The sequence below is a fragment of the Pezoporus flaviventris genome, unplaced genomic scaffold (assembly GCF_033815535.1).
Source record: "Pezoporus flaviventris isolate CSIRO_AGI_PZ_B2104156 unplaced genomic scaffold, CSIRO_AGI_Pfla_v1 ptg000016l, whole genome shotgun sequence".
Classification (NCBI taxonomy): Eukaryota; Metazoa; Chordata; class Aves; order Psittaciformes; family Psittacidae; genus Pezoporus; species Pezoporus flaviventris.
Genome location: NW_026892564.1, coordinates 9,917,552 through 9,989,640, shown reverse-complemented (window position 1 = coordinate 9,989,640; position 72,089 = coordinate 9,917,552). Strand labels below are relative to the sequence as shown.

The window sequence follows — 72,089 nt, the reverse complement described above, 5'->3', positions numbered from 1 at the left end:
TGCTGCAGATCACATTCACTCTGGTCTTGGCTTCCTGGCACACTGACAGCATTCCTGGTCTGCTTGTGAGATGCCAAGCACCAAGTCAACACGAACACACTATTTTCGTTTCTGTCCATAAAACAATTCATCTTGTTAACTTTTTTTGAATGAGCTTTATGTTATCTTAGGTGTCAGATGTAGTCCCCTCTGCCAGCACCAAGCCACGTCCTCTGCATATGCTCCATATCGTGTGTTTTGTAAAATTTAACAGCCAAAGACAGCGCACGCACATGCACGTCTCTGAGCTGAACATGCTCATACAATGGGGCACTCCAGTGAGCAGATGCAGTACTGGTGACCTCTGACTTTAGGTTAAGTTAGATCTGCCCCTTAGGCGCAGAGACGTATATAGAACCTCTGCAGAAAACATTAAAGTACGTGCTACAGAGATCACTCTTCCCAGCTGTTTATAAAAAGGGGAGAAGTTAACCTTCTGAGCCTTTATTTAAGCCCTAAGTCAATTATTGGCTTTTCAATCTGTGAACATTATAGTTATCATTATAATAAAGATTTTTACAACCTACTTTGATACCTAAATATGGAATTGGGATTATAATGCAAAAAGCTCAGATTGAGTGGAAAAAAAAATATTTGTGTGACCTTAGTGCAAGCATATACCTAGCTTTACACCCTAAATGAGCTATGCAGTAAGTGCAAATGCATGGATTAACAGGTACCCATTTTCTACAGCATTTCTACGCACACACACAAAAATGCATTTGCAGAAAGGAATAAGCAAGGGTGAAGTTGGCAATTCAGAGGTTAATTACTATCATTAAGAAAAAATCCCACTTCAGGCACATCAGCTTTAAAGCTGATTGGAAGTGGCCCTCTAAGAGGTGGAAGCAGCAGACAGCCATAAATAGAAGCTCTTCAGTCTATGATATAATAAGTGTGATGTGATACAAAGTCTGTGATAAAATTTCACTGTTAAAGCGCCTTACAAAACAAGAGAAGGGGCAAATCAGTTCAATGAACTCCGAGGCCCCCTATACCCAACAGGATCTCTCACTGATACCTAAGGTATTTTCTCCCTGGCCTGGTGCAAGCCTGAAGCTGTGACCAGTAAGCTGGCCTGATCTACGCCAAGACTCCAGTCAACAGTAATAGGTGAGTCTAACTTTGACACTACAGAAAACTCCCTGAAGCATGTACAAACCCTCTGCAGCTTGAGGGCTGACACAGTTTTCTCTCCTCCTGTTTTCCAGGCATGAGCTGAAAGGGAACGATGTTTCCCCAAAGTCCCCCCGGTGGCTTTTTGTCCTTTCATCATCCAACACCATCTTTCTAGTCCTCAAGTTGGCCTTTGCTAGTCATCATAGTATCATGGAGTCACAGAAAGGTTTGGGTTGGAAGGGACATTAAAGCTTACCCAGTTCCAAACCCCCTGTCATGAGCAGGGACACCTTCCACTAGACCAGGCTGCTCCAAGCCTTACACAGCCTGGCCTTGAACACTGCCAGGGATGGGGCAACCACAGCTTCTCTGGACAATTTGTGCCAGTGCCTCACCACCCACACTGTAAAGAACTACTTCCTTATAGTCCTTGTTAGGTGGATAACTGTGACTGAGTATCCAAGGGGAAAACTCTTATTGGTGGATAAACTTTGGGGACAAAGTTAAGACCTCAACTGGGCACACACAACTGCCTCCTGGTGACTTTTATACATTTCAATGTCAGACATCACATATTAGCGTCTAGGCGACAGTAGCAATGCCTCTGTCACTCTGATACCCTCCAGAGCCCACTGGTGATGGAGTGCTGGTAATTAAAACGATTCAAACCATCCTTAAATACAGATTTATTTTACCATGTCTTTTCCCAGTTAAACTGCCTTGATGACATGCTCCTGCGACACCTGCCACTGCAGAGAATCACTAAGGAATGAATTACAACCATGATTAACTTTCAGCTAAATAGAAAAAGATGCTTGAACCAATCACCTGTTTTGATACAAATTAAAAGCATTGGGATTTTCAGTAAGGCAAAGCTCCAAACACTGCAGCACCCTAAACTCATGCAGATGTTATTTAATCACAGCTATCTGCCATGACTTTTTCCTCAGCTGAACAACAGTGCAGTTAGCAGAAGTCACGAGAAAAAGGGCTTACGTTAGACAGAGAATGTTGTTAATGTTATGGTTCCAAAGAAAAGTGAAATGTCTTTTATAATCGTTCATGGCTGCAGCTGATAATTGCTTCCTGTCTTACACCTACACAAAACCCGTGAATATAATTACAGCAGCATAGCACTGAGTTCAATCAGAAGGGAGTATAGATTTGTGTATAAATCAAAAGCCATCTTCCTCCGGTCCTATTTACATGGAAAAAAAAATAATAGGGCTTTTCTGAAAGAGCTGCGTAATCAAGAAAGGGGAGCACGTTGCAGAAAACCTCACTCATAGATTATATGGCCAGAAGGGAATAATATGATCATCGAAATGAGTCTACACATGCAAGCCACAGGATTTCACAAATTAATTAAGCTTTGATCTACAATGTTTCGGGGTTTTTTTAAGAAGAAAAAAAGAAAACTCCACTTATTTTGGTAGATCTTGAAGTGCATCATTTCATTTATATGCACATAAATTATTACCATGTTCTCCTGTGCAGAAGACCTTGTTGCCTGGAACGGAAGCAGAGGCTTCTGTTCTTGGGGTGCACATTGCATCACTCACCAGCAAAGACAGGGATGCCAATTAGCACTGGGGTTGCTTACAAGAGCGAGAAGGAACAGCTGCAATTTTTCAGCTCCCTCACCTGCTTCCCCTGGTAAATGCTCATCCAGGCTGGGATAGGCATCCGTGAGCTCTGCAGTAAAGACATCTGAATGAGCGGATGTGTCCTTTCTTGACAGCAAGTGCACTTTGGAGAATCATGTCTGCAGGGCTATGAAATCAAGTGTGGGAAAGCAGAGCAAAGTCTGAATTTAGCACTGTGGAACCCAATCCAAATCCCAGAGAGGCGCATCTTGCATAGGCTGAGGTCCAGTTGGAGGGGGTCCCTGTTCAACACACGGTACCTGCAGAGAAACAGCAGACTGGCTTTTTGCAACTGAAGCTCGCTGGGGAGGGACAGAAACCTATTTTCAGCTAGATCTGCCCTGCCGAGAGCTCCCTCCTACACATCGGTCTTTATTAAAGGTTGATCTGTTCTGCACTCTCTTCATGAGTAAATGGCATCCTCCACTGTAAATGCTAACCTTGCCCCAGAGGAAAAGAGTAGCATGCTCCTCCTTTCTCATCACCCAGGCTTCATGAAGAAAACTTGCTCGCCTGTGTAATTCTCTGCAACTTGTCTGAAGGAAGCCTTTAGGATGGGAAGACTGAACAGAGACATTTCTATAGCTTCCTTGTTATTTGAGCTGCCAGCACAGGGCTCAGGAAGGATGCAGAACTGCAAGGTCTCATTCTGTGCACAGGGGTTGCACTTGGTAGTAATGGAGAACTAGAAAGGGACAGAGGCACATACTGTTATGGAAGCATTTACGCAGCTCAGGTTTGGCAAAGGGAAATGAGGAGAGTGTGTTAAGTGAAAGATCATTTGAAGCTGATAGAGCTGACACCTCTTCAGGAGGTGCAATAACATCCATAAAATCTTCCATTTTGCTCTCTCTGGCTACACCAGCACAAAATAAGGCCACATCTGTACTCTTGCTAAACATCCATCACTGAGTACTCAGCTCAAATTAACTGTTTTGGGAACACTTTGCTTGGGGCTACTAGCAATTAAAGTTCATTTTTGTCAGCTGAGAAGAAATCGATCAGAACTGATGACTGCATTAATGTTATTCATCACCCCCTGAAGATTTCCTTCTAGTGAGCCACCTAAATAATTAATATTAAAATTTTGTGAAGCATTCTCAGATGTTGTAATAAATGTATACTAACAGTCTATTTACAAGGTCACAGTGTAGAAGGATTAAAACATGATCAATTATGACATACCTTTGTTTTTCAATATGAGCCTGTTTGAAGAAGCACAATCTATGCAGAATATAATTACATGTATTAAGTTACACCACAATTTGTTCTGCCACTGACTATGTAAGATTAAAAACACTGCTAAAAAACGGCCAACTAATTAATCAAAGGGGATCATTTCCAACAGCTTTCATCTGATCAGCTGTGCCTCAGATCTATTTTTATAGAAGAAGTCAGCCAAACAGGAAAAGTTAACTGTAATGGACAGACAAAAGCCATGCTTGAAAAAATCACAGTAAGGAGTACATATGTTGTTTTTCATGGATCTAACTAATATGAGTCATAAGAGTTTCCGAGTATCAAGGAAAGACGATGGATGAGGAGGATTGCCAAAGCACATCCTATATATGTATATACACACCAGCTATCCTGTTTGCCAAGTGCCAGCCTCCATAGACAAAATATCAGCATGAAATACTTTAAGTCCTCTAGACTTAGGAAGCTGCATTGTATTAAGCATTTGTGTCACTGAGCTTGGAGAAGATACACAAAGCTGTCATTGTACCTGAGGAAAAGCTATAGCTAGGGAATTAAGGACCTAAAGCCATGGAAAAGCCTTGTGGGATTTTCCACGCAGTTTCGTTGTTACTAAGACTCCTGCCAGACTCTCACAAACTTAAATGTTGTATCCCTGTGCCAAGCAAGGAAATGCTCAGCTTTACAGGAGTCCACAGACTAAGGTTAAGAGCAAATGCTCACACATAACCTAGGAAAAGTGTTTAGCACCTCAAAATGGTATCCTAGGCAGACAACATATAACTACCTGCAAAGATGCTAAAAGGCAAGGGGTGCCTCCTTCCGCTTTCGCTGGTGTAGCACCCCATGAGCCACTGAGCCACAATGACAACCCCTTTCTGAGGAGGAACGTGCTGTCCCATGGGGTATGGAAGGCCAAGTCTCCGTTTCATCTGTAAACAGAGCACATTAGCAGTCTTGTTGAACTCAGAGTGATTTAAAGTGTGTTAGAAAGACAAAGGGGAAACCAAATTAATAAAAACAGCAATCTTTCAGCAATGTTTCTACAACATATTTTGTCTATTTGTTTATAAAAGAACTTCTATGGAAATCAAGTGTAGGACCAAATGACTAATAAAAATGCTGCCTCAGAAATCAACGTCAAAAGATGTGGTAACCTCTAGCTTTTGGCCTTGGAGCTAGAATATTCATAGACCCTGGGGAAAACACTCCTTCCCATCCCTTCCTGTGAAGCAAGAGCGCTGGGCAGATGGGTCCAGGAAGGTGACGAAGCAAGGCACAAAAAAAGCAAGAAAATAACTTGATTGTGTAAAGTGAAAATTACTGTGTATAGACCATAAAGAAGACAGTCCCCTTGTGAAGATAGTCACAGATACACGAGTCCTTTTGTGAACATAAGATTTTTCTCCTGCTGAATCCAAAAGGATTTTAACAGTGTGCGTACCAAGGTGTTTTAGAAACTCACTCAATAGCATATGTGCATATTGACTTGTATACCAGCTTGAGAAACTGGACCCTAACTGTTCACAGCATGACAGCTTAAGTTGCAAGAAGGTGACGCTCTCTTCTGCATACAGAATTAGTTAATCCCCATCTGCTGGTGTGCTACAATTCCAGTCATCTCCTGAAAAGAGTTTAAAAGCCAGGCAGATAATTAAAACACAAAGTGTTTTAAAGCATTAAATGTTTCACTCAGGCTAGCAGCTGGAATCATTTTTGTTGTTATGTCTTCTTCGTCTTCTCTTCCCCAAATACTCAGTGAATTCGCTTTCTGCTGGGAACATTCCCTAGACATTCACGTTTTAGGAAATTCTTCAAGAACATTAGTAAAAAGCAGATCGCAAATAGGTCACCACCAATTTTTGCATTATGCAGCCTACACTTTGACAGTCAGGAGTCAACTGAATGCCATACATACTCACTAATGAAGTAGAACACAGCTGAGAAGTCCAAGGATAATTTAATGGGCGCAGTAAATTTTACAGAAAGACTAATGTATTTCCATAAATTGAAGATGTTCATTTTACCAGGCAATGTCATAAGCCTAAACAGCAAGCAGGATCTTTAAGGAATATATAGGTGGAGAAGTACCTAGGATGTACGGTAGGACAGTACAAGCTAGATTCCCCAGCAAGACCATGGCCCAACAGTGGGCAGCTCTTTACCCCATCCCTTCCAGGGACCAGCATCAGCTGTTGTTACACAGGGACATGAGAAGCACCACTGGTTCCAGCACAGGATTGTACTCATACGGCTGGGCAGGTCATGGGTCAGAGCTGGCTTGGGTCCAGCTGGCTGGGGACATGCCACTGCTGGCACACATCCATGCAGGCACTCCACTGAGTACCTTGTAATTATAGGCACCTCTATGATCAATTAACATTTTAGCAAGGGCTTTGAAGACTGTACTTCTCGGCTGATGATGCTACAGTGGTACTGAAGAGGTTCCTGTTCGCTTGTCTGCCTGAACCCCACGCTGAGAAAATGTGCCTAGTGAAATTGCAAGAAGTCTATGTTGTCTGCCTAGGATCCCATTTTGAGGTGCTAAGCACTTTTCCTAGGTTATGTGTGAGCATTTGCTCTTAACCTTAGTCTGTGGACTCCTGTAAAGTGTCCCTTATTGTTTGTGCACTTAACACATGGTTAAATTTTGCTAAAGCCCTTTTCAAATTCCATAGTCCTTAAAAGCCTTTGAATTTGAGCAATCATACCAACTAATTAGTTAATACCTGTGGCCCAATTTGAAGTAATTATGGTAGTTTCACCTTCATTAACTTGAATTAGAGTTCATCCAGAGTACAGGATATGTAAAATGCAAAAGACTTCCAAAAGTTAACTGGATTACAAATGGTCCCTGCATAATGAATTTTTGTTCAAATGCTCACTGAATTACATGTGTATGCCCCATCATAAATTCAATAAGTTCAGAAATTTCATCTCCGTGGTAAAAGTGTCCCAACATAAGGACAGCTCAGGTTTCCCAAATGCATCCATTTGCTCACAGACAAGATCTCTGGTTACAGCCTCCCTCTGAGACCCTCCTCTGGCACAGGACAGTTAAAATCTGTTTCCTGGTAAGAAAGTCTTGTGACATGGAATTCCGGAAAAAAAAGGAAAAGCTCTTATCTTCTCTTGGGTTTTTTGCCTACAAAATCTAATCGTGGAAGTCCCTACATAGCAACTGTTGTCTGAGCATTGAGAAATGGAAATAGTGTCCTTTTGTTCCTCTTTTTTTACAGGGCTACTTTCCCACATGAGACTGATGTATGCTGTTACTTGTGTTTACACAGACAGCCGTTCAAAGTGTCCACAGGAAACTTGGTACATGATGAGGACATCAGGGTGAATGAGACAAGTCACCTCTTAATACTATAATCCCATTTAAACAAAACAACCCAAATTATGAACCTAGGCTTGACTCCAGTTGAGACAAGGGTAACATCCCTTTAAGTCTTTCTGCCTCTGCATTTCTGTCATTCCGGGTCTTACATCTCTGTGGTCCAGCCTTCTGTTGGCATCACCAGGACAGTGTCCCTGTGAAAGCAGCACAAAGGTCCTTACTGACACACTAGTCTGGTGTCTGGCTACCCTGTGATGAACTACCTGAAGTACAGTGGCATGAAGAGTTCGTCTCCAAATCTGGGAGATCTTGGTTCAGAGGAAACCTCATTCCTTCCCCCTCCCTTACATCTCTTCATCACCCACAGTCGTGGGGATCTGAGTCCCCAGGGGCACAGTCCCACATGGAGAGCTTCCAAAACAAAGATGGAATCAAGCCAGGGAACCAGCTCTCACAAGCTCCTGGCAATACTGGTGCAATCTACAGGAAACTCAATGGAAACCATGGAAGGAGGGTGGGAATCAGAAAGTTCCTTGCCTACAAGACAGGCAACCCAGAAGTGCCGCAGGAGTGGGGTCAATGCACAGGAGGAAATGTGGTAAGAAGGTAACAATGGGTTTTGTGAAAACATGATCATACCTACTATTATCCATCACACATGAGGGTGTGGGGATGCTCTGCTATTTAACCTCCTCTCCTACACAATCTGTGTTTTAAAGTGAACACTATGTCTATCGAATGTTGCCTGAGGGTAGCTCTCTGATTTCCCTTGTAACACCAATCTGCTATCAAGACAAGGAAAACAAATAAACCAAACCTTACAGTTAAGCAGGTAACGGCTCCTCCAGCCTCTGGTTTAAGTGGGAAAAGTAGATAAGACACATGGTGGTCAGCTCAGGCAGATGCTCCAGGCTGGACCAGGTTTTCCTCTCAGTGCCATGGGGTAGGGCTGGTGCCCAGCAGAGACTGTGTCTGCCACAGGAGAGGGGCACGTCCTGGCCTCCTGACCCGGGAGGGGGTGAGCCTCCAGGGCAGCCAGGTTTTGGCATTCAAACATGTGCGGAGGAGCACAAAGAAGCCCTTTATGCCGCTGCAATTGCAACATTAGATTTCAGTTTTATTCCCAAACATGAGCTGAGCTCTCAGTCATAGACAGGCTTTTTAATCAGCCCTGGCAAAGATGAAAAGCCTGAGAAAGAGAGGCAGTGTCTGTGCAAAAAGGACTCATTTACATTAAATAATTATCCTGAAGGAGAGAAACAGCAAGGGGGTGATTTTTTAATTATAAAGAAATAATTGCAGCCTGGAGGAGTGTATGGAGTCCTAGCTCTGTTCCCTGTAAGTTACCTGTGTACAGTGAAACCCAAGCTGTAGGTTTGAGAGGTAAGAAATATCTGTTTGCTATTATTTTCAAAAGAGAGTATCTATCATGTGAGAAGGAAGAGAGGGAAATAGTTCTGCACCCCCAAAAGGCTGCTGCTGTTGTAATGTCGCCTCTGCACAGCAGGGCAAAAAATCAGTATTGCAAACATAAATGCTAAAAATACAAGAGCTGACATATAAACACATTCTGTAATGCATTAGGAATGACTCTGCTGATGAGCGTGTGTGTGTGAGAGAGACACAGCACTGTCATACAAGTGTATCCATTTGCTACACAGACTGCTTATGCAACCTGGTACATGCTTTCTCTTCTTTGGTATTGCTTATTTAGTAAAAAATAGAAAGGATTTGTTTCCAACGCTTCCTGCTGCAGAATCAGGGCAGCACTCAGCAACTCACAACTGGTTCTCGGTATAGGGTAGTAAACACACTTCAGCTTTACATGGGCATGGCACCCATCTCAGGGCCACCAACACGAACCTATGATGCAGTCTTGCAGCACCCTGGGGTGCTTTGCTCCCCCATGCCTGGCTCCTGTCCCTGGGCCATAAATGTTACAAGTGTGCCATATTTCTACTCTGAAAGGGTCCTCCAGCCTTCATCCACTGCATCTCACTGTGCCCTCTCTTCCTAGATTAAAGACCTGCTTGGCAATTACTTCCAGTTTAAGATTGCTGAAAAAATATTATCTCATTTTGAAAACAAAGAAGAGTGGCAGGGACAGGAGAATCCAGCAGAAGAGTGAGGCTAGAGAGAGAAGAAATAGCACTGGGACACAGCAGGAAAGGGCTACCAGACTCAGGAAACTGAGCAAAGAAACAAGGCTGGATTGCCACCTGAAAGCACACAACAGCCGCTGCTTTGCAGCTCAGCTTTGCCCTGTCACCAAAACCAAGTGGTGGTTTATCAATTCACATATGCCTGACAGCTTTTATAGTAGTAAAAGTTCTGAAATACTGGTTTCTGCCTGTAAGAGAAAGCAGGCTATGGGCTGAGTGCTAGATACCATCTTCCTGTGATGATCAAGGTGGCTGCTGCAAAGTCACGGCAAATGTGGCTATGAAACGTGTGCATAGATTTTGTATTGCTTACAATAGAAAAATATATAGACAAGCTATACATATATGTTGCCTTACAGAATAAAATTAACTGCATTAATTCCTTCATAAGCCCGTTCTACAATTTTCTTGTTTTCTTAAATTCCCAGTAAACCTGATTTTCAGGCCCAGCAAACTCCTGTGTTGGAAAATTCAAGAGCTTACAGTAGCAGATACACAAATCAGACTGTAGTGTCCAACTATACAAATATCACTGGAACATTACCATCAGGAGCACTGATTTACCTTTACAGCTCTAGAAATAGGATTTGATGTCATGGACTGTGTCAAGTACCCAGGACAGCATAGCAAAAGTTAATGGGCATAACGCATTAAGCTAATGGGATTCAGTCAAGGGTGAATGTGTCTCTTTGGGCTAAGAAAGCATCAAATCTGCCCACATTGTCTGAATGCTCTGCAGCCTGCCGAGTGCTTCTGCTATGGGCATGGAATGTGAAATGAGAACAAGAGAGGGAAAGAAGCAGGGTGTATCTGCAAGAACAGAGGTGAAAAGATGCCAAGGGACAATGAGAATGACCAGCTCTTCATCTGGGAAAAACAAAAGAACAATTTTCCTTCATATGTCTATTTTGAATCAAATCCTGCCCTGATCGCTCTGCCTCAGAAGAATATGGTCAGAAATGCATTGTTTAAGGGGAAGTAGATTTAAAACAGCAAACTTCTTGTTTATAAACATGGGTGAAAAAGTATTTCCCTTAGCTTTTTTTTTGTACAGATGACTCCCTCCCACCACTACCCCATCATGGAATTTGATAGAGAAGGAAGATCAAAGGAAAAACAAAATGAAATCTGAAGAGTAAAGATAAATACTGCTGATTTCAATCTGAATCTGAATTCACAGTATTTCCACAGAATAATAGAAATAGAAGCCCCCCTTACCCCTCCCCTGCCTTAGCCAGACCTTCCAACAGATCATTCCTTGGCTTCATCCCCTTCCTATAAGGAAGCAAGGGAAAGGGGAATTTACTTAAAGACATCAGAAGAGTCAGGTTCCCAAATACACAGAGCAGTCTCAAGTACAGCCAAGAGTTTCTCCTGCAAAATCCCTGCTTGCAAGGACTGAATTGGCGCTTGTTTTCAAACATCCACACATAATTTTTGAGGTCAGCTCTTAAGACTACAGCTTTTCAGCTGTTTCGGATGCTGATACAGAATTATGTTTCCCGTGTGGTTTGACCAGCACCTTTTTTCAATGCTAATACATTTTATTGCAAGACTTCAGCATTTTGTATCATTCTCAGAGAATTTGGATTTGAAAAGCTGAGGAAATTCTTCTTCATAAGCTGTGAGATAAAATATGGGTAAAACTGTCAGCAATGTTCATGTAAGCATATGTCTGTGTTTGTATTCAAGGGTCTAAGCTCTATTTCTTCTGTTCCAGCTCCTTGCATTTGTATTTCTCCTTCTGGGTATTTGCTGTTTGTTCTGCCCACACCTCACCAGCCCACTCAGGTGTGCTCTGCTTTCCCCTTTGGCTGCTGGTCAGATCTCAGGCACTTGTAAATCCTCCTGTACCATGGTGCATGCTGGAGCCTCTCAGGAAAGGTTTTGTCACACGGTGCCATCACAGAGATGTAGGATACCTGGGGCTGGAGGGGTCATGTTTGCACCTCTGCCATGAGATTGCTTGAGTTTTATCTACAGACAAACCCTGAAGGTTGTACGGTTTTCACCCTTGATTATGGGGTTTCATCAACACTCTTTGAAAACAAAACATGGATGAACATAAGAGGCACTAAAGATATTAAAGTAGCTGATACTACAAAATACTGCTATGCCACAAGTCTTTCTAGCCTGACTGCATAATAAATGGGCTTGTTTCTTTTACGCTTCCTTTAGCACCTTATTCCTGCAGTTGTCTCAGATCTTACAGTATTATTTAAGGAGTGAGCAAGTGACTCTGGAAGTCACGTATGTGCATGTCCAGGTAATTCTATGCTCAATAACCTAACAAGCAAAATTAAAAGTTGGGGTATTTGGAAGTGCTGACACCCTTCTCCCTCTTTGCAGAAGGCACCCCATGGGCTGCACACACATACACACAGGAGAAGTGAACATAAAATGGTTCTCACAGACCATGCCAAATGCTATGATGACATTCTTGGCCATACCAGATTCACTTTAAATTCGGCTCACAGTTACTCAACACAACAGAAACCGCACAGTATTTCCCCATGGGCAGTGGTGTTTAATGCATTGATAATGTCTTCCTGAGTTAAAAAAAAAGGCCAGAATAAATTCAAATATGATCATAACTCTAAGCTAAACACTAACTCATCGTCAGACTGCAATGAATATGCTTAAAGATTGGCACATATGGCAGAAAACTGAATGTCTCTGGAGGATGCATCATACATGATCAGTGACCTCCTCAAGAACTCATAAGAAAGCTTAAAAATTATAGATTCAACTTTATTTTGTTCTAGCCACATTGTAAGGGAAGATAGAGAGGTCAGGACAGAGACAAGCTATGAAATATTCAAAATACTTGGAGGGCTGAAGCAGTAAAGCTTCCTTGTCAGCAAAAGATGTTAAATCATATCATAAAGGCCCAGATTGTGCAGCGCTGAGTCTTGACCTGGAACTAGATCCACAGAAATAAATAAAATGAAAGTAACAAGACTATTCAAAGGCTTCACTATTGTTCACCAGAAGGATGTCAAATAAAGCAGGTTCTGTTCCTTCCCCTTACTCATCTTAGGATATTATTTGCAAAGCTATGATCAGTCACACAGGCCAGTTTTTAATTAGAACCCAAGTATTGTGCTAATACGAATACCAGTCATTACCTGGATAGTACGAAGATCTGAAATAAGAAAAGAACTGTGACAAGTTAGATCATCCTTTGAATAAAAGCTGGGCAGAAACGTTAAACCCCCTTGAAAGCTGGGTGCAGGGCAGACCAAGCTCTTGTCACTGGATACAGTGAGCAGCTCTACTTTTAGAGGCTGGCTACCTACCAGCCAATCAATCAATCAATCAATCCCTATTCAATCCCTGAATTCAATTCAATCCCTATTACGGGTGCCCATGAACAACAAAGAAACCCCAACCAACCAGCTGAAAGGCAGCAAGTAGCAGATATTTCCTGGAAAAAATGAATGCACTATTTTAGTGGGCTATTGTTGAGCCCAGTGCCTGATGTACAAGGAAATGAGTGTGAGATAACATTTTCAAAATAGACCATGACACTTTTGGGCGCTCTATCGGGTCCATGGCATTCTGATGAGTAATGTCCATCCTTATCAATGCACCGGGTGATTCATGCCCAGGAGTCGCACAGCCATTAGTGGTGTCCAAATGCCAGTCAATGCCGCTGCGCCTGCCCTGTTACACGGAGCAGCCGTCACTAGCTGATGCAAACCCGAATTGGCTCCCTTGAGAATGAAAACTAAATGTTGGCCTTGTTTTCATAACTCTCCCTGAGCAAAGCACCATGGGAAAGAGGGTTTTGGGGTGCAAACATCTTCTGGGGGTGCTGCCAGCCCAGACATGGGGCCAGCTCCCCTGGCACCCAACCTGTGTCCCCCCACCGAAGCTATTGCTGGCATCAGCACAGGATCCAGGAGGGCACTTCTGTGATAAATCAGAATTCCCTTCCTCTTGGAGACATGTCAGCTCTTCCACATTGCCAAGGTGGCCAAGCAGACGGTATGAGCTGCTGCTGGGAAAGAAGTCAGAGGAAAGAGGCATATGGAGAAAGGGAGCACAGCTGGAAGGGTGAAAGCCATATCCAACAGGGTTTTGTTGTCCTTGTCCAGGTAAGATACCTGAAAGGTCTGGCACTAAACCCAGATGGCCTCATGTGACATATGTCTTCACAGAAGTCAGGGTGATGCTGAAATACTTGTAGCAGCTATGGAATTCCCATGCTATGGAAAGAAAATAATTCAAGGCATGAAGAAAACCACAACATCCTCTGAATAGAAGGACACAATCCATGTTTCCAGTACACGTTCTTATAGCCAACATGGACAGCAGCAATAGAAATGTTTTTGTCAAACAAAAATAATAGTTTACATCAAAAAGTTATTTCTTTTCCTATTAATTTCTATGGATATTCATTCTTACTCATTTCTCTGGATATATGGTACATGTCAACAAAGCCTTAAAATCATACAAATTTTTTCCAAAAACAAATTATTTGTTTTCTTCACTTGATCTTAGCTTTTTCTTCCCCCATTTTCCTCGCATTCTCCTACCCTCATAATAAAAATTTTAATGTGGAAAATAAGGAAAATCAGATTATTTATCTAAATATATTGAGAACTCCTTGGACCCTTTCACAGCCAGCTAGGATTTTGGAGTAGAGGGAAGAGAAGTAGCTCAGTCCAGGTTACCTGTGTTGCATTATGCTCAGGAACCACTTTTTCTTACTTGAAAGAAGTTTCTAGGTAAAAGGAATTCCAGGGTATACTGACAGTCTTTCCAACCATGTACTCTCTTTGATGAATCATTTCCTCTGAAGTTAAGGAGATGAGGTACACAATCGTATCACTGCATACACTTGTATAAAAGGTACAAAAGGCCTTTTCTTTTAAACTTAATAGCAGGAGAATGAAATAATCTCTTCTTTTTTACAAGAGAATAGTTTCATTGTTCTGCCCACATACTTTATTTGTTGAACTGACATCTGTAATAGTGAAATGGAAGAGGAAAGGGAAGCGGATGAGAGAAAGAAATTAATTAAAATATTTGGGATAAGCTTTTGGAGAACACTATATGGCTATGTTTGAGTAAACTTGACATGATCTAAGCAATAGCACAAATAATCAAACACTGGAGGAAAAAGTCCACTCTGATCTGGCTGCAAAGGCTGACCTCTCTCATACATCACCCTTCCAACAGTGTTATTCTAATTTGTTTGTAAGGCAGCTTCCCGAAGGCCCAATTCCCCTTTGTGCGTAGACAGAATTTCCACTGTGGCTCAGAGAGTTGGTTTTTACTATAACATGTTTGTTTCTGACAGCAGCTCGCTGTGCTGGGTTAACTCTTTCAACTTAAATTTGGTTCCTCAGCTTTCGATGCCCCATGGGGGTCACACCATACTGCTGTGCACGGGGAGGAAAATACCTGCTCCTCAGCATCTTGTCCTTATCTCCAACCCAGAGTCCAGGCAAGGTGGCAGCCCCATGGGCTTGCAAGGTATGAACCAACATGTGGGTGAAAAGAGCTTTCATGTACCACTTCCACCAGAGAGGACTAACACATGACCAACATCAGCACCTCCACCATTGCTGGCTGTGAGGTGAGGTACTGCCACCAAGAGCACCCTTGTTGGGTGGATAACTCATGCAGAATGAGGTTTTCTGGAGGGCTAGCAGACATCTGGCTTGGTGGCTGCGCTCTTGCCACCAGGCAGTGGCATTTGTGGTGGAGAGAAGAAGGAAGAAGCTGAACAGCAGTGGAAAATACCCCAAGTTTTGCCAAGTTCTACTGATAAAGACAACAGTCCTTGCTTTCCTTCCTTGTGCTAAGGATCTTGATGAACTATCAAGACCGAAGGCCTAGCATACAAGTTAAAAGAATTTGGCGCTATGCAAGGAAGCCCCCAAATTTTGCCAGTATTCCTCAGCAGCATCCCCGCTTGTTAAATACCCTCCGGGTGTAACGCAAGGGATATGTTAATTAGCACGTACATTTTTATGTGGACCAGCTGTCTATTCTGTCCTCTGTCAGAAATGCAAAGTCCTCTGGGAATCCCTAGGAGAAAACAAGCTTTGTCTTCTAGGAACAGGATGGTTTTCTTTTAATAACCCCTTCAACTGTAACTCATTTAGCTTATAAATCTTGACACTTGACAACAGATTCTGGCCACTGATGTATTGTTTTCTTATGCTAAGGCTTTTTTTTCTCTCCTTCCTCCTAGGATACCTTACACTCTGTGTTTAAATGTGAGACACAGCTGTCTGCGCCAGCAGGAGTTCACATTATAAAAATCACTGAGATTTACACAACAGGTGTCCTACCAGCCCTCTGTGCTAATGTTTTCTCCATGCAATGAAACAGTACGTGGGGCTGGGATAAAAAAATAAATCAAATTAAAAGAAGAAGAAAACATTTTCTGGCTGGAAATTAGTTTTGGAGCAACTTCAGCTTAAGTGCTCAGTCTTGTTTTTTCTCTTACAGGAAACCTAATTAGCTCCCATAGAAGTGATTGGGTGAAATTGGTAAGGCAGAATATGCATAAAGGAGTGACAACCCCAGGACAAGGCTTAGGAGAAGGAGGATGATTGGGAAGAATTGTCTTTTAAAATATATGCATGTCCATTGTCCTGATGCCACTTCATTGAATAGTCCAGGGACACCTACAAAGCAACAGAAACGAGACTAAAGACTAGTGCAGTTCCTCCTCTTGCAACTTGCAGTCCTGTCAGGTTTTTCCAGCCCATGATTGTGCAGAGCCCTGGGTAGAGGTTTTTAAACTTACTGGCTTTTGTTTTGTCTTGTAGACCCTTTTTGAAGAACCTTCAGGCCACAAGTTTAAACCAGTGCTCCAGCCAAGCAACCCTCATTGGTGATGAGAGCTCCTCACATCCCCCAAAAGCTGAAAACAGCAACCAATAGTTTTAAAAGACATGCTGTGTGTATACAGTATATGTATATATACAGAGTCTACATATAATGTAGAATGCTATTATATTTAGACACGTGATACATAATATTATAGCAAAAATGCCCCTGCTGCCAGGCAGCTGCAGAGAGAGGAGCACTGTGTTTTATTTAGTGCATTCAAAATGACACACAGTATGTATAGAAGAGACACATTGACACTTGGTACTCAAGCTTTTGACTGGATCAGATTAACTGTCCCTCAGAAGGCAGGGTTATGAGCTCAGGAAATGCTTGAGCACTTATCTGCATGCTTTCCTCTGACAATGTGTTGGGAGGCAGAAAGTGGGGACAGCAACAAAACCAGCCATTTCATGGGGGAAACTCAGGGTACAGTAAATGGCACATAAATTATGAGGGGAGGGGAGGGAGTCCTGCTTTTCAGACTTAAACGAAAACCAGATTTGAAGGCTCAAAACCCTTTGCAAAGAGGATTTTCACCCTGGGCATATCTCCCTATCTTCTGCCTCTCCTCACAGCTAATGCCAAGTGCTTGAATTGCTTTAATTCACGCTCCGGAGTGGGAGCGTGGTCCTGCGGGAGCTGTGTGGTTTTAAAGACAGGTGGAGCATTTCACCCTGCCTTCTCCAAAGAGATATATGACAAGAGATTTCAAGCAAAGGAAGAAGACAAGCTGAAAAGGAATGCTGAAAAAAATCACTGTTGGCTTACACACAAGGCAGCTGACCCAAAAAGTGATCATGCAGGAAAGACGAGCCAGTGCTGACCTTGACCATATATATGTGTTCGCAATGCTAGTAACATATTTAGAGTACAAAGTCTTGAATGTTGTGTCCAAATCAGAGGATTCACCTTTGAGCCATGTGAATTAAAACATGCCAAACAGCTGTGACTAGGGAAAACATTACAATGTGGAAGGATTTCTGATATGTTGTCACTTCGTGTTACTGATTTGTGGGTACCCAGTGGAAAATTGGAGCATTGAGAAACTGGGCACAGTCCAACCTGGAAAAGCATTGTACAACTTTGGAATTATCTTATATCCCTTCCTCATGTTTTGCTGATCAATAAGATAAAGCCATTGCTTTTCAGTAGGCACAAAGGAAGCAAAACGTCCAAGAGGTGCACATGAACAACAGTATCGGTAAGCTCCTGAGGGAAATAAAAACAAGCGCCTCCAGCCAAATGTCAACTGTGAGGATTTAAAACTCCTGAAACATGTGTTTCACATTCAAGCTTTTCCTGTGAATGAGTTAGCTGTTCTGAGGATACTGAAGATATATGAGAAACTCTGAAAGTCATAAACTGACTGGAGGGATTATATTTGTTAATGCCATGCCACAGAGCTCTAAGTCCCTTAGGATGAACAATACCTTCTCGCATATGTGACAACTGCCATTGCAATTTGGGGTTTCTCTTTGCTAATCACGATGCAACCTTCGGCGCGAAAAGCATCCAGCACAGGACGTTACATTAAGACAACCTCTGTCTTTCTGCAGTGGTTGGAGCTGGCTGTGCATTACTCTCAGTGGAAACGATCTGGCCTTCAGATGTGTGAAATACTGAGGCTTGATGCTGCAGGTTATTTTAAAATCAAGGCAGTGTCAGTCACCATTGACAGGGCAGCAGTGAGACGCGCTCAGACACTCTTGCATCACCCACTGCACTAGCAGGAGGCCACAGGTGGAGAGTTCATTTCATGCTTTCTGTCGTTAAATAAAGCCTCATCTTCCTGTTACATAATCAGCCTCTCTGATCTCAACCACAGCTAGGACTGCACCACCAACTGCACACCAGCCAGCAGCCAAGCTGCCTCTGCATCCACACTGCATCAGTGAGCACTGTCCCCACGTGTGGAGATGCCACAGAAGATGCCCAGCTGAGCCCCGCTACAGTGGGAAAGCACAATGCTTTCCTATACAGCGCCCAGCATCACCGGCTGCTAAGGCAGGTGGGATCCCTAGGCTGCTGTTTCCTGCGTCCTCTCCCTGGCCAGCAGCCTTCAGGGTCACTGTAAATGGAGCTGCTTTTGGCCAAAGATTAGTTATTCCTACAGAGAATGTTCCTACGCAATGCTAAGGCATCCGGGGGTGCATTTTGTCAGTGGCAGAGCACAGTTCAGCTGTCACTACCTCTGCTGAGAAGAGGGGGTTGCCAGTGTCCGTGCCCCCTGCAGCAGGCACAGCACATTTGGAAGGAGCCTTGGCAGGAGGTCTGAGCCTCCAGACACTACCATAACTCAGAGCGAGCTCTCCCCTTGCCTGCCTTTTCTGCCTCCTCAGAGTGAACGCACCATATGTTATCCCCTTGTAGCTCATCTCCCTTTTAATTAGATTTCCTGTCTTACACTGACAATTACTGCTGCAGGGCTGTGGCCTCATGGCGGTAGCACAAATGGCTGAGCTCTGGGATGATGCTCAAATGATGCCCTGTCAGGGAAACAGCTAGGAATACTATTTGGAAGCAACTTACCCAGGAACCATCATCAGTTGACACATTCCCCTTCTACTTTTAGCCCCTCAAGCCTCTATCCTCCTTCCCGACAAGCAGAGAGATGTGCCTCCAGCTTCTGAGGGAGAGCTCCCCCACCATGGTGGGGATGGGATCCGATGGGATGGAAGGGGCTTGTTTCCCTGGCAGATGTCAGACAGCTGAGAGAGACCAGGCATCACAAGATGGCAGTGCCAGGGCTGGCCAGGTTCTGCTCAGCCCATGTGGCCAGATCCTGCCAAGTGCCCATGAAAACCCAGCCCCGCTCTCCCCACCTATCCCAGTGCTGCCAGCCACACATGTGCTGGGGTGAAGGGGCATGCAGGAAACCTCAAAGGGGTCCCGTGAAGAAGGAGCCTGATTCACCACCATAGCTCCTAATAGTCCTAATGGCAGTAACAGAGAGCATGGGGGAAACAGGGCAGCAAAAATAAATAGCTCTACTCTGAGGAAGTCTTGAACATTTTAGAGCTTGCAGCTGGGCGAGCTTTCTCTTCTGGGAAATATCTTAATACAGGGAATTAAATGTTTTCCCTGAAAGCTTGCACTAAAATGGGATCTCTTGAGAGAATGCACCCTTTGGGTGGTAATTTGCTGATGCTATTTCGAAAGTGTTGAGGTGGATCACGTACAACCTCTCTCAGCATTTTAGTCCTTCCAGTTTTTATGCTCTGTACTGTGGGGATGGGCCTACTCCATGATCGTGCTGCTCATAACGCAGTGGCACCGTATTGGCTCCTTGGTGTTAATACTTAGATAAAATAGCACAGCAGCATCACCTCTGCAATAACACGCTAAGTCTAGCCTCAACTACTCTATTTTATCATAGAATAGTTAGGGTTGGAAAGGACCTTAAGATCATCAAGTTCCAACCCCCCTGCCATGGGCAGGGACACCTCACACTAAACCATGTCACCCAAGGCTCTGTCCAACCTGGCCTTGAACACAGCCAGGGATGGAACATCAGCAACCTCCTTCGGCAACCCATTCCAGTGCCTCACCATTCTCACGGTAAAGAACCTCTTCCTTACATCTAGCCTAAACTTCACCTATTTCAGTTTGAACCCACTACTCGTTGTCCTATAGCTACAGTCCCTGATGAAGGATCCGTGTAGGCCCCCTTCAGATATCAGGTTACACCTCCTCAGAAAACCCTTCCCCTTCCATAACAAACAGGCATTTCAAAACCAGGCCCATCTTCCTAACAGAGGAAGGTGTGCTAGGTTTCCCTCCGCCTCCTTGCTATGCAATACTTGATTTGCTATTCAGGCAGTCATACTCATGAAAGCTTGCAATACTTCCAGGAGAAGCAGGGTTTCTCACATACATGGCATATGATACCTACAGAACCTACAATTTTAAGTAAACAAAGATGTTTGCGACCAGGGATGTGAGATGGTGATAATAATTTGGCTGCAATGTCCAAAGGTCACTTAGGACCTGAAGATCTTTGGCTTAGAGATTGTCACCTCCCAAGCTGCTCTTCCGTGACTCACTCCACAAACCAACCTCATTGCCACAGCCAGGAGGAAATGATTCATAAAGACTGACCTTTCCCCTTGCCACCCCTGCAAAACGAGGTCTGTGTATAAGCACTCATAGAGCTGGAGCCATGGGAATTGCAACTAGATAAACCATCCATGGACAACAACATCACGTAATCGCTTCCCTGTCTGTCCTAGTGGTGGTGATGTTTGCTGTGAGCCGGGTACACTCACAGAAGAACAGATTTGGGGCAAAACAGAAAAATGAGTCAACGAGAAGGTAAGTCAGACCAGGGAAGACTAAGAAGGAAGTGTCAGAGAAGGATGAAACTCCTTGGTCCCCTCTTTGCAGACAGTATGAAGCCAACATCTCATAGAAAACTTTACATGCCTAAGAGTTAAAATAAACCCGATATCCTTCCTGCCATACTCAGTCTGTGGGATTCACAGTGGCAGATCAGCAGTCATTAAAGAATAATATAGCTCCGTTATTACTAGCAACACCCTCAGGACATGGGATGCCTAGTCCTGGGTGACTGGCCTGCTGTCGACATGCTGCACAGACACAAGGTGACAAGGGGCACTGCACTCATGTCATCAGGGGTGGATGCAACAGATGGAAGCAAACACAAAGAAGAAGGACAAATTCCTCTTTGTCTCCCTTGTGAACCACCCGTATGACTTAGGAGGTCCTTACCACTTCAAGGCAACCTCTCATCAAAACCTCCGATTTTAAACATCCAAGAATTCGTTTCAGTCTGAATACAAAGACAACCAAAATGAACCAAGCTTTCTATTTCTTTAACACACCCTGTTGGGCTTGACCACCGCTCAACAGAGAGGTACTCCCAGGGCTTGCAGCACACCTCATACAACTATAACTAGAAATGGCTAATTAAACTGGCAGGAATGTCACCAGGACCTGGCAAACAAGACTTGTTCCTTAGTTCTAAGTCTGTACTTCTATGAGAAGCTGCCACACAGGAAGACAGTAATGGCAGGCCGTTCACTCTCCTTCAGTGAGGGTTGCTTCAAATGACTAAGTGTCTAGGTACAAGTTGCTCCTCACATACCCAATATAATAGACTCTCCACCGCTGAATACAGTGGTTGCAGATGAAAGGTATAGCAGCCAACATGCACTCACAGGGAAAGCATCAGTCTGCCAGGCAGAGCATTCCTGGGGGAGCCATGTGAGGTGTGGTGCTGCCTCCTCCATGTCCCCACTCCCTGGGAAGTGGTGTGTCTGGGCTTGCAGGCAGCCTCAGGGATAGATGGCATAAACATGACCCTAGTAGTGGGGGCTGGCTAGAGGCAGAGTGAGCTACAGAGAAGAAGGCAGCTCAGTAATTATTTACACTGAGCACATAAAAGACTTATTAGGCAGCTGCTGGCAGGCAGGCAGAGTTACAAAGACGAGCCAGACCTTGCAGTTTAAGAGCAGCTCTGGGAAACCAGCCACCAAGAGCAGCATTTCAGCCAGTGGGTGCCATACAGCACCCAGCTCCACCAGCATGGCAGAGGTTCACCTTCCCCTGCACTGCCCTCAAGAACCATGTTCTCAACTGCAGCATCCCATTGGCAGAGCAGCACCACCAGCGCCTGCTGGGTGAGGGAGGCCAGCAGGGATGGATCTGGGGTACCAGCAGCCAGGGAAGCCCAGATGTGCACAAACAAGTCCCTTTGGGGATGGTGCCTGGGGCAGCCATGAGCACGTTTCCCTGAAGGGATGACGAGGGCAACTCTGGGCTTCACCTATACATGCATGCCATTGTGCAGGTACATGGCAGCTTTGCAACACAGAAGCCAATAGGCTTGAGCAGGAAAGAAGCTGTGCTGCAGCCAGGAGCCTGGGGAGTGATTCCCACCCTCAGGACAGATTCTGAGCAAGGTGGTGGCACATCAGGATTTGCACAGGTTTCATTTGAGAAGGAGCAGCCTAGGACTGTTGTTGCAGACTGTCCATCCCCTTCAGCACATGCCCTCTTCTAGCATGCTATCTAGTGCTGCCACGCTTGCTTTCCTCACATTTTTGTTACCAGTATCATAAGATACTCTTAAAACTTGGTCATTTCTGGACTGTTTCTGAGACGAGGCCAATAGTCATTCCTGTTTGAAGCCTATTAGAAAGATTCCCACAGATACGGGCGCAGTATCTGATTGCAAGATCAGGGAGAGGCAGGGACTGGCCCTCGTGTCCCATATTCGCGAGACCTTTCCATGGAGCCGCTGCTTTCGAGGTCACTGTGCTCCTCAAGATATCTCACCAATGTGTCGCTCCCACTGAAGGCTCTCCATATTCTGCTGGGTAACCCTCAGGCTGAAGGGCAAGTGTTAAGGTATGTCGTGCCCTGCCCTCTGGGGTAGCATGCATGATTAGGAGATCATATTGCCAAGGGGGTCACGTAGTTAACCAGAGGGAGAAGTGTGAATTATGCAACCCTCTCCACTGTTTGCTTTCTTCCCATTGACATGCCTAATGACCACCCACAGCAAATCTATCCTCTGCAAACCTTTGCAGGGTGCCAGGGCACCACACAGGAGGAATCTGAGCTACTTCTTGATGTCTCCATCAGGGACTTGCCTCCTTCGTGGGCTCTGCTACCTGCCAGGGAGCCCCCAATGTCTCTATCACCATCTCCATGCACCGTGCTGGGGCTGCACACATTTCCACTGCACGCAGACATAATTACACAAGCAGAACAGACCCCAGGGCTTTGCAATCCTCAAACATGAGCAATTCTACTAACAAACACTCCTCATGTCCTGAGCTGCAAGGCGTAGGAATATGACAGCTTCTGGAGGCTGGGTAGCTATTGAACATCTCTGGCTGCTCAGAAGACTTATTTTACCTCGTTCCTGGCACTTTACTTGCGCACATATCTGTGAAGATGAAGGATCTGAACACCCTGAGTAGGTGGCGTGCAAACCTGGGGCTGGAGAGCTCTTTGAAGCTGCTGACAAACTTTAAGATCAAGGTTTCTTGGAGGAAGGAGAGGAAGTATACATAAATTGAGCTTTCCTCTTCAGTCAGCCATTAAAAAGGATGTGAAGGGAGAACAGCAACAGGGTTAGTAAAAACAGAGGATTTTTATGGGATGGGAGTGAGCACAGCAATTAAAATAGCAGCTCTGAGCTACTCACCCAGTGACATTGTAGCAGCTATAGATACACTGTTAAATAGACCAACTGCAGTAAATTGCAGATACAGCTTTCTAGTGTCATGTAGTCAACAGCTGGGAGCTGAAAACAGCTGTATACTTGTGCCTTCGAACACAGCAACAGGGGTGTCTCATGAGGACCCCTAAATCTGGGCTAACCCTGCCAGCTCCAGAGAAAGCCGTGCTATTAGGAGTTAGGGACCTGCATAAGGACCATGCTGAATGAGGTCCTGGTCTCCTGACATGCATTTCTCCAAGAACCAGGAATTCTTAAGGTTCTAAAATATTTTCCTTTTCTGAATGGTACATACAAACCATGGCACTCTGATCCTGCCTCCCAGGCTGCAAGTCAGGGATCCACTGGATTTTGCAGCAGCTGCATAAAGTCAAGGTTAAAGAAAGGCCACGAGGCACAGGAGTGGAAGACCTGCTAGAAGTATCACATAAATAAACCCTGCTTTTAGATCTGTCCTTGCTTTCAGTTCACCTTAACTCTTGCCTGCAGCAGCAAGACAGCAATGACAGCAGCAAAGGCAAACCAGATTTTACCTTAATCAATCACACACAGGACCAGCGTTAGCAGCTGTGAGGGGAAGCACAATCCCATCTCCTTCATGTCTGGGAATACTTTCCTGTGATTGCAATAAAGGTGTGGCAATGAAAAAGCCCCTGCTGAAGGACATCTATGCAGGATTGCCATGGTAGGGCTTTGCCTACCAAGAACCCCTGGGCCAGCTCAGGGAGGGCTGTGACAGCTGAACTAAGAGCAAGCCCCAGCTATGCCAGTTTCATTTTACAAGGGCAAACCTAATAGATGATGGCTGGGAATAGACTGAATAGAGGACATAGCTGTGGCTACTCCAGGGCTACCATATCTTTACAAGGCACTAGCCTCATCAGTAGGGCACAGAGAATGGACAGTGAAACAGCTGCTATGCTTTGCAAAACTCTCCCGCTAAATGCTGTATGCTAAACTCAGAGATGAGGGAAAGAAAAGAGGGCTGGAGAAAGACTAAACATATCCAGAGCTCAGCAAAACTGAATTACTTCTCCCAAACTCAGCTTGATTTAAGGTTTCAACTTCATTTTGAGTGAACGCATTGGAAAAATAAAAAAAATAAAAAAAATCCTTACGTGAATGCTCTGAAAATTGCCACTTTAAATCTGCCCAGATTCAGTTAAATTAAAACATTAGCAAATCAAAGCCAGCAAAATGAGCTATGTAGCCATGATTATCTGTAGCTTTGCAGATACATATAATCTTTACTTTTATGCAAGCTTTGCATTGTGTTAGAGCCCTGCCATTGTCCCAAACGAAAATTAAGTACTACATCCAGGCTACCTGCGTAAGCACTTATCGTTCCTCACAGAGCTGTGGCAGCAAAAGAGTTTGCTGCAGATTTTCGGCTAACAGGGAAAACGACCAAACCATTTATAACTTCCTTTGAGAAAGACAATGCCCTTTGGGAGGTGGCTCTGCAGCTGAGACAAGATGAATTAGGGAAAACCTAGGAAGAAAGAAGACCCCCAGCCTGCAAATGAAGGTGCCAAGCATGGGTGCTGTGCTCCCACACCTGGCACTGCTAGCACCCTGCTCACAGGGCAAGGGGACCTCCATTCTCAAGATATGCTTATTTCACACGTTCAGCTTACTGCACCTTCCCCATTTCAAGGCAAGCCAGCAGAGCTATTCCTGAGGTTATTAGCAGCAAAACTGCAGGGTTGCAGGTGTTCTGGAGACCACTGTTTCCTTCAGCTGCTCGGTGTTACCACTCCACAACTGTGGAGAGGAACAGCAGCACTGGTGAAGCCACCAGCAAGGCAGTGGCATGGCATATCCCAGGATGTGCCGTCTCAGGAGGTCTATCAAGCACCTTCAAGTTCATGAGAGACAGCCCTTTCCTCCTTGGCATGCCCAGAGGCCTTCAGAGCATGAAGGCCTCTCCAAGAGACATAGCCAGCACCAGCAGCAGGGAGGCGAGCCCAGAGCCCTCCCTGATGCCTGCCCTGAGTCACTCCAGAGGCACCTCCTTGGCCTCCCTCCTGGTGAGTAAGGATGATGGGGAGGATGGCAGGGAACAGATCGCCCCATGGCTGCAGTTTCACAACAGGAGATGTCAGTGGGCCATGACTGCGAGCTGCTTAAGCCCTCAGGAAAACACGGGGGAACAGTTTCCAGATTGTTTGGGAGTGATTGCAGCAGCTTCCCTGGGGCGGCAGCTCAATGCTGCTCTGCAGCTGCTGCTCCCTGGGCTGATTCTTAAACACAGGAGTGGGCCCACAGACTAGCTGCAGGAATGATCTCAGTTTCATCCCAGACATATCCACCCAGTGAGCCATCTTCCTCCCTTCGATGTAAGCTACTGCCTTTTCTCTAACAGCAATAATGGGGGGAGGAAATGGCTTGTTGTTGATAATTACCAGCATTTTATAATGTCTTGCTGCCCTCTCAGCCATTAGATTCCCCTCTCTCTTTGCACCCAGCCACTCAGCTTGCACATGGAGAAGCATAGCACTTGCTTCAGGCTTTGCAGCTTCTGGGCAGACTCTACCTGTGCTCAGAAGGATATTGGCCAACCATCCGTCTTCATCTTCCTTGGCTCTGGAAGGACAGTCAGTCTAATTTAGAGCCTCCCCCCACAAACAATAGCCTTTTCCCAGGCCGGCCGGGTGCCCTGGTGAGGAATGCTGACAATCTGCCTTCCAAGAGCAGAGCTGTCAGCGTTACTTCCCTACTGCTGAGCCCTCAGTCATCACTTGCGTGAAGGATAAGCATGCAGCCTGCTGCCTTGTGACAAGAGCTGTGACTTTGTTTAGGAGCCAAGCACTCGGGACGAGTACCAGGGAAACGTGGCTTAGTGGAACAGGAAACATTAACAATCATGATAAAAGCGAAAAAAGTGGCCAGTACACGTCCAACTCAGCTGGAAGCACACTCTACAGTAGGCTCAGAGTAATGGCAGCCCCCACAAAGACAATAAAGAAATAGCTTTTCCACTTCAAGGCTGACTTCTAAAACAACAGAGTAATTTTTCTCCTGTTCATCTCTGCACAAGAAAAGCCCCTAAGCAAGGTCATCTGCATATTGCAGTAACTGCTGGCACAGAAAAGAGCACGGAGGGGTTTCCAGCTCCACAGAGGGGCTGTTGCAAAAGCCCACAGTGATACACTCACACAGCTCCATCTCCTTTCAGCAGCGGGTTAGGATAAACCAGTTGTCTATGAGCTGCTAAAGCTCTGCGAATCAGTCATGTCTTTCTGCTGGTAGAAAACCCCATGATTGGGATAAGTGTTTCTGGCTAAAAGGATTTCTCTCAAAACTCCTTCTTTCTGACTGAACTGCTCAAGTGGTAGCAGAATGGTAGATGAAAATTATTCCCCCTTCCCCTTTTTCTTCCCCCTTAGTTTCATGTAAGGCAGTTAGCAGGCTGGAAAAGCTGCATTAACATCGCATTCACATCTATACAGTCCTTTCAAGTTACTATAGAGCTGATAACCTCTCTTTGTCCTTGTAATCCGCAGTAAATAGAGGAGATTAATTGTTCCAGAAATGGGTGACAACTCACAGATCCCTCCACTTCTAGTATGCTGTTTGCACAACACCTACTGCTGGGAAAAACCAGAAGCTGTTTCAATAATCCTAAATCATCCCAAAACTCTGCTAAATCGCACATTAAACCTAAACGGTTTTTCTTGGTCTTATCTCCACCAGGCAAGTAGCTGCACCATGATGATGATCTAAGGCTGGAACTTAGCTGGCAGGACAATCACTCATTTGGGTTTCCATCCAAGGACCTGTGGCACAGGCAGGGGGCTTGGGCACTGCATTTGCAGTTGGCTCTAAGGGAGGTCCGTACCAAACCCAGAAAATGAAGTAGCCTTTCCTGCAAGAGGCAGTGTTCTCATGCAGGAACAGGGACCCTGCCTATGGATGGAATGCTGCTGTCCCTCTCCCAGGGCATGACCTTGGGCAGGCAACATGGGCTCTCTGTTCCTGAGTTTCCTCTTCTCCAAAACAGTGATATGATATACAAGTGGGCTGAGAGCCTTGTAGAGAGGTGCTATCGCCAGTACAGGCAGTTATCATCCCCAGGCCTGGGTCCAAAGCACACAGCAACACAGAGAGCCGTTCCCTCAAAGGACCCTGGCACTGGCACCCAAGCCAACAGGCTGGATTTGTTCTCTGAGTTGCAGGCTCACTGCTGTTACTACATGCTGTACTTTTACCTTTGTAAATGGCAGTAGGTTCAAAAGATCCTGAAGGCTGAGCAACAAAACCCAACACAAATTACCGTTAATGAAATAATCCCCTCCTTAAGAGTTATGACCCAATCCTTGAGCCTCTGCAAGGTATAATCAAAACCATATGTATAGTCATAAATATCAGAATTATTTACAAAACACTGACAAGATCTTAAAAACAAAAGCAGTGATTTCCTCATCTTGCTGGAAGCTTTACAAAACATGGGGAAAATTGTTTTGTGTAAAATACTGTGCTGACCACAGAGCACTGTATGTTTCACTGTAACAGTCATTCTATATGCATTTACTGTCTTGGTTAATCTACTATGACTGGCTACAAACTATTGCAAGAGAAATATTATGAAGTAGGGTCAATAAAAACTTTGTTTATGCAAAATACACTGTTGTCATACCACAATTTCACACAAAAGGTAAATCAAGCTCCCATCCAAACAACCATTTTCCCGTCAGTGGTGGCTGGCATTGCTAGAGACGTCTAACAGAATTACTTGGCAGAGCTGTAAAACTGGGTTATTTAAAGTGACTTTGATGAGTCTATACTGGGGTAAATGCCTCTGCTTTGTCCTAAAAACCTAACATAAAATAATCCCAAGCACTTAAGCACAGAAGCCTCACCTCTGGCTTTCCCTTCAAGTATCCTAAGGAAAACCTGTAGGTGTTGCAGTCAAACCAGGCTGTTGACACAGAGCAGAAGCTTCATGTGGACGCTAGCCAGCAACACAACCTCATTTCCCAGGAGCTGCTGCCCCTTTCCTTGTACGTTCAGTGTGTACCAGTAGGCCAGGACCCCACAAGTTGCTGAGCCTCATCGTGAGGTCCCAATCAGCTCCCAGGTCCTTTGGGTGTCAGGACACCTTGAGGGTGTTCAGCTCTTAGCAGGACCAAAGGCACCGCCTTTTCCTCTGTGCATCTTCAGCAGGCAAGGTGCAAAGCAACACTGTGAGCAATGTGTAACAGCAGTGTGGTGTTTCCAGGGTCCCTACGCCTCACACATCAACAATCCCCCCGTGGAAAGACAGAACAAACATCATCACAAACACCCACAGTAGTTTGTAACTTCATAAACTGGAAATAAGCTTTTTATAAGTGACTTAACAGTTGATTTAAAATAAATAAAGGAAGGTGAGGAAAGTCATTTAGGTGTTTTCTAGGAAGGACTGAGATGTTCCTGGGCTAGAAACAGGCAGTCGAAGGCTTTGGTTTAGTTACAATTTGGGTGCAATTGTAAAGAAAATCGTTCCATTTCAGCTATGCTGTGGATTCCATGAAACTGAAAGAATCTGTTCTGGTCTGGACTTCATTTCAGAGGGGAAAGATGACATTTAGATTGGTCTTCTTTCATACAACAAGGGTGGCAAAATACTGGAATGGGTTGCCCAGGCAGGTGATAGATGCGCCATCCCTGTAGACATTCAAGGCCATTAAAGCAGAGAAACATGTTTTTAATGCACCTTTATGAAGATATCACCATTGACGCAGGAGCAGACATTGCAAATTATTTAATTCGTGCTCTATTATATTTATGCCCTTAAAGAGACAGTTATTTATCACTGTCACTAAAAGCTCATAAGGGACATCTCCAAAAGCTGTAAGCACCATTGGGCCCTTGAACAGACAAATCCACAGATGCTCAATTGGCTTTTCAAAGCTGCTGAGAACTAGCACTTCTGAGAGGTCAGCTCTTTAAGTCATCATTTGCATATCAAATATTAAGTTCAAATGTCTACATTTTGCATGTTTACTATTGAAAAGAAAACTTGCACAGCAATAGCTTTCTGATGGAAGAGGTTACTGACATCCCTCCAGCACAGGCAGGCAGCACCAGTAAGTCTAGGTCAATGCACACTGTGCTGCTGAAGTTAATACACATTTGGAAGATGCTTAAAAATGAGGACCTGCTGCAATGAAAATTCATCCCAGGGGAGTTCAAGGCAATTGAATGGCTGCAGTTCTGCAGAGACCCCAAAGCAGCAGAAGTCATCACACAGTTTTCTTGTCATACCTCATTTCTTTTCCCACAATGCTAGAAGAGAACAGGTTGGAGGATACACTGAATGGTGGAAGTGTTCATTCTGGATTACTTTCAGGTTACTTGAAATTCAATCACAGTGCTTCAGATACATAAAAAAAGAGCAACAGAGCACACTTAATGCTTCATTTTAGGTTCCTAATGTGACACAGAGGAAGACTTCATGGGTAAAGATTGTGAGCCTGAAGTCTGTGTCCCAGTGATCTGTTTTGTATGTGGACTGTGAAGCCAAGCACAGTATTACTGACATTAGCAGGACTCTGTGGGTGCTCATGCATCACACACAGAAGCCAAACTGAGGACTCTGAGCCTCGTGGTTGTGCTATGTATAAAGACTAATGGGGCATCTAAGTGGATCTTTCCTTGAGAAGGAATCTACGTAGGTTCAAAGTGTTCCTCTCAGGCTCTTAGATTGAGCTTAAGACATTGGAAAAGCTTAGATAAGGCTTTAACAGGTAGCCCACCAAAAACCATTCCTCCAACATATCGAGAGCTCTTTCAATAGATACCTCTTTATTTGAAATGGAATGCATCTTGAAAAATATGAAAAATAAATCACATCTCTCAGAAATCATTTATGAGTCATATTTACACACTTTTTTTTTTTGACGACACTGGTATTTCTGCTCACAATAGGATGTGCTAGAAAACATTTGGTACATCACTGCAGCTATAATTCAGAAGCTGGCATTTGATATCATGAAACTTAAATACAAAGAGGAATTACTTCAGGATGTCACAGAGACAACATCCACCCAATCTTCCTTTCCCCCCAGTTCCGAAATGTTCTTGGTCACCACAGCTTGAATTTCCTTATTGAGTTTGTCCCTTAAACACTTTGTTTTTAATTAAGACATGTAATTTTGACCTCTTTATGAGCTGAATGTCCACACTTTTGTGCTATCTTATACCAAGCATTTGCCTGTGTGTGTTTTGCTGGCATTTTTGTTTATTCTCTGATGAATTTATCACCTGCTGTTGGCTTTTTCTTCCCCCCCCCCCCTTTTTTTTTTGTAAGGTGAAGGACAACCTGATTTCTCTACTTGCAAAGCTCCAGTAAGGTGGAGTGTGATTTGCTAGACCTACTTTCACAGCCATTGCTTACAAGGCAGTAACATACAGTATTTAACCCAGTAGTTCCAATGAAAACTATGCCGTAGTAGAGAGGCAAGCCAAAAAAAAAGCCCAAAGTTGCCTCATTTATAACATCAATTTCGTGGTCTGAAATTACTATAAGTCAAAAGAAAAAAAAAAAAAGGTGGGATTTAGAGTTGTCAGATTGTCCATGTCAGACAATTCAGCCTTCTTTATACAGACACAGCGTGAGCCATACATTCCAGCTGTCCCCAGGGCACCCCAACCAATTTATTCCCATTCAGTTTCCAGGAGACAGTCTGGAGGCACAAGATAGGGTGGGTTGATTCTTACACCCATCCCTCCACTTGGGCTGCAGGCATAGGAACAGTTCAAGGTGGATTTCGTGACAGGACCATCTCTCAGATGGCTGACACCAATGTTTTTAAATAGGTAACACAGCAGGTAAGGACTTCCAGCAAAATACTGCTGAACTACATCAGTCCAAGTGGTCTTGAGAGCATCCTTCAGACCAACTTACAAAACATAAGGTAAAAGTGGGACATTGACCTTGAACCAGTGAAAGAGAGCAGTAAACTCAAAGTGAAAGCTGTTTCCTCAAACCTTAATGGCAGTTATAACACGAAAATTGTCATCTTTCAAAGTACAAATACTTCCAGAAGAGCAGTAAAATTTCACCTTTAGACTAGACCCATAGACTTTTGTGGCATACAGGGCCTTGCATCCACTGAGGAGAGGAATACCCTCCTCTTTTAGAGAAATACATCCGCCTGATCACATAGGAACTAATTTTCATCAACTACATTTATCCTTCAGTAGCCTAAAATGCATTTTAGTAGGTGAGATATCAGCAATACGTCTGTGTATCTGAAAAGGTGGATTAGTTACTCAGCAAACTGTAATTAATGATTCTAAAGAGAGGAGCCAAATTACAAATTACAGTCTATTTTGTGAGTCTTTGACTAGCTCATTAGAGAATCCCCTTGCAGCTCTAACATCCAAGCATTAGCAGAATGATAATGGCAGATGTACAGAGACGTGGAAATTGGCTATTATGATTGCCAAGACAGCAAATGTAATCCTAGAAGGATGCTGGGGCACCTTCGATTTCAATTAGTCTCAAAATAACAACTTCATTAGCACAGCTGTAATCTACCACCCCAAGCTCATCACACAACCTTGTTGTGGGCCATATCAAAACCAGAGCTTAGGAGCAACCATTGAGAACCACCAAGGTTGGGCTTTAATTCTGCACTGTAATGTGTTCTGCATGTCTAGGTCACGTGGGACAAGGAACACAAGAAGAGGGCTAAAAGAGATCCCAACTTCCTCCTTACAGGTCTGAGCTTCAGCTTAGAGTGCAGAAGAAGGGACTGTTACGTGCTGTAGTCAATTCTAATACCATCCTTTGAGCATCACTCCAGTCTTTTGCTTTAAACACTTACAGAAACAGCTTGAACCAAGAATATGGGGCTTTTACAGTCAAGCTACACCTCAGTTACACAAACAGAAAACTCCTGGATGTGTGGCTTCAGAAGACTTTGTTTACATTCATGTAAAGCGGCAAAAAGCCATTTTCCTCACCACACTAGTTAAAATAAATAGCCCCATGGCTGCAACTTGAACCAGATATAACGGGCCACATTGATCTGTCCTGCTTCCAACCTCCTGAGGACCGGGGCTGTAGCAGCACACAGCAGCATGAAGCCACTCATCATCACCTGGAAGGCCCTGGAACGCACAGAGACCTGCAACCGCTCCTTCCTCTGCACTGGGCAAACAGCACCAACCCAGTCTCACCAGCACCACAGCCAAGCTCCCAGTGACTGTTAGGAGGAAGCCACACCAGCTGTGCAATTAGCCTTTTGTTTTCCAACTTCATGGCTTCGTCACTACTTTCCAAGGCAAGACGGCACACCTCTCTCAACATCCTACAGCATTAAACACTACAACTCATCTGGTTCATCTCAGCTACAGAGCAACTTCCAGCTTGTGAAAACCATGACCAAAAGAATCCATTTGCACACTAAGGCATACATAAAATGGGGTTTAAACTAGGGGCTACTTTAATGCAAGACGCTTAAAAACCGCCATGAAAATTCAACACAGGTCAAGAGCTTGGGTCGCTTACACATCGACCATGCAAAGAGAGCCATGGACACTATGAAACGTTCATAAATGTCACTCGGGTCCTGCCCTCCTGCCTAGGAGGGAACAGGTAACTGGAATCCAACCGGGATTCCTGTACCACAAAAGAAGACGGTCAGGTTCCTCTCCGCTCATACGTTATAAACAGATTGGTTTTAATCTCGGGATGACAAGCAATGATTTTTCTTTAATAACCAAACGTGAATAAATGTTATCTTCTGCCACACATAGTGTATTAAAAGAAAATAATTTTAAACCCAGACTCTAATTGCATTACAGAAAACAGTTTCTGTACGCAGTGTGGGTTTCAGCCAAATTCCAAACCGCACATCATATTTTCCACCTTAGCATAACACAGTGGATTTTAGGTAAAAATGAAAAACTTTTGTCAAATTACACATGGCCAAACCAGCCATAACTTTTTATGGTGCTAACGTACACATTTTTTTTTCCTTTGCTTTTCAGATACAGCCTACATTCAGAAATGTCTTGCAAATATAAGCCTTTAGAAACAACAACAACAAAATAAAAGAAATAAAACCAAACAACCTAATAAATAAAATAAAAATACATTAAAATAAAGTTACAGTACATCCTGTCTCCTAGAAATCCCATCGCACCGAAGGATCCCTTCCAAGGTTCATAAATAATAGATTTGAAATGCTTCTGGGCACCGAGGGCGGCAAAGCAGCAGCACAGCAGCAGCTGGGGTCCAGGTTGTTGAGCCTCATCTCTCTCCAGTCTACCTGCACCTCCGGCGTGTGCCCAGTCTCTGACCACCTGAAGTATGGCCGCGGCGAACGCGCTCAGCCCCGCTTCCCCGAAGCGCTCCGTTAACTTCACCTGCAATAAGACAGCACAGCGCAAAGGGCAGCCCGTCAGCCGAGGAAAACCGGCGCCGGGAGCTGGGTCTCTCCCCCCGCCCCAGGGGCCGCTCTGCAGGGCCGGGGCTGCGACCGCGCTGGGGCACGGGGCTCGGAGGGGTGGCAGGCTGCGGGTCCGTACCTGGTCTAGGCGGAGTTGGAGGCGCTGCGGAGGCGCGGTCCGTGGGGCTGCGCCAGGTGCTGCTGCTTCTGCCGGGTGGAGCGGACGGCGAGGATGGCCTGGCGGTTCTTGTACTGCACCATCTGCAGCGTGATCGCCGCGTTCCAGCCCTGCTCCTGCGCGCACCGAAAGTCGATCTCCTTCCCCTCGGCCATCACCACCGTGAAGTACACGTACTTGCCTTTCCGCTCCACGCAGTCCACCGTCTTCATGTTGGAGAAGTGCAGCTCCTTGATCTTGGCCGTCGGCTCGGCCGGCAGCGGCGGCTGTTGCTGCTGCGGCTGCTGCTGCGGCTGCTGCTTGGGGGGGGTGAGGAGTAGCCCCTCCTCGGTGAGGATGCAGCGCTTCTTCTTCCAGAGCTGCAGGAGCCCGTCGCTCCTCTTCTCCAGCACGCCCTCCTTCACCGCCTTGCAGCCGCTCTCCAGCATCCTCCTCGCATAAGCCGGCGGGGCCGAGGGCCTCCGCCCGCAGGGGCTGTGCTCTGGGGGCAGCCGGCACCAGCCGATGACCCGCCGCCCCGCACCGGCGCCGCGCCGGAGGGCCGGGAGCGCCCCGGCCCGCAGGGAGCGGAGCGGCTGCCGCCCGTACCGCGGCGTGGCGGACGCGGTGCCGGGCGGACGGCTCTGGCAGCGGCTTTTCCCTCCCCGCCGCTTTTGAACGCGCCTTCCCCTCCCCAGAGTGACACCCAGCGGAAAAGGCGGCTCCTCCCGTCGGCACCGGGGAAGCCCGGCCCGGCCGCGGAGGGGTGCGGAGCCAAGGGGCTGCCCCCTGCCCTGCTGCGGTCCCGGCCCAGCCGCCCTTTTGTCCCCCGGGCGGTGGCTAGGACAGAGCGCGGAGGTGCTGCGGAAACTGCTGTTCCGCTCTACTTAGCTACCGGTGGCTTCAAAGTGGGATTAATGTAACCATTCAGAAGCGCTGCAGCGCTCATGTGCTTCCCCCAGCGTGTGCCAGTAGCATGTGCTCGGAACTGATGTCCTCAGCCTGCCCCCTCCCCGGCGCGGGGAACAACAGCAAGAACCCCCCCTTCTGGGTGCTTTTGACTCAAGTCCAATAAAACCGTGTTGCCAGTTACCAGCGGCACCCTGATATTTAAACCATCATCGCTCCATTAAACAAAGGAAACAGCCTGACACAGAACCTGGCACAACAGCTTTAGCCCTATTCTTTCAGGGCTCCCGACTGTGCTGGGGAGAAGCAGCGTTTACTGTATATAAATCTTTACTCGCTGCAGCAGTTTGAGTAATATCCAAGGAAAGCAAGTATCCATACCACTTCCCAGAGGAATCACTAGAACCTCAGTACTTGGAAGCTTTACGACTAGGAAAAAAACGCCAAACAACTAAAACCAAGCTGGCAAAGAACTAGGACAATTTGCCTTGTTACTCTCTGCTTTGTTGCCACACATTTGATTATTGTTTGGATTCTTCCCTGAGATTAGCTTTTGAATTCATTTATTTGAATAGAAAAGTGACTTCAGGTTAACATTAAGATATTTAAGTCCTTTGATGTATTCGATGTAAATCAAAAAGCCTACGTAACTGAATTTGGCTAGCAATGCCAATGTAAACTGAAGGCTAAAGTTTCATACTCCAAGAGCATTGGTTTGTTTTAAACATCTATTTAACATGGCCATGAAAATAAAAACCCTCCTCACAGCCCTCTTTGGCAGCGAAGAAGCAGGTCATGTAGCATAGGTCAGTGGGAGCACATTAGGAGAAAAAAAACAAACAGTATTAATGATAGCTTTAACGGAGTTTATCTCCAATAACATTCTAAAATGAGTTTCCGCCTATAATCTTTTCCTCCTGAAGTTCAAAGTTAATTTTGAAAAGTTGTTGAGAGGCAAACAATTAAGCCTGCAACAGCAATTAATTTTATCTGGCTGGTTTACCTTTCCTGAGGTAACTGGAAGACACTCAAATCATAATAAAGACAGCTTGCTAACCACAAGATGAACAAAAAAAAAAAAGATTAATATCTGAAACATCCATTTATCTGAAGAAGTCATTCTTAAAGCTTACTATACACACTATGACATCCAGTCCATTTTCACAACCATCTTACACCTATTTTAAGAGGCCCCTGCTCATTTTCAAAAGATATGAACACCATTCATGATTGTCTTGATCTGCAGCTCCTCACCGTTTGAGCCTAAATCCCCCAGTGGAAATATCTGTGCCTTCAGCTGCTGGTGCACATAGAAGGAGCCTCACACATAGCATGAACAAGACAGGAGAACTCCTTGCCTTTTCATCTAATATACTTTACATCTACCTCTTTGCTCCTGACTGTGTCACATGAACAGAGACTTAATTTTGCAGTTGTCAAACTAAAACACAAACTGGTTAATATGCATTCATCTAGACCAAGCAACTTCATTTTTTAAAAAAAAAAGAAAAAGTTAATGTAAGGCACAGGGCATTGAACTAAACCTACAGAAGACTTAATTTCTCTTTATTCTGCAGTTTTGGTTGCATGTCCATTGCAGTAGGTGAGTAGCAGTTTGTTTTCAACACGCACTAACCAGCAGTCTGGAAACTTTCACTAGGCTTAGGAGTCCCACACATCAGTCTGTAACAGGCATTCAAGAACCTTTTCCCATCTGCAACACTGATCTGTAACACTTAATGACATTAACACATAATCTGTATATTTTAACACGAGCTTTTTTGCTTGTTCTCAGTGCTAACAGCAATTTGTAATTAATCAAAGGAAAAAAGTAAAATAAGTGTGGAAAGCCAAAAGACTTCCAAATATACAGGAGAAAGGGAATAAATTCATTTTACTTTGGCCTTGCATGGCATAAAGTTCCCAGAAGTGTTGAATGTCAGATTTTTAACCCAACTCTAAACACTGATGGACATACTCTGCTAATGTATAGACCCACAACAACAACTCCATTCCTGGTGAAATTCACCTAAGTATGTGATCAGAAGTAAGCATGCAAAACATCTATTTGAACTTGTACCCTATAAGCCAACAAGTAGTAACAGCCATTAAAAATACATATTTGGCCAAAATCATCAAATCAGTCAAAAGCTAGGAGACTAGGGCAAGATTTCATGCTAAAAGAACAAAATAACCCAAATCAATCATGCAGAATTTGCCAGTAAAGGATAATAAACTTCATTTGCCCAGATGGAAGTCACCACTAAACTTCTAGAAATGCTTCTTACACTAGTAATTTGAAAATCCACATTCACCATAGTTAAACACACTACATTATCCCACTGAGACTTTAAATATCTATTTAAACCAATGCAATTATATTAAATTTTCCATGTCTGCTACCTTTATTGAAATTCCGCTGAAGACTTGCAGGTTCTGCATCCGTTCCTCCTGAAATATCTGATGTGCAGATGCCTCCTACTGTCAAACTTGAAATACTACAACCTAATCCTTGAAAGTCTATACATCTAAGATGCATGTATTCCTTACAGAGTTTTTTCTTCTCCCTGTTCAAAGTTCATACTGGTAACAGAAATGTTTGGTTGTTAGATACACTTCTCTCCTACATCAGAAGCTCTCTAACTTAGGCTCAAGCAGCTGAAATTTTCTACACATAACCTTAATGAAAGAGTAGCTACGGAACAAGTAATGAGTGTTCTTTTTAAATCCTGAGACAAGTTAAACACTGTTTTGGGAAGCCACCGTGAAAGACTAAAAAGCCCATAATTTTTCTAGTGTTTCCCTGGATAACAAATTTGCTTGACACCAACTATCAGCAATTAGTTTCAAAGGGATGCTAAACTTCTGGGCAACAATCCTTAAGCATCATCCTTTCTCCCATTACTGAGAACTGGCTGTAACAGAAAAACAGTTAAAAGGGAAACCTAAAGAAAGTACAAGCTGGTCATTGCTAGATATAAGGAAGGGTCAAGGGCTGAGAAATACATGACAAAATGAATGTGTTGCAATGTATGATCAAAGCAATTAGTAAGTGATTACTTATTTTTCTTGACCTCTACCATCTAATCTCAGTGGAACATGCTGCTGACTGAACACCGAAGAATGAATCTGTCATCCTGGGGGAAGAATTTTCCTTTCATGAACTCAATCTCACAGGCACCTGTATATACCCCATAGTAAACCAGGCAGAGATGCACACAAGATTTAACTATCAACCATACTGCCCCAGACCTTAGCATGCCCTGTAACCCATGGTAGTACCAAACAAAGAAACTGTGCAATGCACAGACTATTAGCATTGCAGCTGCTCTAGCCTGGCTTTTCCAAAGTCCCTTGCTCTTCAGTTAAGAGGTATTCCAAAAACATTAAAATGTACTTAAACACATGTAGAGCCAAAAGCCAGTTTCTAAGGGGGTTTAGAAGTTTCTCAGATTCGACCAGCAGAATAACACATGGTCCGAGTTCAGAACATACCATTTCTCATCAATTGCAGGGTAAACAGAAGCTTAGGCAGATAATCAACATTTGAGCCTATAAAAGCAAAGCTCGTGACAGCCAAGTTCAGGAGCTGCACCCTCTCTGCAGCTGCAAAGACAACTCTTCTTGACAACCCTGCACACTTTAGGTAGATACTTGCGAGAACAAATGTCCTTCTGCCACAACCCCGCACTCCCTGGGCACCCACTTCTGGTATACACCAAGCAGATCAAAATGTGGAGTAGCTTATCTTTTGCTTGGTGTAGTGTCTTGTCTGCTTTACTTGCTCTAATTTTCCTATAAAAGCTGAGACACAGTCCAAACGTGGAAGCTACTAGGTCTGACCAGAGGCCTAACAGGGGGATTTAAGGAGTAATGAACAGTCTTGCCCAACATGCCACATAAATTTCCAACTCCTCCTGATACTGTAACAGAAGTAAGACTTACTATTTCCAGTAGATTTATGTTCAGTTTAGGTAAGCATCAGGTAATGATGACTTCTCTGACCTGTACAAGAAAGTATTGGATTGGATTTATCTGCACAGCATGAAGGAGCACTATACAGCCAACATCTGTGTCTCTATCTCCAGCCCAGCAGGCCATCAAGGCTGTTACACAGAGAAATGCCTTCAACAGACTGTCCCCTTTCTACAGAGGAGCTTAGCGTTTTGTTTCCTCTATGCTAACGTGAATTCCACAGAACAATCCGCCTGCCCAACACAAGGCAAAAGGAAATCCCTGGTAGAGAAGTTAATAATCATCCATTTGCATCCAAGTTCTGTATCAATTTCTGAATCAGGTCTACAACAGGTCTTAAAACACAGCAAAAGTTTAAGTACCAGTTTGAAGGTAAAGATCAACACATTTGATTCCCAGAGTTTGCAATCCTCTGCTGTTTGTGGGTGTTTTTGGTGTGGGTTTTTTGGTTTTGTGTTTTGTTGTTTGTCTTCATTTAACAAAATCATGTCAAAATTACAATCTCTGCTAGCAGCTTGGGACACATCAGTTCCATGAGTAAAACTAGAAACTGAGTTTATGAAGCTAGTTAATTGTACTGGACAATGGTAAGAAGCATTGCTATGCCTACTGTTAAAAAAAAAACCTCAAAGGTAACATTTCTAACAACACTTGATATCACCCTTCTCCAGACAGTAAAACATGAGAATGCTAAGCTTAAGTCTGGTCTACTTTATTTCACGACAACTTTGAGATTATTTAACATTAGCAAAGTTATACCAGGCAGGAACACAGTGCTAAGGAAAGCTAACCTACATTTGCTGAAAGTGTATAACTACCCAAGAAGCATCTGTCTCCATCAAGCATAAGCTCTGAGCACCCTTTGCTGTCATCCAAAGTCCCCGTTAATTCTCCGTTTTCCTCACCATCACCCCATTTTTCCTTAATTCTCCCTTCAAACAGTGACCAAAACTAGACAGAAGACATCATTTACCCAGATCTTAAATTTGGGTGCAGTACTGCAACAACTGACCAAGAAATCTTATTTCATTGACACATTTTCCTAGCCTGAACTTGTTAACAAGGTAACTGATCCCCCTCAAATACTAAATGAAGAGTTTCTCTACTGCTGGTATAACCCCAGAAGTGAAAAGAATGAGTCACAATACTCCAATCAATGTTGAAAGTTTAATGTTCCTGCTACATACTGCCTTTCAGAATTGCTAAACAAATGTCTTTGAGCACAAAACTACGTTAAGCACCAAAACAGTTTTTATTTAACTGACACCGTAAGAACTGGCACCTTATTTTGTATGATTATAACCTTCCTTTTGCTGCAGTCTGCAGAGCACAAGACCTGCTGATTGAGAACTAGCAAGTCAATCTAGAGAGCAGCTTACCAAAAATCTGTTGACAGAGATGGATTCATGGCTCTGGATCTTGCAGGCTGCAGGTGACCTTTGACAACTACAAACTCCCCTTTTCAAATACTGCATCCCATTGTATGATATGAAGATATTAAATGAGAAAGCCATCGAAAATTTCCTAACAGTGACTTTTGAAATTCATTGGATAACTTTCAACAGTGCTTTCTCTTTTTAAGATACATTTGCCAGATGCTGTTAGTAAAAATGGGCTAGATCTAAGTAAGGACTTCAGAGACTTCTCATGTCAAAAAGTATGAACCCCAAAGCCCCATATTAATGACTGTTCAAGCTCATAACATACCATCAGTTTGGTCTTCCCATGCCCTGAATTTTAAGATTAAGCTTAACCCTGGAGACATTTAGAGAAGAGACCAAGTGAAACACAAACTGGCAGAATCAGGATCTGTACCATAAGAACACAACTACCATAGAGTGTGAAGTTAACTTTTCATTTCTCTATTTTTCAACACTATGATCTATGCGTTACCTAAAAAAAACAAACACCTAAGAGCAGAACTTCAACAGTACTGTTCTATACACAGCTATAGGTGGCAAGAGCTCCTGCTCCCAAGTCCATGGACAGGAGAAAGATGAAGCCTGACAGGGATTCTGAAATGAAGCAGTATGGTATTTGAGCCTTCAAGGAATTAAACCGAAGATAAAAATCAGTTTAGTCAGGGCATATTCAACCCTCTTCCTTTCACGGGGGCTGAGGATTCAAGAAGGGCACTTGGGATAAGCTTTATTCTGTATTACTTACGCTCCAACCAAGAGACATACTAAAGAAACTCTTCCACCAGCCTTATCCTCATGCAGCTGTTGCCTCCTGCTTGCCCTACTCTTTTCAGCCCTTTAATCCTTTACAGCTAAGTCCATGTACCAGTGGCAAGGAAGGAAACAAACAAAAAGAAATGCAAGAAAAAGAAAAGAGCAGTCACTGCAAAAATGGATCCATGCTAGCTGGATCCTTCTTTCCAGTCCTTCAAGGACCTTCCCATCCCTCAGAAAGTTATCTGGGTACTTGCTTAGAAGATCAGAACTTCTACAGTTACATGAATGACAAGACGACACAGAATACAGTAGCATCTTATTGACTGGAAAAACTCAAATGGAAGTCATTGGGTCATAGTTTCTTCAAGCTGAAGGCATTCAAATCCACATCACACCAGCACCTCCACTGCTAGACTACAGATAAGGTTAGCATGAGAAAAATCTAGCCCATGTTCTAACTGACAATGAACATCAATACAGACAAAGTATGAACCAGAACACACAGATATAAAAGTGAACAAAATTTTGGGTGAGAAGAGGGGATTGATTCCCTTCGGATTTGTTTTCTCCTCTGTAGATGCTTGATACAGTGAGTACAAAGTAGAATACAGCTAAGTGTTCTAGCACTCCCTTAGGTTGCAGGGCAGGTTTTGTTCAGGACAACCCAGCTCTGTCTACACAGAAATCCAAGGCACCTTTCTTGGCTCCAGAATTCATACTAATGACCAGTGCCCTAGAGTCAGGCACAGCAATACTGAAGTCCTTTATCAGATCTAGCCCCACTTCAAAAGACTTGTCTTCTCCAAAATGGCAGTGTTGACCAATCACTGAAACATCTAGCTCAGATTCACAAGTATCACACTGCAAGCGGAAAGTATGGCTCAAACTTTCCAAACTATTGTGTTTGGTTTTAAAATGCTATATAATTTACTTCTCAGTAACTCTCAACGTTTTTTTCTAGTGAAAGTGAACTGCAGCATGAAAGATATGCCTTACATGCAGATACACACATCATAATAAAACAAGACTAGCTTCTGAAAATACTAGGTTTTATTCACACCCCAGTGGTAAACAATAACCTTAATATGATGACTAGGTTTCTTTTGTAGATCACTATGTCACATAAAATACAAAACCCATAGCATAAACAAGCTGACAGTTATGAATGTTTAATGTGGTCTCGTTGGAAATTAAACAAGTTATACCAATCTTCTGAAGTAGTCAAATTCAAAATGCATCATCTCCTAGTTAGTACAAGTCACTGCCAGTTCTATAACAAAGTAATGAAGGCACAGCTAGTGCAAGCAGACTTAAACCCGTTCCGACTACTGGGCTGAAAAATACTTTGGTTGGTTCTTCAGGAGAGAAGTTTTCTCTAAACAAATATTGGTCTCAGTTAACAGTTCTGATAATCTTCACAGCTGCAGTCTAATAGCTACATGACAAAGACTTCACAAGAACCAAACTATGTAGCAATGAATTAACATTCATGCTTTAGGGGATTTACTGCATTCTACGTATTGGCAGAAAATTATACTGTTAAAATGCTAGGTAGATTGAACCTACATTTTAAACTGGTTCTTATGTGTTTGATTTCTTTTTTTTTAAAGAAATTGGTTACTTAATTCTACCAAGATACAAAACATAAGGCTGTAAGTAACTAATAGTTGTGTTTAGGCTATTACAGTGCAGGTAATCCTCAAGGCCACATACACACTGCTTCACTGCTGCTTGCATTCTGCTGGGTTTTGATCCTTCTGTTAAGAAAAAAGGAAAAAACAGTTTACAGGTATCAGTGTTTTAAAAGAACTATTAATACCACTAAGCCTACTTTCTTAAGTTCCAGTATTCAAGTTCTTCTTTTCTCTTTTCCCTTAAACTAATGGCATAGTATTAGCAATACCACTGTCTTCAGATTGTGGCAACATAACACAAGAAGCCCATCTTCCAGCAGCTTCATTTTGATTCCAAAACCTTTTTCAATTGGAAGCAATCTGAATACACTACAGCAGATGGACCATAACCAACAGGCTGTACACTTTGATTAACAGTTCTACACCCTACATCTTTCTAGGTACAACACTGAGATTATGTAATTCTTTCAAGAGTACTTTCATTGTGGCTCAAACCACTTCTACTGAAAAAAATGCTGCCTCCTCATCAGAAATTGAAAGCAGATTTCATAGCAGACATTCTTCATTCCCAGACTTTATTTTCGCAACTACAACTTTCACCTACCACCATTAGATGCTTTTGGGTGGCCAAATGTACCTTTTCTTCAGCTAGGAAGAATCTATGAACCCAGTGGCTCACAGTCACTTTTCCAGCAAACTGAGCTGGACTAGCGACTTGCCCTTCTCCCATGGAGTAAGAAAGCAGATAGTCATTCTCAGCTATTCACATTTCAGTAGTTGGCTGTAAACACATTCCTGAACCTTCACTTCTACCTCAAGCAATGAAAGACTTGCTATTATTTATCCTGAAGAAGCTTCAGTTTTATGCTCTGCTGGAAAAATCTGTGCCAGAGTCAGCTTGGGACAGGTTCCCAAAACTGAACCTGCATCATGGAGTTCTCTGTGTGGAGTTACAATTACAGAACATTTTCACTATTAGCAGCAACTTGCTGCAAGAAAACCAAGCCTGAATAATTTCAGTGCTCAAAGCCAAAGTCACTTCTACAAAATGATTCTTGGAGAAAGAACTTCAAAGTCGCGCTATCATTATTAGCCTGTCAGAACTGGGGCAGAAATAGCCTTAGCCAAAACATACTCACCTTTGGAACTACTGATTAAGTATTTAATCAAAAAAATAATCAAGATTTAACCTACATAAATTTGTAAGTGTAAGTATGCATACACAAAATTCAAACAGTCTTTATAATTCCTTACTTTGGGGTCATAGTCAGGATCATTTTCTTCATCTGCTTCTTCTTCCCCCTCCTGAAAGAAAACACTTGTTTATGTTACTCTAGCTTATACACATTCAACTTCCTGAGCCATTTTCATTAAAATTAAGATTAAATTATGCTCTTAAATACATTACCACTTTAAGTTATACATATTGCATCAGTTAGCCCTCCACAAAGCACATCATCTTTTGACATCAGTTGCAATTTAATTTGTAAGATAACTTAGGGTGGTCTTCATTTGGTTTGGGCTTTTTGCTAGGTTGAAGTATTCACCCTAGATCCACAAAATTTCACGTTGTGTCTTACATTCCTAAGTAATGCTTAAACTTAGTGTCCAGAGTATTAAAAAACTAAAGGAACTCTTATTTCAGATAAACTACAAAAGGAAAATTATTTAAATCAAGGCTACTTGTCAACTTACTTCATCATCTGCCTCTTCACCTTCTTCATCGTACTAGAAAATAAAAAGGTTTTGATAGGGTCATAAATGCAGCTGTACAGACAGATAACTCAAGTAAATGCCAGAGACCATACGGTACTGTGCTCTCCAAAATAATTTCTTATTGACAGATTTTAAAGTGTTTTCTGTATCAGCATGAGCAATGCTCAATCTTTTAAGCTATGCTCTAGCAGAGAAAACCGTCTAGTTTAAGTTCCTTACATACAACACTGGAAGAGCTTATTAGACTACGATAAGCCTTCTGGCCAGTGGAGTGTCTCAAAGCCTAAGGCAATTTGTACAGTCAGTTACTTCCCTCTTCTACATCCCCCAGGCCAACGCTTTGGACTAAGAGCTACCATTTTACATTCTAAAAATAAATTTTAAGGCAGGACTTACTTAAGCTATCTTAACTGTCAAACTGTCCTTGTTTGTGCAGTAGCAAGAAAATATTTTGCCCACCTAAAGTTCTGGGGGTTTGTGGTTTGTTTGCAAGCTTAGCTCTTTTACAACACTTAATTCAAGCCTTTACAAAGCTCACTTTGAATATTTTCACATGATCTGAATGTGCTTATCTACAATTTTTTAATAAGAATACCCTCCAAAAGGATCAGGCTTGAATCTCAAGGAACTTAGTAGCACAGTATCACTATAAGCACAAAGAACAGGAAGGGCAGGTAGATAAATAAGACTGATTTGTTGTCTGGCAGCTCATTATAGCTCTACCAAAGTATGGGGTATGCCACCCTATGAATGCCTTATACACAAAATCCTCCTTAAAACATCCTCTAAATGTTCAGCTTCTACTACTCCTTTTACTATGAAACTCTGGAGTCACTACTTCAAGGATGAATTAGTTTTGTGCTGCTCTTTAGGAAGTTCAGCTGAAACTAATGTTGATACATCCCATTCTAAAGATACCAACATTTTAAGTCAGAAATTACCAAAAATCTTTAAGCAGCTTTATTTCAAAGTTTTTAGCATTTTAAAAGAACACTATACTTACATCATCATCGTCATCTTCAATAGCTTCTCCTGTGAAGTACAATACTGATCGGGGGACTATACGTTCACGCAAGAAATGACCTATTTCAAAGTCTGCAGCAAGGATTGCCTCAGCATCATCATCCTGCATAAAACATTATTTCCTAAGTCATTTTTGACACAAAACCACAAGTTGCACAGACTTTGATGTGGCCAAATTTACACGAACCTCCTGTGCTTTTTTTTTTTATTCAGGACTTGCTTTATAAGATTTAAATTGTGGAGCCAAGTTTTATACTATATACAGCCTATCTGCATTATGCAGGGGGGACTGCTTCTTCAGTAAGCTTAATTACACAAAATTGTGGAATTTAAGTTTTATTCTTCCCCACTCCCAACATGCTTTTAAGTAGAAAAACTGTTTGATACCTCCCAGACTTTCTTTTTTATGCACAATACCCATAAGAACTAACTACTAGCCAGATAAGCCTAATTAAAAATTTTACAAGTACTTCTGATTATTACAGTGCATCTCCTCCATGACTCCCATTACACTGTGAAACACATGAACACCTAAAAATGCTCTCTGATGCAGTTCCAGGTTTTCATTCTTTTTGTTTACACACAAGTGTTCCTCTGTATCTGAGAAGTTACCTTCAAGTCAAAAGGCTTCTTTTTAATTTGTTTTAACACTACAAACACACAGCTTTTGATGTCCATGTCACATAAGAGTTTTAACAGCATGCTTCCGAAAGCTTTAACCAGATTTCTCACTCAAGCTACACAATGTAATCAGCACTTTAAAGTGGTTTACAATAACATAGCTTATTGCTACAGAGTCTTCTCTTGGTGAGCACACAGAAGAGTGGGCTCTTAGTTTTCTGTTCTTGCTTTATTACCTTCTCCAAGAGTTAACAGCTTGGGAAATTTTTAACAGCATAAAATACAAACTGGATACGTGCAGCCATTAGAGAAGCTCACCCAAATAATGCCCAAAGAAACAGACCTACACCAGCCATTAGACCAAAGGCTAATAACAAAGATCACTAAAATTACACAACTGTTAACAGCTCCCAAGGTAGCTTACAGGAAATTTAAGTTGAAGTTTACTAAGCTAAACTCTGTGATCCAACTCAAATACTCATTTTAATAAAGAAAACAAATGCACACTATTCATCACAAGTATTCTCAGTTAAATACAGAAAGTTAGAGCTGAAACTGTTTAATAAATATCCAAACAATTTCAACAAACATTTTGCACATAAAGGTATGAGTGCTTTCACTGGTGTTTGCCCCCCACCCTCATATTCTAAATAAGCAAACTTACCAGGTCTCCACTTTCAGGAACTATAAGAAAAAAAAGAGAAGAAACAAGTGAGTGAAGTTCAAACTACATCTGAAGTTAATGCAGATAAACTAATGTTCAGTTTACCTTCAGGAGGACTAAAGAAGTTGAAGAAAGAATCATTGGAAACAGTTTTTGTCACTGTTCTAACTGTTCCACGACCCTTATGTTTCTGCTTCTTCTTAATGGTTTTTAAAGTAACATTTTTTCCTTTTTTCCAGTCTATTTGGCAACTGAAGAGGGAAGGAAAAAAAAAAGCAGCTGCAGCTCATTATCATTCCACTTATTTATTCAGTGCTATATTTTCATTACTTCATTCATCAAACCCAAGACTAACAGTTTCATTTTATGATTGAAGTGTTTTCATACAAAAGTTTCTCCTTCCCCACACAATCTAGTAAATGCTATTTTCATTAGCTACCAAGTTCTGCCTAGTTTCCTATCAAAGAAGATCACTCCCATTTTTAGAGCTACATATCAATTATAAAGTAATGTCATATTTGGTCATACTAGTAATATGCCAAGGTTTACCACACCTACCATTGTAATCCACAAGTCCTTAAAATAATGCATGAAACAGATGTGTAGTTTTGCGTTGGTTTTAGCTGCCTGTTTGTTGGGGTTTTGCCACCTTGTTTTAGTTTGGTTTTTTGTTTGGTCGTTTTTTGTTAACTCCATCCTGCTTACTTTATGCAAAATTATGCCCACAGACTCATCTCACAATCAAAAATCATTCTGGGGACATGTAAATGAAGTCATGTCCATGACTGTCCTTATTTGTGCAAGTTCCTGATTAGATTCCTTTAAAGACTCGAAGCGAGTGAGCTCTTTTGGGATAAAAAAAAAAAGCTCTTAGTTAAAAGACAAAACATGGACTAAGAATAAGTGTTTTTCACAGCAGCAGAGTGTCATCTTACAGTGACCTCTGCCAGGATTTATGCTTTTCAAAAACTGTCCAAACTGAGGAAGACAAAACAGTTTGACCAAAGCTACTCAAGCACTTAAGACTAAATCTCACAGGATATTTGCAGAAATGTTACATTAAGTGACTGAGAAATGCAGTGGTAAATGGAAGTTAGTATCAGTAACTGCAGAATAATATACAGAAAAAAACAACCAGGAGTATGAAGCGATAGACTTTAAAGTAGTTACTAACACTCAGAAGAGGAGTCAGAACATTCAAGACACATTAACAGGCTATATACAGAGACCTGATGTAGCCATAAGGCTAATTATATACAACTCAGCTTTCTGTTACCCTTCTGTTCACAAGAAAAGGGACATGTACAGAGAAAGACTATTTAGTGTAAGGAGTAACAGCCAATTTGGAACAAAAGGCATCACTGAGAAAGGAGTATGACAGCTCTTTAAAATCACAAGGAAGCTGGATCTAACGGGATAACAGTTCTTCATTTCTCAAATGGATCAATTGAAAAGAGACTCAGAGGCAAACATTCAACACTTGTAAAACAAACTGGACAACTGTGGTATGGAAAGAAGAACTGGAACAGACTTCCCAAAACACTGAGTGTCAAACACAAAAGAGATTAAAAGTGATCAAACAAATTTTGAAAAAAGCTAAAGGCCTACAAAGAGATAACCCCTTCCAATCCAGCTCTAGCACCTGCCTATTTCTAAATAAATACTGACTAGATCTTTTTATTTATATTCATATATAGTACATATGCATTATATAAAATATCTAATTTTATATACTGTATTGAAGCTACTGAAAAACACTGAAAAACTTAAGTCGAAGCCACACTGAAAAACTTAAGTCGAAGCCAGCCATAATAACAGTTATGTTAACTAATAACTGTTATTAGTTAACAGTCTCTTTCCAGCACCTTTCCAAACTGCAAGTCTACAGCTGGATAACGCTAAGGAAAAAAATGCTACATAGCCTTAGTGTTATTTATTAGCACTTACCCTGTACAACCCATGATTTCTGGTCCATCAAAGGAGAAGGGATCAGAATCGTCTGGCTCTGACCTCATTCTGTATGTCTTTGTCAATACTTCATTTGTGAAGTAGTCATTTGGTTCAAAATGAAATTCTAATGTGAAACTCTTAAAAAGAATTGCAGAGCATTAACTTCAGCAACACATACCTTTAATTTCTAAATACCTAAAATCTAAAACCAAAAATACACATGGAGGGAATATATCTACCTCCTCCAATACTGAAATAGTGCATATACATAACTTGTTCTAGAATTTGCTGCCCAAGTTATACAATAAATCTTCAAATGTTTTTGTTTACCGTATTGATTTTGTGCTTACTTGTACTTATTAGTTCACATACTGCTTGCAGTAATGACACAAGATCTAATGTACAGCTCTCTTGGCATTAACCTATAGAGAGAACTTCCAAATTTAAAATATTAAAACTTCTCAAGCTATCTGATTTCTGGCAAGGGAATTATATCCAATTATATGCAGCAGCTATACAGAAAGTACCTGAAGGTATCAAAATTTAAATGTGAAACTTAGTCACAAGATATTAAGGCCTAGTTATTAACTCATCAGAATTTGAAGGTTAAATTAAGTATAAATTCATTCCTATGGTACTGCAAGACTAGTACTAGTCTTTGTACTGTTCTTCAGAAGACAAGAAGTAGCTGCGTATTTCTCATGATTGCCATAAGACAACTGGCTATCACAGACCATGCTACTAATATACAAATAAATCTTTAGATAACACAAAAGTAATCTTGTTTAACAGGTTAAACTGACCATAGGCTGTCCAACTTCTGAAAACTTCACTTTTATATCTTTTAAGTGTTTCAGGATAGGTTCATCGTGCTCCTGCAAAGAAAAATACAGGTTATTCAATTTTCATAATATTAAATTATACACAGATTTAAGACCCTGCAGAGATGAAAAGCCAGTTTTAGAACGAGTTTTACATAGCACAAGAACCTTGTTAAAGCACTGAAACAGTTTCACAAACTTGACCAGCAGATGGCAACAACGACTGCATGGAAAAAATTTCACACTGTAGTACACAACCTAAATCCGCGCAAATACCAAATACAGGTTTTAGCTGTATCTAATACTGCTTTTGATGTCCACAATCTTATAAGTACAGAAGGCATATTAGTAAGGTAAAATAAGTTCAACAAATAACACAATAAGAAGGTATTTCAGAATGCTCTGTGCTCTCAGTTGACAACCAAGTACTTGTTCCATTTTTGCTCTCCTAGAGACACATCATGTACTGTTGCTACTCCCTTCTTAAAGACACTTTGATTAAATATTAACACAACTTTAAACAAGCCTGGACCACCACCTACCTGAACCATATCACTTAGCAAGTCCACGTTCTTGAATACTGTCAGCCAAAACTCTGGAATTCCTTTAGGGTCTTCTTTTTCCTCATCTTTTTTTTCCTCTTCAAGCTTGGCTTTCTCTTTCATTTCCTCCTTGATAAAAATTTTAGTTTTTCTTAATTTTAAGAGAGTGACCAGAAGGTTCATTAACAGTTTTATGTTGATACAGAGCATATTGTCACATGCATGCTTTAAGCAATCAAAGAATTATGATAATTACTATCAGTAATCATTATGCGCCCAATTTCATTTTTAACTTTAGTTACTGTATTAAATCTTATTTCATGCTAAAGGTTGAAATACTGACGAGAACAGATTAAGATACTCACTGAAATTTCCTCTTCAACATCTGCTTTCCATTCACATTCTTCCTCTGTAGGTTCATATATTGCATTGATGATTTCACTTCGCTGGAAGATTAAACCAAGAATATGTTCAAATTCCCTAGTTACTGTAACCAATAATGTCCTAACCAATAAATTCCTAATCCTAAACTTACAGAATTAGCAATACATTAACTATGTATCAAAACCTTTTCTTCCAGTGCTAGAAGACAACTCAGCAATTAAGAGCTTTTTAATGCACTAAAACACCAAAGTTCCAGAAAGGTTACCACATCATCTGGTATCTGCTCAATTAACAAGATGAGACCTAGCATGTTGAGGTGATTTTGGTAACCACAGAACAAACTGAACCTTTCTCCCCATTAATCTTAGCTGATATTCACATGGATGGTAAAGCTGTATTAACTGAATTACATGGGCACATACAAGACCAAAGTAATTCAGAACATGAGTAAGCTTTCAGTTTATATTCCCCTGTGTTTTAGCTAGAGCTTTTAAGTACAAAACAGATTAGCATTAAAATACCTTGTCAAATAAGGGCTGATAGAGAGCAGCATACTTTCTTTCCAGCTCATGAACTTCCTCATAGAACTTTGCTTCTATCTGTGCACACTGAACTTGAAGGTTCTTGAGAGCATTCACACGTCTTTTAACAACTTTAGGCAAGCTGAAAATTTCAGTGACAGAACAGTTACTATCATTGTATTCTAAGCACATTCTGACCCCTCCTTACCCAGTCCCCTTGCAAATTAACCAACTTGCATCAAAACAGATTTGACACTCTATTTTAAGCTTTAGAAAGCTGTACAAATCAAAACTGTGACCTAAAAATCAAAGCTATCACCCACTGAACCATGCAGATTAAAACTGTTAGCACAGGCTTTTAAACTGAGACTTAACCTCAGTTAGAACCAGAGTATCCCAAACACCTGGGTTTAATCATTGTCAATCATGAGACAAACTTGTACAACATAACTTCATACTAAAACCCAAGTTTTACATTAACAACAAACAGCACAGTAAATCCATGTGATTGAGCATGACTAAAAAAGGTCTCATCACTAATTGGCTTGTATTATGAAAGAATGTTCAAGACAATCAAGCTGTTCTTTGCTAAAGAAGGTGATCTTCAAAATTCACATTTTTATTTCACCAAGGCAAGCAGCTGGTACTACTGCCTTCTAACATATTAACTGTCACTCCCAAAGCAAGCCAGAACTGGTTTGCTAAATGAGCCACTACATTATATATATGTAAAAGCAAAGCAATTAAGTCCATCTTCATCATAAATACTTGTCAGCTACAACTCTTTGAGTACTAATGTCACTTTAGCAAACTATGGTAATGTAGATCCAGTGTTAGGACAAAGTTACATACATCAAGGTGACAAGTGAGATTTATGGCGTAGATTGCTGACAGCCTCCCTTGCCTGGGAGGCAGAACAAATTGGTTACAGAATATTATGTTAATTTCCTATATTTGTTTTATTTAAGCAGTTGTGCAGTGTTGTTTAGAACACAGTAGTGAACACCTGCTTTTAACTGTTAGGACCAGCTTCAGGTTAGAGGAAGTAACCAAGAACATATTAGCTTAAGTTACACACTGAGGGTTCATACTAATTATTAAAGCTCTTTTACATCTACCAGATAGAACAGGCACATCTTCCAATATACTTGTTCAGTTAAAACGCAGAACCCTTCCTCCTCAATACCTTTATAATCAACATGAATATACTATTTCTGGTTGCTAAGATAATATGCATATAACCATTATATCAAGATTTCCCTTAACCTTCTGATTTGGGCAAAAGTACATCTGTTAAACTAACTACCAAAATGCTTAAATTTAGACATGTATTTTCATGAAGGGCTGATACCATTCTCATTACTCTGACATGTTTGAAGAAGTTAGTCAAGTTAATCACTTGCTGTAATTTTATCTTCAAGTACAATATCAGATCCAACAGTAACTTAAGTAGAAAGTTCTGTCAGTTCAAGAAAAAGGTGCTAAAGAAGAAAATTAGTATGACCACACAGTTGAGTCATACAATGATCGCCCACTTAGTGCCACATGCATATATTTACACTATGAGTACTGGCCTTAACAACTGCATATAAAGAACGATGAAATTCCTAAGAGGTAGTGCCCCATACATTCAGAATGCTCAGTTCCAGTATGTCAGAGGAAAGATTTTAACCCCTTTACTAAAGAATCTACAGTCTTTTGCATGTGTCAAAGCTACATTCCATGCCAACCAGTGCATCACTATTTGTACATCAACTACCTTTACAAACTGTACTTTTTTACAAAAAAGAAAGGCAGTTTCATGAAAGAGACGGCTCTTAAAGTAAATCCAAAGCAGACCATGATATCTGAACAGGACTTCACAAGTACAACAATGGCAAGTAAAAGCTGTTGCTCTACAAGCCACTAGAAAAGGTTATCATCACACAAGAATACAACCTCCTGTGAGCAGCTGATGGAAATTCTGCTCTATTAAAGTATGTTTCATTAGAATTATTGTGGCCAGACACAGGTGAAGAAGTTACTGGATAGCTGCCAAGCAATTAGCAAATTCTAAGCCTGAGCAGACAGATGTTTTCCTGGAACCTGTTTAGTTTCCTACCAGCTTACGCATCTAGTTCCTTAATAGCTCACATAACTGGCATTTAGGATCCCAGATTGCTGCCAACTTCTGTGCTATCTCAGTGTCTAGACTCTGTAGATGACTAAACTAAATACTTGGGAAGACATTTAAGAGCCACCTGTAAAGCCTGGTTAAGTAAGCACACATATGCTGAGAAAGAGCAGAATCAATTTACACACATTTTCCAGTTCTTTTCATATTGCAAGCTAGGTAAGTGTTCGGTACAGTGGCAAAGTTGCAATGCTTTTGTGTTAAAAAATGCACTACTGTACTTGGAATTGATGAAAAAATGGTACAGTATGTCAGAGAGCAGCTGACTAGAAGAATGCCATGTAAATCAATGTTATCACTTTTGTTCACTTCTTAGGTCAAGGATCTGAAAAGTTAGTAGACGTTAACTAAGATCAGGAAAAAAAAAAAGGAAAACACTGTGTATAGAAAGCCTGTAGTGTGTAGTATCTGGGCGAGAGAATGTGGGTACCCTTTGACTCCATGCTCTTACTTGGCCAGTATTTATTAAGAAAGACTGTTAGTTAAATGGGCTTTTCTTCCACACTATCATCTATCACAGAAAAATGGTATTAGTAGGAGTAGCAGCAAAAGCAAGGCCTATTATTCAGTTCAAGCCAATAGCAATGTTGGACTGTATCACAGCAAGACAGTTGTATGGTTTATAATTCCTGTAGATGTAGTGAAATGTTCACACACAATCAGAAATCACATGAGAACCAAAAAATTCTATCTGCTAATGCAGACCAAGTAAGGAGATCACATGATGTACTGCTAACAACTTTTCTAATTTTATTAGCTAATGGTTACAGTCTAACAAAAAAAATTACTATATTAGAGACAGCAGGTCCCCAGGTATTTTTCTGTACTTAACTGATTTTTCATGATTAAGGCAAAGCTACAAAAGACATTCCAAGTAGCAGCAAAATACCTTTTAATAGTGTGCCATATCATAACTGCAGGAGACAAGGTCAGCCATTGTAAATATTAACATTCTTTTGTTCCTAAAACCCCAAATAAAAATTCCACAATTCTACAGACAGACTATATCAGTTTTCCTGCTATCTGAGCAGCAGTTTATGACTGAACAGACAATATTGTTCAGAAAGCAAAACTGTTTGTATCACTACTCAAACTGAACAAATACTGTACCTTTCTATATAGCCTGTAGATGTGCCTACCAGACCATCAAGTCTTTCCTGAAGGGCTGCGAGAATCTGAGGATTTTGCATCATCTGTACAGTCAACTGCCGAGCTAAATAAAAAAGAAATTACATTAAGTGCTTCTTTTACACTGATCTTGAAAGAAAAGATATTTAAATACTACAAAAGAGCAGCACATTTACTATATATATATACACTTGTAAAAAGAAAATCGGCAAAGTAGTATTTCAAACACCTTTCCATTTGGGAAGCATGGATCAAATCCATCATATTCTGCACACTGAAACAGCACCTGGATTAAAATGGCCACTACTCAGCAAAATGAGTTTTTGGGGGACTTTTTTGTTGTTTTTTTTTTGTTTGTTTGTTTTTTTTGTTACAAGGGAATGTTTCTCAATGCCTCTGAAGGCATCAGTTTTGCCTTGACTGCTTTTACTTTAAGAAGGGAATAAAAACTGGCATGGGGATTTTCATTCCATTTTAGGTAAACGGAAAGAAACAAAACTATTTCAGACTTAGATCTGTAAATCCATGTTTGCCTAATTTTTTCTGCAAAAGAATAAATTATTCATTAGTCTGACACATTACTGACTACTAAGTCCATGAAGTCTACCATCTTCACCATCTTTAGAAATCACTTTGTCCAAATGGGAAAACTGTTTCAAACAATGAAAAACACACGGATTCCTAGCCTAAGATTCCATTATCCATATTAACATCAACCCTTCTGCTCAAAATTTGTGCCTCAATCTGCAGAAATGAATTTCACAACTCTGTATTTTTAATATTGATTAATAACTGATCTATGACTGATTTAATACTAATAACTGATCATAAGAATTTATGGACAGTTCTTCTCATGCTGTTTTGCCTTCCTCCCTCTATCCCCCACATCTACAGATAGGCAGACAAGCAAGTTGCATTCTTTATAAGATACTAGGTTTATACAGCATTCTTCTGACATATTCAAATTAGAGTGAAGGTTCTGAATCCTTCTTGATGCATAAAGCTTTTAGAAATAGCATACCATTTTCTATTTCTATACCCTTCACTACAGTAACCTCTATTCTCTTTTAACCACTTTTATGTCCTAGCACTGAAATTCCATGCTGAAATGTTTCAAGTGACATCCAAAAGAGCAGCCCTGTTTCTCCAGAATGATTGCAATGAGTTTATATTACCATATATAGCTGTAATTATTTATTAAAAAGGTACTACCTCACATTGGTCATTACCACTCCTTGTCAAGGTATCCAATTTTCTCTGGTCTTATTATTTGTAAGTCTTCCACATACACTTGAAAACCTACCCAATTGTGCCATTTGGGTCTGTTGCCAGGTATTCTTTATTACCAAATCAATATACACATCACACATGGTATGCCTGTGCAAACAGCCATATCTCCTCAAACTGAGATCCAAAACACATTCTGTTTTGCAAGTTCTTGGATTTCTGAATACTACTTCTTCAAAGAGCTTTCTCCTTAAAGTGTGACTACTTAGTGCCCAGAGAAGGACTTTTGACATACCTGACCAGAATTATCTAGATTAAAAAAAAAGTAAATCAGTATAACCTAAGGAAAAATTGTGCATGAAGGATACACTAGTGAACTAGACAAGCAAGAATTACAGATGCAAAAACTGCTTAGCACTGTGTCAAGTTTCCCTGCTACTGAAACACGTTTCTGACTTGCAAAACCCAATTTCCCTCCAAGATTGCTATAGTATAATTTCCCCTCAGATTCCATTACAATAGCTGGAAATAATCACTAGAAAACCCCACATTATTCACCTCTAGGTTCCTTTGCAACAGCTGAATACCTACCATTTAATTACTATAAGCTGTTCTTCAGCTGACCAACGTGTTCCTGAGAATTTTGCAATCCAATTTTGGAAAGACTTCTTTCAACAGATATAGCAAAGACTCTAACATCACCTTGAGCAAAATTATCATACTTTTCCTTAGTGGTGTTATTCTGTTCAGGCAATCACATTATGGGGCACTATCAGCAGTCCAAATCATTTTATTGCAGAGATTGTTATTTCTCTTTTGGCTGTTTGCTCTTCAAAATTCTATGTGTGCTCCCAGTCATTAACTACAAAGCATGAATAAGACCATTGAGACATACAAAAGCATTCCAATGCATGTTCAGGTTTTTTTGCTGGGAGGGCAGTGGGGGGAGAGAGAGAGAATAAAAATGTATTGATTTTATTCATTTTAAGAGTAACATTAAGCATGATTTTTCTTCTGTTCGCAGTCAATTCATCAGCAAATTACTGAGCAACTGATCAAAAAATAAGAGCAATACAGTTGTGCATCACTAGTTATGTTTTACCATTTCCTATCATTTTAAGTAGTAAAATCCTTCCAACGCATTCATTAGAAAGCATGTATGCAACTGCTTACAATTTTCAAAGTTACCTTTGCTATTGGCGTCTTCACCAGTTTCTTCTTCTTCTACTTCTTCAACATCTTCCATATCCTGTTGATCAAGTTCAGACTGTTCTTTGCTATTGGGAATATTCAGTAACAGATCAAGTTAATTTTATAAAATATTATAATGAGCTTAAAGAGCTCAAATTAGAGATCATGTGGGTAGAAGCAAACTGTTACATCAGTTTTGATCTATGACAATCTAGAAGTCTAAATAGCCGAAGCCAAATTTGTCTTCATAGATTCAAGTTTTACATCAGCAATCTCAGAACTGTTTAAAGAGCTAGCAGCTTTCCAGAATTTTGAAGAATCCTTTTTACGAAAGAATTCATTCAGCTCCTGATCATACCAACAAGTCAAAGCCTTTTTATGCCTGTACATCCTCTTTGTTATGATGTGCAGGCCTTGAGAACTGAGGGTAGGTTTACCTCAACTATACTTTGAATGCCATAAAAAATGAGTCAAGTATAGGAAAAAATCTACATACAGTGAAACAATAATAATGAGCAGTACTAACATTGTCTTCCCCTCCAGAATTCCAACTAACATAGTATATTGACTAGTGTCTTGTATTAGTTTTGGATTTACTTACAATTAATATCCCAAACCCAACTTAAAACTTCCACACATTATAAACCTCACATCTTGCCACAGTGTGAAGATCATTACCTAGACCCTGTCTATCCACTATCTGGAGATCACAGCCATCTGAAGTACAGCAAAGGACATAGTAAGAGCCAGAGTAACCTGCAGATGTTACTTACTTGTCTATGTCTGCCATTCTCCTAGATTTCAAACCCTAGAGGAGATTAAAAAAAAAAAAGAAAGAACAGAAGCATTAGACTTCACTTACAAGGTCTACAGGCAACTACCATAATCCTAAAAAAGAAAAAAAAAAGAAACAAACAAACCATGTCAGCTTTAAAAAATAGGATAAATACATATTATAATCTGAAGAGTGGCTTATCTCCTATACGCTTTGAGCCCTCACTTTAAAGCACACAAAAATACTGAAAAACTGTTCTGGTTTAGAACCAGTACATCTGCTCATATAAATCTAAGTACCAGCAAAATTCCACGTTGCATTTTTATCATAGGACTGTACTAGTACCACAGATTGAAAACTAGTCTTGTTCAAGTATAAAATCAAAATATAACCCAAGAAAAACTGAAGCAAAAGGGGTGCCAGAACCATGTTGGTAAATGTTTACTCCAGCATGTAATTGCAGACAGAGGATACATATAGCTAAACCAGTTTATTTTAATACTAAAGAAGACTTTTGTGGCTTTACTTTTAATCTCAACTTCACAAACATAATCCAGGAGGTTCCTCAGAATACCCAGAGAATAATAAGAAAGTTTAAGTAAAGAACTGATGTCAGGTGCCAAGCTATTTAACAAGACTAATTTCCATGTCCTGAATGATCAGAATTTCCATAGGTATCTCAGTATCATCATAAACACATTCCAGACACAATAACGAGAAATAAGTTGAGACTGCTGCAAACCCTGCATACTACTAAGTAGCTATGTTCACAAATGTATTACAAGGTGAAAAACATCTTCCACCAGCAAAACCATACTTCAGTCTATTCTCCAAAGAGATGTTTTGGGTAGCTGCAAATCAGAGACAATACTATGCACAAGAAATCATTGTCCTATTAATGCTGTCTTAGGTCTAATGGTTCAAGGAAAAACAAGTACCAAGAATAATCCATGGCCCAGAAAGCATAAATTACTGCTTTAAATCCCCATTTTAGCTGCTGCCCAGCAGACTAAACAGATCTGAGTTTAATTCATGAAGTTTAACTCCTTATAATGCATGCCAATGAGAATTTTAGTCAGTGTTGCCCCAGTAAGATCAGTGCATTAACAGTCATGAAGGGACATGTTACAATATAAACTTCAGAATTTAACACCAACATTCCATGTATAAAATAGAATATAATAACACCACATTATCCTGGTGTTATAACTACTGCCCAACAACTACATGGGAAGGAAGTATGATGTCTTCATTTAGAACCACAGCTTTACATTGCCAATGAAGTATTTTTAGGAGACTGCACAGAAACAGAAAAGTTCAATTCCCCAGTATGCAGGAAAATTAGAGAACCAACTAGTGGTCAATTTATTTCAGAAAAATACAGTATTTCCTATCAAATAGAATGGCAGCACTGCTGTAAACAGAAGGACATGTAATAATTCAGTAAAAAATTGAGGAGTTCCAGTAATATTTTTTACTCATTTTAAGTTTCTCAAAACTCAGATCATGTTTGCCTGTATAGGGACTTAAGGTTTACACACAGATGCAAGCTTCCTATATAGAAATTCCAAAGAGTGTCCTTTGGATGCCATTCTCAAAAGACAGCATAGACCAAAGACCTAAAGAAACTGAAAACACGGTACAATTAAAACTCTTAACTTCGATACTTCTATTTCTTGAGTGACACAGTTAGCATTATTTCTGATATGCAAAAGTTCTTATCCATGCAAAATACACAATCTTTTCCTTACACATTTCCTTTTAACTTGTTCTTCACACAGGCCCTTTTCAACTGACAGTATCACTGTACAAATGAACACAAGATGCACAGTTTACCTGTCTTTCATCCTCATAGAATCATCACAGAACAGTAAGAGTTGGAAAGGATGTTAAGATCATCTAGCTCCCCTGCCATGGGCAAGGACACCTGACCCTCAAAACCATGTTCACACATTTTTATGCAAATGTGACAGTGATCACATTCAGTAACTATTATTGCTCCTTGTAGAGACCAGCATTTCCTCTCTCCATTCTCCCCAGCAAATACAGCTTTCACTTTCCATAAAGTTAGAGGCAGTTCTTTCAAAAGTGTGACCAGTGACAACACAAACCCCACAGTCATACCAAGCCAGTGGCTACTTGAAACAGCAGCTGAAGCACCTTAGACACATATTTCCTGAAAAAGACTGACTCCTCCAGTTTATTTAAACTTTTTTTTTTTCTAAATAAGATTATGAAATGGGCTATGACCAAGTCATCCCTAAAAACTTAAAAGCAATATTCATCCCATCTCCAACACTTGCCATTAACAGATGCGCATTAGAAAAAGTAATGACATGGCAAGAATTCCCACAGAAACACTTTTAGCTGTCACTCACATTCAGGAAAAACATGCTGGCTCAGGAAGTGCAGGTATTTGACAACATCATAATAATTTTTTACTCCATAAAGTAGTCCTCAGCTTCCCTGAAAGCATGCAGGTAAGCTGATGTTATCACCCAAGCACCAAAGCACTAAAATCCTATTTCTGAGTTGCAACATTCAGCTCAGAGATCATAACCAAGTCAGATTTTTCTACACTGGGCAGTAGTGTGGCAGAGAAATTCTCACCAGCAGTCTTTGTGCTCTTGAATTCCTCAGTGGACCCTGGTTTTCACCATTCTGAACAACTACCTGTCATCAGCAACGTTCATCCTTTCACTGTTTTCCCCCCTCTTTTCCTGTGGGAGTCCAGCACCTGCCCTGCTTTCTCCTCACTGCAAAGGGCAGATGCTCATCCTCTGCTTCCTGACTTTTAAATGAACCATGAAAACACTGTTTCCCAACTATGGTCCAATTTATTCAATGACTTTGAATAACATTCTTCAAAGATTTTTTTTTTTAATTAAAACAGACTTATCAAGCAGCTGTCAACTTCAGAACCTCCCTCTGGTGTGTTCCTATCTGCTTCATCCCATTTCTCTTGCTCTCCTTGCATCACTTTTTCATGTTTGATCCTTTAATCTTGCCTCTACATTTTACACAACTCGGTATCAGAATGTTTGCAGTTGGAAAAGTTCTTCTGCAAACTGAGGAGATACTACTGTCTGTCATGACACTGTCATCTGCCAGCTCTAGACAACAGTTCTTTCATGAGGAGGATACAAGGCATTATGCCAACCAAACTATGTTGGCAGACACTTAAACTAATCTGTGCAACCCACTATCATGGATATGTAAGTTGCATCGCATTTAATTTATTGTCACATACTTAAACAACCATAAGCTTCGCTGCAAACACAGTTCAACTGAAGAACCCTGTAGACGTAAGAGCACTGAGAAAATACATTCCTTAAGAACAAACAGCCTCCATCCACTATTTTTGCACAATGCCTGATACAAGGTGCCAGTCTACTATCCAGAGCTTTGGATACAGTATGTACCATAATCAGTAACACTAAAATATATCACAGCAGGATTTACTTTGCAGTAGCTCCCCAAAACCAAGTACTTGTAGTACTCTGCTTCACACAAGAAAGATGCAGCCAGTTTGTTTCAGAGGTAAATTTAGCACTGGGAATAGCAGCTGCACTTTGGCATGTGAACAGCAAGAAGCATTCACTGGCTTCAGTCCTTGAAGCAGTTCCTTGGATATACCAGCTCACTAGTTGTCCATGCAGGATCATAACAGACCTGGCTACGGATGGTATTTTACTGTGAGCCTCAGTGTCTGATTGCTCTAGGCTGAGATACTACTTAGAATCTATGCCTTCTGACTGCAATTACAGGCTTATGAGTGCCGATAAAAAGTAGCCTCCCTCCCTGCTCAAAAGCCAGCAGATAAATAATCTCCTTATTCATAAAGTATTTTCTTTTCCTGTTACTTAAAACAGCTACAACCAGCAGGCACTGCATTATGGTCAAATACAGAGGTACCCGGAGGCCTCACTTATGCTGCTTTGGTGTACTCTGAAAGAACAGGCAGAGGAAAAAAATGGTTGCCTTTGCAGAGATTTAAAGAGAGTACATAGGAAGTTCGTGCTACAAAAAGGAATCAAAGCCACGGAAAAGCAGGCTACACGGCAACTTTTCCAGAGGCTAAAGTTTAAAACCTCTTTCATACAGGTAGCTTAAGCTTGATCACAAGCCTGCCTGCCATCACAAGAAATGTGTTCTTTTTCAAAACAAAAAGGTTAGGAGACGGTTAATCTAGCACAAGCTTAGCCACAATTGAGGATATTGGCGTAACTCCCTAAAAACTGAAATTTTACCAGAACTGTATGAAAATTTGCTATCATCATGATGTTCAAAAGACAGTTCACCTCCATAACCCGTCCTGGTTTTTAAGAAATGTAGTTCAATAACATGCAGAAACTAATGTTATTGCCTTAAGTTACCCATTAGTAAGCTTCCGGTTTTCAGGGGTTATTGTTTCTTCACTAAGTAATTTTGCTTAAGCGAAGACAGAAGCACAACTTGTAAAACTTCAGCCCTCCTCAGCCTTTCCTTTACCCACAGAGAAACCAGTCAGAGTTTGCACAACAGCACTATCTGTGTTACAGCTAGAAAGCAATCACTCTGGTGAGAGGCCTGTTCTTTTTGAAGATCAGCTTTAAGTGTCCCAAGTAAGCATGGCAGTATTAGATTACCCTGACATCTGCCCAGCCTCAGGAAGACAGGTCAGAGAGGTGAATCAAGAATCAGCTGAGGCAAGACATTCCGGAGACAGCCTTTCTCCAGCAAAACAACAGTTTTTGCACAAGCCCTAAGGCTGGAAGGCCGCCAACAGATCTCAGCTGTTCAGCATCACTGCAGATACCACAAAGGGTGTCCATTCCCTTCCTTTCAGGAAACACCCTTTCCCCTTCTCTAGAGGAACTGCTCACACAATTAGCTTGCAATAATAGCACGTAGAAGAAATTTCTCAAGTAGTTCAAGGGACAGAAATGGGCTTTTTAAGGGTATCTGACCCAAACTACAGGCAAACCTTTCTTACACGCACCTTTAAAAAAAAAAGAAAACAATCTGCCCTCTTGCCCGAACTAATTCCCTCAATAGTCAGTAATTCAGAGCACTGCAAGTAAGTCAGCCTGTTCACAGACATACATGTATCAGCCTCTGTCTCTGGCAAGCCCTGTGCAACTGAAAGCAATATATTAACAGAAGATGCCCAAAACAAGTGGCCCCTATATGGTATTAATAAGCTGCAACATAGGATAGTAAACTAAGTGGACTAAATAAGATGTCAGTGAGAGAGGTCCAGCTAGAGGACAGCTAGTTGTATAAAAAAAATTATCAGGATTAAGTCCTATAAACTATTTGCAACGCAAGCAGAAACCAAAAGTGCCAGACAAATTACATCATACCACCCAAGTTCAACTCTCACTACAGACTGGGAAACTCAAGAGCAATATATTCACTGGAAGCAACTTCAAACTGATGTTCTTGCCTAGCATTCCACAGGCTCAACTTGTAACATTTTACTTTATATAATAAACCTCAAAAGAAAAAAGAAAAAAAAAAAAAAAGAGAAAAAAAAAGTCACACAGAGATCCATCAAAAGACAATCTTTGCCTGTAGATGTTCAAAATAATTGGGCTAGTTTGCTTGAAACTGCTAAAAGAGGTTTGTAGCTTTAAAAATCTCAGATGCTCTCCATAGAGCAGCTTCATGTCAGAACTGGCTGAATTGTTTCAAAAGTGCACAGTACATGGCATAAAGTTACACACTTCAAATTTTTTGGCAACAAGACCTAAAATATCCATCTCAATCATTTCACAACTGGTAGAAGCAGCTATGGTACCAACCAGCAGATAGGAAAACTGTTACATGTGAAAGGATCATACAGTTAAGCAGTAACTAGGAAAACATTTATCTCCTCTTCAAACAGAAGCAACTGAATAATGTATCAGATTTTAAGACGCCATTTCAAAAAGGAATCAAGCAGAAGACCAAGTGTTTCCCTTTTACTTGCATGAACAAAATCATGAAACATCTATTATCATTAGTATGGAAATAGTAACGAAACAAAGGGATACTGCACCTATCACCAACACAGGCAGACAGGCAATGCATTACAAACAGATTTTATCATTTATACTATGGAAAAAAAAATGCCTTCTGAAAAAGCTGAAGGTCAGCAAAAAATATCCAAAAAGCAGTTTCTAAGTGAGCAGGGTACTCCTATGCTACCACATCAAGATACCCATTTATTTGATGAAAGACATTATCAGCCACTGCACTCTCCGGAGACAATTTCCTTTTATTAGCACCTCAAAGTTCTTTCATTAACAAAAGACTTCCATTATTGTAGGAGAGCAAAAAGTGACAAAATTAATTCGTTTTCAATTCCAGAGTAGATAATTAAGATTGTCCAAACACAAGCACAGAAAACAAGAGTTGACATAATAAAGATTATCAAGGTCTGATAAAGAGACTAAGGAACTAATGGTCAGTGGAAGTAAAGAATCCAGGTTCCTCAACACAGTAACAAGAAGGTGCCATTGGACCCTTGCAGTAATTCAAACCCCTCTGTTTTGTTGCAGTTTATTGCGCAAGCACCAATGCATCCAGAGGAAAACCAACAGCAGATACGCTAACTGGGACACGGATATATGGGAATTTTTAGTAGAAGCTCAAGTAAGGTCATCTAAACCAAGCAGAGAAGGGTAAGAATTTCAGACGAGTAGTGGTGCTTCAGAAAACACTGAGAATTTTTAGCAACATGGAAGTGCTGAACTGTCCAAGATCGGAAGCACTCACATCACCATAGGGGAGAAACGCCTCCTTCATTAAGGGAACACAGAGTTTAGCTGACTGGAACATCATGTGGTAGAGAAAGTCAATATAGCTGGCAAATGCTGCTGAAAAAAGCTTATCATGGTTCTTCCTTAATTACACGTAGCCCCTTCCTTTCATCAACAATGTCTGAACAGATGGGAAGTTTAAAAAGAAATTGCTAGGTGTTTCTTTGTACAGGGCTGGACCTGTACAGCGCAGGGTAAAGAAGCAGAAGCCACCACAGGCAAGTAGCTTTTATAACAACTCATGAATAGAGCTAGGCAAGTTTGAAGTTACTTTATGCTATAACATCTTATCTTGTGGTAACAAAATAGAGAATCTGGCTGTAGAGAATAAGAATACTAAATCATGATAATGCTGAACCAAGCAACAAAACAAACTATCTGCTCTCTCCTCTTCAAGTGGTATTTTTTGCTTTTCCTAATTACTCCTGAGGTAAGGGCACCAATGTCAACCATTTGCCAATACAACAGTGCTTGCAGGCCTCTGCAAAATACATGTTATGGCATGAAAACACAGATTTTTTCACATTTCAACTTTGAAGTGCTCTACAACTTGCATGGGAACACCAGTTACATGATGGGAAAAATGCAAATTCTTCAAGGCAAAACAGAGTTGTTATGATACGTATATATACACAAACATATATATAACTCGGTTACTAGTAACTGCAGGACTTGGTTTCATTCATGTGGAAACACTTCTTAGAGCTTTCCCCTTAACTTGTTTTTAAGTCAGGCAATGAAGATTTAGTCAATGAATGCTAAACTCCTCTATTTTTGTAACATTTTCATTGAATTGAAGGTAGTGCCTGTTCACTTGTGCAGCAAAGAAGTCTCCATAAGTAAAATGACTACAGAACTATAATTTAAAATCTAGACTGAATTGTATCTGCATGTTTGTCTGATACTGATCTGAGCTCCTTGATCATGTTCTAAAAATAGGGTAATTAACACACAATGTGGCCTTTGTTCTGGATGCCAAGATTCTGTAGCAGAAAACCTACCAATTTCTATTTAGAACAACCTTTCACTATTAGATAAGTAATACAGAAGCTTAAATTCAAATCTGAAAAATCTAAACAAGAATTATTAAAAAAAAAGCTAATCAGTATAGCTCGTTGCATTTTCTATCACTGATAATGGGAGCACAGCAGCCATCCTGAAGGGCCAAAATAAGAATCTTCATACAAAAGATATTTAAAACTTTGTAAGATAGTATTTCTCTTTGCAGTTCATGTTGGCACAGGTATTCAGTTTGTTAAAAAGTGTCCAAGTAATACAAAAATTGTGTTCTAACGAAGTACTCCAGGTAGCACAGTGCATTTTAACAGTTTAAAAGATCACCTTGTTCATGCCACAATATTAAATGAAGGAGAGTATCAGTTAACTACTGAGACTGCCACATAATCAAATACAACCGTGTTGGCAGTTACACTACCTGCAAGGCTCACACTGCAGCATTAAAGTTTTCATACAATTTGACTAAAGACATCTAGACATCCTTACCTGAAAAGGAAGTTAAAGAAAGCCACTAAAAAATTTGTACAAGTTTCAGCTGTGTGTTTCTGCTGCAATATCTGATAAATGCAATACTGTAAATTCATTTGTGCCCCAAGAAGCCACTGAAATTCCTAAAATATATTTAGCAATTTCTTTGTTAGATCCAGCTCAATATTTTTTCCATGGAAACAAAGCTATTATTAAACTGCAAACCTTAAAACATCCAGATTTCAACTAACAATCTAACAGTTGCTACATAAAGAACACAACAACCTAACTTTGACACCTTCTGGGGTCTGTCAGGGGTGAGATGTCACAATTGGTAGGAAGACCGAACAGAAGTATATGCATATATGCATGGTTATGGTTTTCAGTAACTCACTTTCAGATGAACACGGGTGCAGAGTTTAAAAAGCATCTGTAAACATATACTACACCTATAGAGAAGAACTTAAGCCAAGGAAATTGAGCTTTACTTCAAACTGATCTTCATAAACATTTTTTTTTTTCAGTTTCAATCAATCATGTTTTTGGCACCAGCAGAAGTACCCAATACCTCTGTGGCAGTGAAGGTGATGAGAGAATCAAGAGGCCATATCATGAAGATCTCATCAGTTAAAAAACAGCAATCTCATTTCTGATGATGTCACTTGCACACACAAAGAACAGAATAAAGCACTTAATACCAGCTTATACTTAACCATCCAAAGTCAAGACGAGTAACATCCAAAACTGGAGTGCTTAAAAAGGTGACCCAAATGAGGCAAAATAGACAGTACTAAAATCTAAAGTAACATATATTAAAAGAAGCAACTAAAGCTAAAAGGCCAAAAAATCACTGTGTAAAGACACAGATACAACTGCATGCAGTCCACTGAAGACTGCTACTCAACATGCATAAGTAATCAGGACCTGAAATGAATGTGATGACTAAAATGCACAATGCAAAACATGATCATTCTGTACTTCAGTAAAATATCCTTAATAGAAATACTGTATTCACTGCTGAACACTGAAGAAGAGAGGAAACGGATCAACTCAGGGCCTAGCAACATGAATACTTGAGGAACAAGAGCAGTTTAAATCTGAGATTAATAGTATCTGAGAGGTGAACAATGAGAAGTAACAAAAAAATACCCAAGTTAAAAGGAAGTTCAAGAAGAACCAATTAAAAATTAGCTTGTATGTAAACAACTGTTTCATTTCATGTCCCCTTCCATGCTCCCCCTCCCTCCAGCCTAACCTTACAATGCTTAAGACAGGTTTTTAACTAGAGCCAGAACTAGGCTAGAACTAGGCTCTAGTTAAAAGGCCAGGAAACTTTTCATCATGGGCAAGTCATTCCACAAAAAAGTGAAAACTACCCCTCCTTCCTTTGAAACATCTCATATGAAACAACATATCTAGATACAGCAGTGCTCAAGGCCAGGTTGGACAGAGCCTTGGGTGACATGGTTTAGTGGGAAGTGTCCCTCCTCACGGCACTAGATGATCTTAAGGTCCTTTCGAACCCTAACTACTCTATGATTCTATGATAAAGTAGTGGACTGAACTACTCTTACCACAGATGGTCAGAAAAGCCACCAATATTTATGATTCTAACCTGGGTCTTCAAAGCCTGAGTGTTTGGTCCATTCTAGATTTTAGGCACCTGCTTAGTCAAATCTCTTAACCAGAATTTATAACTTTTAAAAATTAAAATAATTCTACTATCTCTAAGACTAACTGTTTGCAATTTAGGTATGTTTTTAAAGAATAAATGTCAAATCAGCAACTGAATACTTCACAGCTGCAGGTACACCTAGAAACTGAAGTCTTCTAAAAAGTTGCTTTCACCTTTTAATCATAAAAAACTACTAAGGATCAACTGGTATTTTATTCTGAAGTCTACAAAGACCAGCTGAAACTGCTGATGTTCAACTGCCTACTCATTAGCACAAGTTAAGCTTTAAACTGAGACACTGCTAAAGTGTATCTGTGCAAATGTACATTTAAGCATACATCCAGCCCCCCAAAAGCATCTGTATTTCCAATACTAAAATCTTAACAGCTCTGCGTCCAAGAAGGATCTCCGTCTAATGTCTGACAGTAGTTAAGATGCAGACTGTGTTTTGGTCATACATAAATTCATTTAAAATATTAATCTTTAGGGAGAACGTAAATTATTTCAAACCTTACATTATGTATATATTAAAACTAAGTATGAAGTTACAAAAGTAAATTAGCAAAGTTTTGTTTTTTTTTTTTTTTTAATGCAAGAGAAGTTTTAGTCTGCAGCTTTCCTGAAAAGATCAAAGTTACCATTAGATAAGTGAGATTCATCATGAAAATTTTTTCTTTGCATTAACATTGTTGAGTGTAGGAAGTCCTCAGAAGCTTCATGTATTGTTTCTAAGTAGCTTAATTTTTCAGAAGGTCATGACGTGAATCCCCAAGCAACTTCTGTGATGCCTTCCAGGCACATCTGGTTTTCTAGACAAATTATGACATTATAACAGCAGACCTACTCCCCAGATCAACTATGCTAGGTGATGAGGAACTTCACTAACCTCAGAGATGATTGAGAATCAGCTAGACTGAATTAACTTTAATTATAATCACTTTTGAGCTCGAAGTAATTTACAAATTAAAATTGACCCATAAGCACTAAACCCATCATCACAACCGTTTCTTGGATTAAACAATACTTGTACAACTCAGTTCTGCCCTATTATTTACTAGCGGCTTTCCTAATAAGTTAGATGGCATGCAGTCGCCCAGAGGAGAAGCTAACTTGGAAAAACCCCCAAATCTAGTAAAATGCAACTGGTATTAAAAGTCTTACTTCTGTCTGCAAAGTACTACCTTCTGTACCACATAAATACCAAAGCACTATCAACTCATGGAAAAACCCAGAGCTGAAGTCCCACTGAATAGGTATACAAACACAGAAAACCAAGCAGGCATTGAAAGAACACCTGCATCTCCATTCTCTGCTATCTGTCCAATTCCTAAAGCAGCCCAAAGAAATAAGAAACAAACATTCAGTTTGATACAGCATGTTTTACAGCTGCATCACAAGAACCTGAAGACAAATTGGGTTACAACCATATTAACAAAAAAGTGTAGATACTACAGATATTATCACTACACCCCCTGGTCTACTAGAACAAACTGGCTTTCACCAAAGGATTCAATCAAAAATTCGTAACAGATGATATTTGTCTTACATCCCCTGAGATTTCTCACTACTGAAATTCAAATCCTGAAGTTATTTTATTCCCCAGAGAAATACAACTTCTGCCCCAATAAGCTGAGCTCTCCATGTTACAATTACTTCAACTTCTAGAAGCTAAGTGAATAAACAGATTTATAGCAATGCAACAATACAGTAAGCCTTGAAGATTTGGAGTTCTGTATTAAAGTACATGGTCTCAGCCTGGAAGACCCAGGTCTCACTCAGGGTTGTGAAAATTCTGTTAAACTTCAAGACTGTTAACTTCATAACATACATGCCCACAATAACTTGCTTTCGGTTTCACTTGTGCACACGTGTTGATTATCAATTATGAAAGCAGCAAAATTTCAAAAAAAACCCAACCAAACAAACATACAAAAACAGACCAAGCATTTCCAGGGTGCTAAGAAAGCAGACCACCATAACAAGTCCTCTGCCTGCTCCCAAGAACAGTTTCTGAGTGAGGTCAGGGCTAGGTGAAACACAAGACTGTACACACAGTGCTGCAGCAGATCCAGCACTCTGGGCACTTCCTGTGCTGGCTGCACAGGTGTAGGGCAGTACTTCTGTGCACTCCCAGCAATCCCAACACTCACTTCCCAGTCCTGTGAATGTCAGGGAAGGACCAGGGTCTCTGAAAAACACCAGACCTACCACCTGTGCACAAGACACTCATTCTACAAACCTCTGTCCTCAGAAACCAAAACACATGATATGCAAGGTCTGCCAGAAAATACAGAAAAAATGGAGAGGAGTTTGCTAATATATGTATCTTGCAGGAGTAAGTGGGTCACACAAGTTTAAGTTTGGGTATTGATGACCTATTCTAAGCACTTGCGTCAAGGTTTCACATACCTGAAGCCTGAGCAGCCTAAACTTCTGCCTGGTAGAGAAGCACCTCAGCCACTCATATTTCAGTGTATGAAGATTTCAAGCTCTGTTTTGCCATAAGAATTCAGATAATTTCTGGATTTACAAGAGACTGGAAGCCACTCATCTTTCTCCAGTCCAAGCACAGTGCTTTTATCATTCTTTGAAGAGCTTACCACTGGAAAACGGGCACAGCAGGATGACCACTAGCATTTTTGTCAGGAACTACCTACAGCTGTACAAAGCCTTAGGCCTTAGTTCTCCACTCAAATTTTATTTCATGATTGAAAATAACCAGGCACTATTCTCCTGCCTTGTCAGTGTAACGTCCACCAGCAGACACCAAAATACCAATAGAAAGGGGGAGGAGAGGAAAGTATTTGTCATACCTTGAACACCCAATGCCGGCTTCTCTTACCTTCCCTCAAAGGAGTTAAAGCATGAAATCTAAGTGTATCTCCATGGGGCTTCAAACAAGAGGACATGCACAAAACTGAAGTGTGCTTGGAGTTAAAACTCTAGAAGCTGATAACACATTAGTACCATAGCACAGTCACTTGCAGGAAGGTTTGTGTCCCCTTCTGCAAGCAAATGTGGAAGGTTTTGTATTAAACATTGAAAGCCTTGTAATACTGGCAGCATAGGGCCCCTACACACATAGGACAGAGTAGACTGAATATGTTTTTATACGTAGATAGATCTATATGAATGCTAAATGCAAGCAAGTCGTAGTTACTAGATCTGCCAGGTAGTTTCTTAGCCTTCCTTAGTGACAGTCATCATGCACCTCTTGCATTTGCAACCGTGGACAACAGACACATCTACAACCACCTACAAAGGCGGAAAGCAAATGCCTTATTTCGGATGACACCAGCTAGCAGACCGAAGAAGAGGCGCGTCGAACCCAGAAAAACCGTGAAGCAGGAAGCACGAGTTGCCTGTCCCCTGTCTGAATCTCTGGGTCCCCCTGCCAGCAGCAGCACAGCACAGCACGCCCCGGCCGCGGCTGCCCGCACGGGAGCGCGAATAAGGCGCGGGAGCCAGCACAAGGCCACAGCGCGCTGCCATCGCCCCCCCACCCCTCCGCCATGTGCGCATCCACCGTCACCCCAAAACACCTCCCGCGTCCCTGCCTGCCGCCGGACGGACACACACAGACACGCACCCGCTTCTCCCTGTGCCCCTTTCCGGCCTCGCTGCCCACCCCCTCCTCGGCAACGCCGGCCACGCTCCGGCCCCACGTGTTGCCGCGCTGACCCTGCCCCCCCCCCCCCCCCCGCCGCTTCCCAGCGCCGGCCCGAGCCGCGCGGCCCGTTCTGGCACCTCCGCGGGGCGCGGCGGGGAGACCCGCGAGAGAGGGGCAGGGCGCGGCGGGCAGCGCACACCGCCGAGGGGACGGGCGAGCCCCCGCGCTGCCACCCCGCGGGCCGCCGGGGGGAGGCTCGGGCACCGCCGCCCGCGGGGCCGTGCTAGGCCAGGCCGGCACCCGCGGCCTCCCCGAGCGGGAGCAGGGTCCAGCCACCCGCCCTCGCCACCCCCACCGCCCGCGCACACCCCCCGGCGCCCGGTGCGGCCACGGCCCCGCGGCGGGGCCCCGCCCGATACCTGCGCGGGCCGGGTCTGGCGGTGACTCAGGAGCGAGGAGGAGGCGCCCGCGCGGCTGGCGGTAAAAAGACCCGAGCTCCCGCCGCTCGCGCTCATATAGAATTAACGTCACCACGCAAACCCCCTCCCCCTCCCCCGCGCGCCACGGGTCTCCTGGCAACGCGCGAGCGAGCGCGCTTTCCCCTCCCTCTCCCGCCGCCCTCCCGCCACGCCTCGGGCGCGCGCGGCAGCCGTTGGCCGGGGCCGGTTCGGGCCCTAACCGCCGCGCCGGGCGGGACGTGTGTCCTCGCACGTACCCGCCACGCACCCGAGCGGAGCGGGCGGCCGCGCCGGTCCCCTGGCCTGCCTGGCACCCTGCCCGCCCGGCCCGCGCGGATCGGAGGCACCCAGAGGTGCTGCCCCGCATGGTGGGCCACGGCATAGCGCTCGAAGTACAGTGCTGCCCCGGCCATTTAGTGCTGCTGTAAACCTCAACGGGGAGGGTTTCTGAAGGGGCCTGAGCAAAAACAGAAGTTACTGAAACGGGTAAACCCCATTAACACAGGCTACCACAAAACCACAGTCGGCACTACTTACC

At 41.8% G+C, this 72,089-nt stretch overlaps 2 protein-coding genes across 3 annotated transcripts; both read right to left on the bottom strand.

Moving 5' to 3' along the window:
- Positions 1-30,335: 30,335 nt before the first annotated feature.
- On the bottom strand, positions 30,336-34,748 carry PHLDA1 (pleckstrin homology like domain family A member 1). Its single transcript, XM_061454743.1, has 2 exons — positions 34,090-34,748; positions 30,336-33,927 (listed from the first exon to the last, which is right to left on the bottom strand). The coding sequence occupies exon 1, from the start codon at positions 34,554-34,556 to the stop codon at positions 34,095-34,097; it is 462 nt and encodes a 153-aa protein (XP_061310727.1). The 5' UTR covers positions 34,557-34,748; the 3' UTR covers positions 30,336-33,927; positions 34,090-34,094.
- Positions 34,749-40,144: 5,396 nt separating this feature from the next.
- On the bottom strand, positions 40,145-71,637 carry NAP1L1 (nucleosome assembly protein 1 like 1). Of its 2 annotated transcripts, none has more exons than XM_061454742.1 (15): positions 71,513-71,637; positions 57,537-57,571; positions 56,761-56,849; positions 54,328-54,430; positions 51,045-51,186; positions 50,505-50,585; positions 50,140-50,265; positions 49,580-49,651; positions 48,774-48,913; positions 46,932-47,077; positions 46,827-46,846; positions 45,522-45,644; positions 44,498-44,530; positions 44,057-44,107; positions 40,145-42,925 (listed from the first exon to the last, which is right to left on the bottom strand). In XM_061454742.1, the coding sequence occupies exons 1-15, from the start codon at positions 71,606-71,608 to the stop codon at positions 42,890-42,892; spliced, it is 1,293 nt and encodes a 430-aa protein (XP_061310726.1). In that variant the 5' UTR covers positions 71,609-71,637; the 3' UTR covers positions 40,145-42,889. The 2 variants fall into 2 exon arrangements, with proteins under 2 accessions (XP_061310726.1, XP_061310725.1); XM_061454741.1 differs by having other exon boundaries at positions 50,140-50,268; positions 71,513-71,635.
- Positions 71,638-72,089: the final 452 nt, after the last annotated feature.

Excerpts from the sequence above, each read along its gene's own strand:
- PHLDA1 (XM_061454743.1), bottom strand. The coding sequence starts at position 34,556 with ATGCTGGAGAGCGGCTGCAAGGCGGTGAAGGAGGGCGTGCTGGAGAAG.
- NAP1L1 (XM_061454741.1), bottom strand. The coding sequence starts at position 71,608 with ATGAGCGCGAGCGGCGGGAGCTCGGGTCTTTTTACCGCCAGCCGCGCG. Across the intron at positions 48,914-49,579 it reads CAGAAGTTGGACAGCCTATG|AGTTTCACATTAGAATTTCA; the intron begins GTCAGTTTAACC and ends ATTCTTTTTAAG. Across the intron at positions 45,645-46,826 it reads TTCCTGAAAGTGGAGACCTG|GATGATGATGCTGAGGCAAT; the intron begins GTAAGTTTGCTT and ends TGTTTTATGCAG.